Source organism: Dromiciops gliroides, chromosome 5, assembly GCF_019393635.1.
Source record: "Dromiciops gliroides isolate mDroGli1 chromosome 5, mDroGli1.pri, whole genome shotgun sequence".
Classification (NCBI taxonomy): Eukaryota; Metazoa; Chordata; class Mammalia; order Microbiotheria; family Microbiotheriidae; genus Dromiciops; species Dromiciops gliroides.
In genome coordinates this window covers 220,392,994-220,448,125 of record NC_057865.1, presented here as the reverse complement: position 1 = coordinate 220,448,125, position 55,132 = coordinate 220,392,994, and the positions used below count along the sequence as shown (strand labels likewise).

The 55,132-nt window shown below is 40.3% G+C and overlaps 2 protein-coding genes and 1 long non-coding RNA gene across 3 annotated transcripts; all 3 read right to left on the bottom strand.

Annotated features, from left to right (window-relative positions):
- Nucleotides 1–23,329: 23,329 nt before the first annotated feature.
- LOC122728957 (ubiquitin-conjugating enzyme E2 R1-like) lies at nt 23,330–23,776 on the bottom strand. The gene has a single exon (XM_043967651.1). The coding sequence runs from the start codon at nt 23,774–23,776 to the stop codon at nt 23,330–23,332; it is 447 nt and encodes a 148-aa protein (XP_043823586.1).
- Nucleotides 23,777–30,321: 6,545 nt separating this feature from the next.
- On the bottom strand, nt 30,322–30,937 carry LOC122729651 (density-regulated protein-like). Its single transcript, XM_043968621.1, is given in 2 exon segments — nt 30,322–30,480; nt 30,482–30,937. Coding segments are annotated over 2 exon segments (597 nt in total). The 5' UTR covers nt 30,920–30,937.
- Nucleotides 30,938–39,629: 8,692 nt separating this feature from the next.
- On the bottom strand, nt 39,630–47,010 carry LOC122729351. The gene is made up of 3 exons (XR_006353321.1): nt 46,894–47,010; nt 45,732–46,116; nt 39,630–41,425 (listed from the first exon to the last, which is right to left on the bottom strand). It is a non-coding gene; the product is annotated as an uncharacterized LOC122729351 (long non-coding RNA).
- Nucleotides 47,011–55,132: the final 8,122 nt, after the last annotated feature.

Here is a 55,132-nt window from a genome sequence, read left to right as displayed (position 1 = left end):
GTCACTGTGCACAGTGTCTTCCTGGTCTTTCCAGGCCTTTCTCAAATCAAATCATGTACCACAGCTTATTTAGCCATTCCCCAGTTGATGGGCATTCCTTTGATTTCCAATTCTTAACCACCACAAAAAGAGCTGCTAGAAATATTTTTATACAGATATTTATACCTCTTTTTTTTTTTTTAAGTGAGGCAATTGGGGTTAAGTGACTTGCCCAGGGTTACACAGCTAGTAAGTGTTTTTGTTTTTGTTTTTGTTTTTGTTTTTTAGTGAGGCAATTGGGGTTAAGTGACTTGCCCAGGGTCACACAGCTAGTAAGTGTTAAGTGTCTGAGGTTGGATTTGAACTTAGGTACTCCTGACTCCAGGGCCGGTGCTCTATCCACTGCACCATCTAGCTGCCCCCACAGCTAGTAAGTGTTAAGTGTCTGAGGCCGGATTTGAACTCAGGTCCTCCTGACTCCAGGGCCGGTGCTCTATCCACTGCGCCACCTAGCTGCCCCAGATTTCACAGCTTGTTAAGGAGATATCAACAGTGTCAACAAAGTCCTCTGCAGTGGGTAACAAGGACTTTCGTGCCTCTCAGCACCCTGGGCTCACCTTTGTCTGGTATAGTGGGAAAAGTACTGAGGTTTGGATTTGGATCCCATCTCTGACACTTACAAGGTATGTGACCCTGGCCAAGTCACTATTAACCTTGTTGTTCCATGGTGTCCTCATCTATAACATGGGGTAAGATGATGTACACCAGAGATGTCAATGGCACTTCTGAGAATGGCCGGAACTAGATTAAAATGTAATTGGGAGGGGGCAGCTAGGTGGTGCAGTGGATAGAGCAGCGGCCCTGGAGTCAGGAGTACTTGAGTTCAAATCCGGGCTCAGACACTTAACACTTACTAGCTGTGTGGCCCTGGGCAAGTCACTTAACCCCAACTGCCTCACTAAAAAAAAAAAATGTAATTGGGAATTTTTTTAGGGGGGTGGGGCAATGAGGGTTAAGTGACTTGCCCAGGGTCACACAGCTAGTAAGTGTCAACTGTCTGAGGCTGCATTTGAACTCAGGTCCTCCTGAATCCAGGGCCAGTGCTCTATCCACTGCGCCACCTAGCTGCCCTGTTCATTAAAATTTTTTTTTTTTGGAGATTTTTAACAACAAATACGATAAAACATAGATAATATTACTGTGTAGTTTTCTAATTCAATATGTGGCCCAAAGGGATCCTTAGGTATGGTTTAGTGGCCCCTGTTTCTATTTTCAGTTGGATGTCACTGATATATATGACCCATAGTGGCCTCAGTGGTCTGCAGTCAGCTTCCTAAAGCAGTAGCTGTCTGTTCTCTGAGCTCATCCTGAAGACTTTGATTTTGACACTGGGTCTCTTTCTTCTTCTTTTTTTAATAAACAATTAAAAAACATATTTAATGTCTTTATATCAGAGTCATTTCCTATCCACTCTCCAGACCGAGTTTTCCCTTGTGGCAAAGAAAAATAATTCAGCAAGAACATCTGATACAAAGATCTCGTCTTATGTACTCTTATGTCCCAATAGCCTTTCACCTCTCTGCTGTGCAGGATATATGTTTCAATGTTTTTTAAACTTCCTTAATGAATGAACTCCAACACAAAACCCCAAGTGCCCTGGACTGTCCTGGTCTCTGAATATATTTTCTATGGTTTGTTTCCAAGTGTAACTAAGGGATCACCAATGTTTGTCTGTTTGGAGAACTATGGGATTGAAACCTTGAGACTAGAAGCTCAGCCTCTCCCCTCCCCAAGAGAGAGGAAAAGAACATGATGACATCAGAGAGAGAAATGCAAGTATGTTGGAGGTCTAGTAAGGAGCTCCTGAAGCAAATCACAGTCCTCATGGAGATGGTGGCAAAGGAAGTTACTTCTCCCCACCCCCAACATGCCTCAAGTGCTTCAAAGGGGCAGGTAGGTGGCAAAATGGATAGAGCGCTGGCCCTGAAGTTAGGAAGACCTGAGTTCAAATCTCATCTCAGACACTTACTAGCTGATGAACCTGGGCAAGTCACTTAACCCCAATTGCCTTAAATATCCAGGGTCATCTTCAGTCATCCTGATGTATATCTTGCCACTACACCCAGATGGAGAAAGTGAGGTTGGTGACCTTGCACAGCCCCCTTTCACTTAAATCCAATTCACCGAAAGTGATGACATCACTCCCTGATGGCATGATCCTCTTCAAGAACAAAGGACCGCCACCATCACCAGCAATCCCTTCAACTGCTAAAGAGCCAGGGGGAGGGGCAGGTTTCTAGGGAACCACCAATACTGCTACCATGATTGGGGGGTGGCGGACGTGGATGGCTAAACCTTTACTAAGTCAACAAGGCTGATGGAGAGACTGTAGGTGTCTATGTTTGCTGAGAATGACAATAGTGACATTGGCCTTCCTTCCTCTTTCATCCCCTTCTCTCTTTTCTTTTTTTTAAAATTAATAAAGTATTTTATTTTTTTCCCCATTACATGTAAAGATAGTTCTCAACTTTTGTTTATACAAGCTTTCCAATTTCAGATTTTTCTCCCTCCCTCCCCCCTCCCCTAGACAGCAGGTAATCTGATATAGGTTATATATATACATAATAACATTAAACATATTTCTGCATTAGTCATGTTATAAGAGAAAAATCAGAGCAATGATGACAAACCTCAAAATAGAAAAACATCAGCACCAAAACCAAAAGAAATAGTATGGTTCATTCAGCATCTATACTCTGCAGTTCTTTTTTTTCCTTGGATTTGGAGATCCTCTTCTATCATGAGTTCCCTGGAACTCTTCTCTACCATTGCATTGGTGAGAAGAATATAGTCCATCACAGTAGATCAACACTCAATGTTGATGATGCTGTGTACAATGTTCTTCTGGTTCTGCTCATCTCACTCATCATCAGCCCATGCAAGACCCTCCAGGTTTCTCTGAACTCCTCCTGCTCATCGTTTCTTACAGAACAATAGTATTCCATTGTATTCATATACCACAACTTGTCCAGACATTCCCCAATTGATGGGCATCTCCTCGACTTCTAATTCCTTGCCACCACATAAAGAGCAGCTATAAATATTTTTGTACATGTGGGTCCCTTTCCCCTTTCCATGATTTCTTTGGGAAAAAGACCCAAAAGTGGTATTGCTGGGTCAAAGGGTATGCACAGCTTTATAGTCCTTTGGGCATAATTCCAAATTGATCTCCAGAATGGTTGGATCAGTTCACAGCTCCAATAACAATGCATTAGTGTTCCAATTTTTCCACAGCTTCTCCAACATTTATTATTTTCCTTTTTTTGTAATTTTAGCCAATCTGATAGGTGTCAGGTGGTACCTCAGAGTTGTTTTAATTTGCATCTCTCTAATCATTAGAGATTTCCCTTCTCTCTTTTCTAAGGAGAGAAGAAGACACTCCCCCTTCCAGAGCTTATCACTGTTTCTTTATGCCCAACTGTGTTTTTCACTGAGGCATTGCTCAATGATGTTTTGGAGTCATTTCCCTCTTCTGGGTTTGTGTCTTGAGCATCCCTCATTACAGTGGGTTTTGTTTGTCTGTTTGCTCATTCTTTCAGCCTACTTCCTGACTTCTGACTTAATATTAGGACTGCCACACTTTGGGAAGGAAGCTATGGGCTGGGTTTTTTTGTTTGTTTGTTTGTTTTAGTGAGGCAATTGGGGTTAAGTGACTTGCCCAGGGTCACACAGCTAGTAAGTGTTAAGTGTCTGAGGCCAGATTTGAACTCAGGTACTCCTGACTCCAGGGCCGGTGCTCTATCCACTGCACCACCTAGCCGCCCCTATGGACTGGTTTTGTTGCTACTTCCTTGGGGTATTGGGTGTTGTGTTATACCAAGAGTTCAAAGACAGTCTCAGGACCTGCAGGCTTTCAATGCTCCCAGAATGGTCTGATCCAGGCCAAAGTCTGATTGCTGCCCTCCTTGAGTAAAGCTCTGCAAGTTCTTGACCTGGGTTTGGGTCTGAGCAAGAATAGATGCTGCTGGATTCAGTCTCTATCAGCCATCTGGAAAGCTCTGTTGGTTCATCATGGCAGGCTCACCTTTGGTCTGGGTTTCCTGCCTTAGTTATTCCTTTGCTGGCTGGGATAGGGGGTGAAAGTGAGATCCTGCTTTGGGTGTGGGGTCTGAGCTACAGCAGGGCTGCTCCTGCGCTTGATTTCTCGACTTCCTTCTTCCTCCATACAATCTCCCTAGTCCTCCCTACTCAACAACTCTCCTTGCCACTCTTCCCTGGAGCTATGACCTGGGATTGAGTAGTGAGGTAACAAAGCTGCCCCTTTCAAAGGGCCCCAGTGTGGTCTTGGTACCTCGTTTTGTGCTGACATGGAGACTTTCCCTGGACACTGGAGTGCTCTCTTGCTAGATGCTCCTGTCCCAACGTTTTCCCCAGTGTCTACAGAACTCTCTATCTCCCTATGCCGACCTCGGCCAGACAAAGGAATTACTGTGACCTTTTCTGGATTTCTCCATCGAGATATCGTCTGATACATTTTATGGTTCTGTTTGGAGGAGTTGTAGCTGGGAGCTCAGCTATATTGCTTCCCACCCCACCTTCCACCATCTTGGCTCTGTACCCTACCTTCTGTTTCTTTTTAAAAAACCCAACAACTTGTTTTTTTCATTACAATTCACTTAGTCTCTAAAAGCAGTACTAATGTCAATTTGTGGTTAATCCAAAAGCATTATTGGTCTCTGTGTATTCCATGAGGTCATAGTCAGCTGCACACATAAAAAGAGAAGTAATGTAAAATAACTTCTTTCTGATTTGCCAGGATCTTCAGCTGGAGGCTTAAATAAAGAGATTTTTTAATAGCATATTATTTAACTCCCCAAGAGAGATTAAAAAATGAAACTGGATCATCCATGGATTCCCCTGGACAAAGAATGAGCTAATAGGGATGAGAGGCTTGGGAGCCAGAGTTATTTCCCTCACAGTTGCTTAATAGCCTCTAGTATTTATATTTCCTCCTTATTGCTCCATTATATGAGGCAGTTTTGAGAAAATCCTCTACTGGCAAGGTGGAGGTCAGGGAAGGAATAGGAGAAAATTCTAAGGGAAGGGTTGGGAGAGAGTGGTTCCACTCCTATAAGGGTAGGGGCCAAAGAAAAGAAGCAGGCGTTGGTGCTAAACCAGACATTTCCAACTCCTAGTAATCCTTACATAAGGAATAAGAAAATAGACAAATTCAGAAATAATTCAACAGAGTAAGTTCTTAGAAGTATATCTTTTTTAAATCATAAAAGTATTTTATTATTTCTTAGCTACATGCAAAGACAGCTTTCAATATTTGTTTTTATAAAATTTTTAGTTCCAATTTTTTTCTCCCTCCTTCCCTTCCCCCTCCCCAAGAAAGAAAACAATCTGATAAAGGTCATATATGTACAATCACATTAAACACATTTCTTCACTAGTCATGTTGTGAAAGAAAAATCAAAACAAAAGGGAAAAACCTCAAAAAAGAAAAAGAAAGAACAAAAAAAAGTGGAAACAGTATGGTTCAATCTTCATTCAGATTCCACAGTTCTTTTTTTCTGGATGTGGAGAGCATTTTCCATCATGAGTCCTTTGGAATTGTCTTGGATCAATGTATTGCTGAGAAGAGTTAAGTCTATCATAGCTGATCATCACACAGTGTTGCTGTTACTATGTAAAATGTTTTCCTGGTTCTGCTCACTTCACTCAGCATCAGTCCACTTAAGTCTTTCCAGGTGTTTAAGAAGTATATCTGGAGGGGCGGCTAGGTGGCGCAGTGGATAAAGCACTGGCCCTGGATTCAGGAGTACTTGAGTTCAAATCCAGCCTCAGACACTTGAAACTTACTAGCTGTGTGACCCCGGGCAAGTCACTTAACCCCCATTGCCCCACCCCCAAAAAAGAAGTATATCTGGGGGGCAGCTGGGTGGTGCAGTGGATAAAACACCAGCCCTGAATTCAAGAGGACCTGAGTCCAAATCCAGCCTCAGACACTTGATACTTACTAGCTGTGTGACCCTGGGCAAGTCACTTAACCCCAATTGCCCCGCAAAAAAAAAAATAAAAATAAAAAAGAAGTATATCTGAAAGGAATCTACCCAATCCAAGATTGAGTGGTCCCTAAAATTTGGAACCTAATCTTTATTTTAAAAATTATTATAGATATCTTGGCATCTTATTTATTTAATTTTGAGGCATAGTTCATCATGTGAAATGCCAAGTTGGATGAACCAAAAGTTGGAATTGAGGTTGTCGGGAGAAATATCAACAATCTCAGAAATGCAGATGATACCACTCTGATGGCAGAAAGAGAAGAGGAATTAAGAAGCCTCTTGATGACGGTGAAGAGGAGAGTGTAAAAGCTGGATTGAAGCTTAACATAAAAAAAACTAAGACCTTGGCAACTGGTCCCATCACTTCCTGGAAAATAGAGGGAGAAGAAATGGAAGCAGTGTCAGTCAGATTTTATATTCTTGGGCTCAAAGACCACTGCAGACAGTGACTGTAGCCATGAAATTCATTCATTCATTCATTCTTCACTTATTTATTTATTTTAAATAAACAATGTTTATTAAAAATAAATTTTATAAATTTATATATTCTATATAGATATAAATTTATAAATAAATACATTATTTAAAGTTTTGAGTTCCAAATTCTACCCTTCTTTCCCTCCCTCCTTTCCCCACTTCCTGAGTTGGTAAGCAATCAGATATAGGTTATACATGTACAATTATGTAAAGCATTACCATATTAATAATTTTGTATAAGAAGACTGGAATAAAATTTTAAAATGAAAGAAAGTAAAAAATAGCATGCTTCAGTTTGTGTTCAATCAATATCAGTCAGTTCTTTCTCTGGAAGTGGATAGTATGCTTCATCATTAGTTCTTTGAGATTGTCTTGGATCATTGTATTGCTGAGAATAGTTGTCATTCACAGTTCTTCATCAAACAATATTGTTGTCACTGTGCACAACATTCTTCTGATTCTGCTCACTTCACAATATATCAGTTCATACAAATCTTTCCAGGCCTTTCTGAAATCATCCTGCTTGTCATTTCTTATAGCACAATTATATTGCATTATAATCATATACCACGATTTGTTTAGCCAGCCATTCCCCAACTGATGGGCATTCCTTTGATTTCCACCACAACCAAAAGAGCTGCTATGAATATTTTTGTACAAATAGGTCCTTTTCTCTTTTGGGGGAGGTCTTTGGAATATAAACCTAGCAGTGGTATTGTTGAATAAAAGGTTTTGCACAGTTTGGACATAGTTCCAAATTGTGTAGTCATGAAATTTAAGGACACTTGTTCCTTGGAAGGAAAGCTATGGCAAATCTGGACAGCATACTGAAAACCAGACACATCACCTTGCTGACAAAGGTTCATATAGCCAAAGCCATGGCTTTTCCAGTAGCAATGTATGACTGTGAGAGTCGGACTATAAGGAAAGCTGATCACCACAGAATCGATTCTTTTGAATTGTGGTTCTGGAGAAGACTTTTGAGAGTTCTTTGGACAAGAAGGAGATCAACTCAGTCAATACTGTAAGATCAAATACTGAAGCTGAAGGTTAAATTCTTTGGCCACATAATGAGAAGATAGACTAATGGGAAAGACCCTGATATTGGGAAAGATTGCAGTCAAAAGGAAAAGGGGGTGACAGAGATAAGATGGATAGATAGTATCATAGAAACAATGAACATGAAGGTGGACAGACTTTGAGACAGTGTAGGACAGAAGGGCTTGGCATGCTATGGTCCACGGGGTCATGAAGAGTCAGACACAGAGTTAAGTGCAGGTTGCTCCTACCAGTATATACTGGTTCCCTCCTGTGAAAATCCCTTTGGGGCCATGCAGATGGCATAGTCAATGCAAGTCCAAGTGAGGCAGAGTATCTGCATCTGCTCTCTCACCTTATGCCAAGGTTTTCGGTTTTCATGTCTTTTTCTTGGAGATAGCTCCTTCTTTCCTGGAGTACTTACTTGGATGCAGAGACCTCCCTCCAGATTCTAGAATAAGTAGGTCTGTGTTTCTGACTCCCTATCATTCTGTATCTCTACCTGGTGCCAGTTCCTTAATGCACAATGGTTCCTTGGAGGGGCTATCGGGATGTGTAAGCCTTCCTCCAAGGGATCAATTACCTCTTCATTCTGGCACTATTTTGGGTTTTCTTGCCAAAGATATTGGAGTGGTTTGCCATTTCCTTCTCCATCTCATTTTATAGATAAGGAAACTCAGGCAAACAGGGTTAAGTGACTTGCCTAGGGTCACACACCTAGTATGAGGTCCGATTTGAACTCAAGAAGACTCATCTGACTGTAGGTCCAGTATTCCATCTATTGTACCACCTAGCTGTCCAGTAGTAAATGACCATAGTAATTTAGTGCTTGATAAACCACATCATCCGAGCTTTTGGGACAAGAACTCATCATTTGACAAAAATTGCTGGGAACACTGGAAAGCAGTTAGACAGAAACTAGATTTCCAGTCTCACACAGTACACCAAGATAAGGTCAAAATGGGCATGTGATTTAGACATAAAGGAGTATATCATAAGAAAATTAGGGGAGCATAGAAAATTTTACCTGTCAGACCTATGAATAATAGAAGAATTTGTGACAAAGCAGGAGATAGAGAGGATCGTGGAATGTAAATGGAATTTTGATTACATTAAATTAAAAAGGTTTTATACAAACAAAACCAATGCAGCTAAGATTAGAAGGAAAGTAAGTAATTGGGGGGAGGGAAAAATTAATAGCAAGTTTCTCTGATAAAGGCCTAATTTTTCAAATATATAGAGAACTAAGTCAAATTTATAAGAATTATAAGAATATCAGTTATTCCCCAATTGATGAATGGTCAAAGGATATGAACAGGCAGTTTTCATATGAAGAAATCAAAGCTGTCTATAGTCATATGAAAAAATACTCTAGGGGCAGCTAGGTAGCACAGTGGATAGAACAATGGCCCTGGGTTCAGGAGGACCTGAGTTCAAATCCAGCCTCAGATACTTAACACTTACTAGCTATGTGAGTCTAGGCAAGTCACAACCCCAATTGCCTCACCAAAAAAAAAAAAAAAGCTCTAAATAACTTTTTTTTTTTTTTGGTGGGGCAATGAGAGTTAAGTGACTTGCCCAGGGTCACAAAGCTAGTGTCAAGTGTCTGAGGCTGGATTTGAATTCAGGTCCTCCTGAATCCAGGGCTGGTGCTTTATCCACTGTGCCACATAGATACCCCCTCTAAATCACTATTGATAAAGAAATGCAAAATAAAAGAACTCTGAGGTACCACCTCACACCTATCAGATTGGATAATATGACAGAAAAGGAAAATGACAAGTGTTGGAGAGGATGCAGAAAAACTGCAACACTAATGCATTATTGGTGGAGCTGTGAACTGATCCAACCATTCTGGAGAGCAATTTGGAACTATGCCCAAAGGGCTATGGAAATGTACATGTCCTTTGACCCAGAAATACTACTATAAGGTCTGTATCTCAAAGAGATCAAATAAAAAAGAAAAGGACCTATATGTTAAAAAATATTTATAGCAGTCCCTTTTGTGATGGCAAGGGATTGGAAATTGAGGGGATACCCATAAATTGGGGAATGGCTAAATAAGTTGTGGTATATGGTTGTGATGGAATATTATTATGCTATAAGAAATGATGAGTAAGATAGTTTCAGAAACATCTGGGAAGATTTATATGAACTGATTTAAAGTGAAGCTAGCAGAAGCAGAACATTGTACATAGTAGCAAAAATATTGTGTGTTTGATGATTAATTGTAAATGACTTGGCTATTCTGATTAATACAATAATCCAAGACAATTCTGAAGGATTTATGATGAAAAATATTATCCACTCTAGAGAAAGAACTGTGAAGTCAGAATACATAATGAAACATTTATTTTCCTTGATTTTTTTTTGCAACATGGCTAACACAGAATTTTATAACATGATTTTACACATATAATTGGTATAACATTTCTTACATTCCCAATGGGTGGAGGAGGGGTGAGAGGCAGAGAATTTGGAACTCAAAATTTTAAAAAGTGAATGTTAAAAATAAATAATGGGGGCAGCTAGGTGGCGCAGTGGATAGAGCACCGGCCCTGAAGTCAGGAGTACCTGAGTTCAAATCCAGCCTCAGAAACTTAACACTTACTAGCTGTGTGACCCTGGGCAAGTCCCTTAACCCCAATTGCCTCACCAAAATAAATAAATAAATAAATAAATAAACAAACAAACAAATAAATAAATAATGAATTTTTGAAAATAAGCTTTATTGATAGATTTGTATGTCACAGTTGGTTTTGAATATAGCTTTCCCCACTATGAAGCCTGTTTTCAACTTTCCCTTTTATGAAGAAAAGCAGTTAAATAAAATCAACTAATACAGTGATCAAGTCCAACCATAAATGCTACAATCTGTATCTGTGCTCTCCTAGGGAAAGAGATAATTTTCCATTTTTCTTGGGCCCAGATTGATCATTATAATTATTGTGAATTTGACTCTGTTTAGTTTGTTTCAATTTACATAATTGTAAAATTTTTTTTTACAATTTTTTTTCTGCTTACTTTATTATGCATCAGTTCATACAAGTCTTCCTTTATATTATAGGAACGACCTTTTTACAAAGTTCCCTGAACCTTTACTAAGGTCCCTTTAAAAGGCATTGATCCCAAGACTTAGTTGGTCTAAGCCTTGAACCATTGACATAGTTTCCTGGTCATCATATAAACACAAAAAGGTCAGCATACAAGGATTTGGGAGCTCCTTAGACTTTACTGCACAGTAAGGGATCTGTGCCCCCATTGAATCAATCCTGAATCCTTGCTGACTATCCTTGTCAGAGAAATATTAAATTAACTTAATTTTATTAAATGTTAGCTAGTCTAGGATTGTCTCATTTTGTTCCAAATTCGAATCTGAAAAAGTGAATCAGCCCAAGTCTGGAACACTGGCCCAGAATGTGGACCATCTAATGGAGGAGATAACATGCATTATACCTATGTTTAAATGGACTGAAAGTAAGAATAGTTTAGTAACTTTTCTCACACATAGCTCCAAATTGTTTTCCAGTATGATTGTTTTGTTTTGTTTTGTTTTGTTTTGTTTGAGGGGCAATGGAGGTTAAGTGACTTGCCCAGGGTCACACAGCTAGTAAGTGTCAAGTGTCTGAGGCCGGATTTGAACTCAGGTACTCCTGAATCCAGGGCTGGTGCTTTATCCACTGCGCCACCTAGCTGCCCCTCCAGTATGATTGTAATAACTTGCAGCTCTTCCAAACTTTATTAGTGTGTCTTCCCATAACACGTCCATCTTTTACTGTTTCCTGTATTCGTTCACAGTTATTCTTCAAACAATATTGTTGTTACTGTATACAATGTTCTCTTGGTTCTGCTCACTTTACTTTGCATCAGTTCATATAAGTCTTTTTAGGTTTTTCTGAAATCCACCTGCATCATTTCTTATAGCACAGTAATATTCCATTATAATTGTATACCACAACTTGTTTAGCCACTCCTGAATTGATGGGCATCCCCTCAATTTCCAGTTCTTTGCCACCACAAAGAGAACTGCTATAAATATTTTAGAACATATAGGTTCTTTTCTTTTTTCTCTGATCACCTTGGGAAATAGACATACGAGTGATATCTCAGGGTCAGATGGTAAACACAGTTTTATAACTATTTGGACATAATTCCAGATTGTCTTCCAACATGGTTGAATCTGTTCACAGTTGCATCAACAGTCATTTAATGTCCCAATTTTCCCACATCCCTTTCTATCATTTTAGATAATCTGATAGGTGTGAGATATCTCAAAGTTGTTTTAATTTGCATTTCTCTAATCAATAATGATTTAGAGCATTTTTATATAAGTATTGTGATGTTTAAAATCTAGTGTCTATTCACCTTACCTACCCCCCCAGTAGGGGGGGGGACTAGCTAAGATTTACAGGCTTGTGTGAGAGCCACAAGTCCAGCAGCCCCTGCACTAAGATATGAAGGCAGAGAAGCTGCCCAGATAGTATCATAATCAGAAACTACAGCAGCCCCTGCATAGTGGGTTCCCTCACGAATAAAAGGATCTGTCAGTATAGAAAATAAAACCAAGGTTCTCTAAGGGTGTGTCAAAAAGATCATCACGAGGTTTCTCAGCTATGCCACCTAGGGAGGTGCAGTCATGCAAAGGCTCCCCGAGAGTGGCAGGTCAGGGAGCAGTGTTGCTGGGTTAAGGACTGTACAATGCTTTAACATGATTATCTCATTTCCTAGCAGGGTTACTTCATATCTAGTGAGCCTTTGATCTGAAAAAGCCTGTGTCCTATGATGCAGTAAGAGTGCCTCAACTTTATGAGGGCACTGCACGACTAGTGGCTTACCTGAGACCAGATCAGAGGCTTTTTCTACCAAAAGAGCAGTAGCCGCCACGTCCTGAAGGCAAGGTGGTGCTCCAGCAGCTACAGAATTAAGTTGAGTAGAATAATAAGCTATTGGGTGTTGGACAGGTCCTAGTGTCCTAGTGGGAGTCCTAGTGCAGGTGCTGATAATAAGACCTGTTTTAATTCTGTTATAGCTGAAAGATGCTCAGAATCCAGCTGTGAAGGTTCTGGGACAGAATTTTTGGTTAGAGATGTAAGAGGCTTAGTAACTTCACCAAAAGAGGGTATCCATTGTCTGTAATACCCAGCTGCTCCCAGAATAGCCCTTAGCTGCTTCTTAGTAGAGGGAACAGAGAGTTGTTGAATAGTCTGGACATGCTTAGGAGAGATGGATTGTGTGCCAGTGGCCAAAACAAAACTCAAATATTCTACCTGAGGTAGACACAATTGTACTTTAGACTTAGAGACCTTATGGCCTCATTTGTGCAACTCTAATAACAGATGTCGGCTGTCTTCCTGGCAAATCTCAGCATTAGGTGCAGCCAGGAGTAAGTCATCTATATTTTGGACTAAAGTGGAACCTTTAAAGGTAATGGAGGCTAAATCCTGCTGCAAAATTTGAGAGAATAGTGTGGTACTGTCAACAAACCCCTGTGGGAGTCTGGTCCAAGTCCACTGTCTACTCTTCCAGGTAAAGGCAAACAAGTATTGGGAATCCTGATGTACTGGTATCAAAAAGAAAGCAGAACAGAGATCTACCACTGTGAAGCATGTTGCCTCACATGGGATTGAGGAAATGATAATAGCAGGGTTGGGCACTATTGGATATCTAGGTATAACATAAGAGTTAATTGCTTGCAGATCTTTTACAAAACGGTAAACAGTTTTGCCATCTGGCCCAGGCTTGGGCTTCTTAACTGGCAAAATGGGAGTATTACACGGGGAATGATGGCATGGGATAATTATGCCTTGGTTTGTCAAAGCCTCAATTATAGAAGAAATTCCTTCAATGGCTTCCCTAGATAAGGGATATTGTGGAATGGATGGTGCTGGGCCATCTTTGGTCTTAATGGTGTGTTGTTTAAAATCTAAATTGTGGGTTCTAATCTGCCCCTCCCACCAGTCTTGGGGGGAAGCTGGCTAAAATCACTGATAAATTCAGCAAGAGTTTAGGCTTTTAAAGATTTATTAAAATATATATTATAAGTTAGTGAAGAGAGAGGGATTGAGAACAGATTCCTTATAGCATGGAAATCCTAGCTCAGATTTAATTTGGTATAACCTGAGAGAAAGAATTTCCTTTCCTAGAAATCTCTCATCAAGCTGATGTCCGAACAACTAAGAGGGCCCCCCCACCACCTACCTCCTTCTCCATCTGCCACCACACTTGTTTCTGAACTAAAGGGATGATCTTCTGCCGCTACTCCCAGAAGCTGTCTGTGAAATAGGAAGCAGGGGCGTCCACACAAACAGCTCCAATGGCTGGTAGGCATTTCTATAGACGTAACTTCCGGATGCCAATTCACATGCTTTCTCCTCAGGGTGGAGCTCTGATTCTCAAAACGGTAACAGGTATAACAGATTTAAGGAGACCTAAATCAGTAGAGAAGGAAGCCCAAAATATCAGAAGGGATTTCAAATGTATCCCCCACTGTTTCCTGAGTGTCTGAGATCAAAGTTAGTAGTAAATGGACAGTATCCTCTGGCACTTCCAGGGAGATGCCACCATCTGGAGAACAAGATATGGTTGCTCTAAGTTTACAAAGGAAGTCATGATCTAATAGATTTGCAGGAGTGTTGGGCATAAGTAGAAATGAATGTTCTACTGTTAATGGGCCCAAAGACACTATTTGAAGGGTTAATTTTGCAACTGTTTGAGTTTTCCCTGAGACTCCAACTACATTTAAAGATCCAATAGATGTACATTCAGGGTCAGGTTTTCTCACTAGGACTGATCTTGAGGCTCCTGTATCTAATAAACAATCATAATAAGTATCCCCAATCCTAAGGGTTACATGGGGTTCATTACTTTGGGGAGGTGAATGGACTGGCAACAAGAGGGCTAAAAATCTCAGGGTCTGGAAAGGTAAAGTCTTCAGATTCCACAGTCCTTTCCCCCCTACACCATCAATCCTCTATATCTCTCTGATCTGTACCCCTTTGAGAGGACCTGTAACTGTTCTCATTCTTCCCCCATATCACTCTGAAAAGGTCTATAACCCTTTTGACTCTGCCTCTCTGTACCCCCCTGAAAAGATCTATTATCTATTTTGATTCTGCCTCTCTGTACTTCTCTGAAAGAAATTATATTGGTTTAGATTCAGTTCCCTTTGCATAGTCCTACAGGACTGCATTATGTGCCCCTGTCTATTGCAATAAGAGCAAAATCTACGGGGTTGATAGTGATTCTCAACTGCCCAGCCTCACTGCCTCGTGGTTTCCTGTATTGGAGCTAAAATGCCCTGTCTGTCCCTTTCTTCCCTCTCATTTCCTTCATAAATATATGTTGCTATTTCTTTAATTCTGTCAGTACTCAGGGCATTCCAACTTGGACACTGCCTTTCAAAATATTTCCATATTTCTGGCAAGAACTGGTGCACAAAATGGGAAAAGTAAGAATAAAAATAAAAGTAAAAATAAAAATTGGAATAGAATATACAAATTCAGATGCACCAAGGGTAAGCAAGATCTCAATCTTTGCTTTTGTGAAAAGCCAGACTAAAGTACTTAAGAAATCCATTCAAAAGTTTAAAGTGACAGATATGTGAAAATAGGGGAAAATTTCTTACCCAACTGGAAGATCAGAAGATCGAGGGGTTCAGCATTCCACTTTGTGACTCACCGAAACTGTGATGTTTAAAATCTAATGAGTGTTTGCCTTAGCTGCCCCCCTAGTTTGTGTGTGTGTGTGGGACTAGCTAAGATTTACTGATAAATTCGGCAACATTTTAGGCTTTTAAGTATTTATTAAAATATGTTAAAAGTTAGTGAAAAGAGAGAGTGAGCACAGGTCTCTGAAAGAATGGAAAAACCTAGCTAAGATCTATGCAGGATAGATAGAGAGAAAAACCACCTTCACCTATCAGCTCACACTTCCAAAGAGACAGAGTCCCAGCCAGTTCTCCTGGAAGCCCCCTGTGGAACTGGAAGAGGGGCAGTGCCCATACACAGCTACAAGTTAATTGGCTGGTAGCATTCAAGTCCATTGATTGACATGACTTGAAGGTGGTCCATGAATTGTGACATGACTTCTAGACACTGGGATGACCTTAGGAAGGTCACCTCATGTCTTTCTTGGCAGGGTTCTCAAAATATATATAGTTTTAATTTCTTTAGTGAAAAATTGTCTGTTTATATCTTTTGACCATTTATCAATTGGGGAACAGCTCATATTCTTGTAAATATGATAAAGTTCTCTGCATATTTAAGATATGAGACCTTTGTCCAAGAAACTGTCTATAAAATTTCCACACCCAATTTTCTGCTTTCCTTCTAATCTTGGCTACATTGGTTTTATTTATATAATCCCTTTTAAATTTAATATAATCAAAATATCCCATTATATATCTCACAATGCTCTATATCTCTTGTTTATTCATAAAGTCTTCTATTCATAAGTCTAATCTATCTTCTGGTTTTCTTATATCTCCCTTGATATCTAGTTCATGTATCCATTTTGACCTTAACTTGGTAAATGGTGTAAGATATTGATCTATATCCAATTTCTGCCAGACGGCTTTCCAGTTTTCCCAACAATTTTTATCAAACAGCATGTTCTTATCCTCAAAGTTTAAATCCTTATTTTTATCAAAAACATTACTATCATATTTTATTACTATGTATTGCATGTCTACACTGATCCAAATATCCACCTTTCTATTTCTTAGCCAGTACCAGATAATTTTGATAATTACTGCCTTATAATATAGTTTAAGATCTGGTACTGCTAAACCTCCTTCCTTTACCTTGTTTCCATTAATTCCTTTGATATTCTTGACCTTTTGTTATTCTAAATGAATTTTATCATTATTTTTTCTAGCTCAATAAATAATTTTTGGTAGTTTAAATGGGATTGCATTAAATTAGATTAGTTTAGGTAGAATTGTTATTTTTATTATATTGTCTCTGCCTACTGATGAACAATTAATATTTCTCCAATTATTCAAATCTGACTTTATTTGTATAAAAATTGTTTTATAATTATGTTCATGTAGTTCTGGGGTTTGTCTTGGCAGATATACTCCCAGGTATTTTATACAGTTTACAATTATTTTATTTGTTTTGGTTTTTTGTTTGTTTTTTTTTTTTGTGGGGCAATGAGGGTTAAGTGACTTGCCCAGGGTCACACAGCTAATAGGTGTCAAGTGTCTGAGGTCGGATTTGAACTCAGGTCCTCCTGAATCCAGGGCCAGTGCTTTATTCACCATACTACCTAGCTGCCCCCAGTTTACAATGATTTTAAATGGGGTATAGCTTACTATCTTTTGCAGGGTTTTGTTGGTGAAGTATAGAAATGCTGGTGATTTATGTGGGCTTATTTTATATCTTGCTACTTTGCTAAAATTACTGTTTCAGCTAACTTTTTACTCAAATCTCTAGAATTTTCCAAATATATCATCATATCATCTGCAAAGACAGATAATTTTATTACATCACTGCCCATCCTGATTCCTCCAAATTCTTTTTCTTCCCTTATTACTATTGCTAGAATTTCTAGTACAATACTGAATAATATTGATGATAATGGGCATCCTTGTTTCACTCCTGATCTTATTGGTTTATTATTGACTTTTGGCTTATTCCCATTACAAATAATGCTTGTTGATGGTTTTAGGTAGATGCTTCTTATCATTTAAAGGAAAAATCCATTTATACCTATGCTTTTTAGTATTTTTAAAAGGAATGTGTTGTCTTTTGTCAAAAGCTTTTTCTGCATCTCTTAATATAATCATATAACTTTTGTTACATTTGTTATTGATATAATAAATTATGTTAATAGTTTTCCTTATGTTAAACCATCACTATATTCCTGGTGTAAATCCTACTTGATCACTATGTATAATCTTTACGATTATCATTGTAGTCTCCTGGCTAGTATTTTATTTAGAATTTTTGCATCCAAATTCATTAATGAAATTGGTTTGTAATTTTCTCTCTGTTTTTGATCTTCCTGGTTTAGGTATCAGCACCATATTTGTTTCAGAAAAGGAGTTTCATAGAATTCCTTCTTTGCCTATTATTCCAAATAATTTATTTGATATTGGCATTAGCTGATTTTTAAGTATTTGGTAGAATTCAGTAAATACATCTGGTCCTCATACTTTTTTTCTTAGGAAGCTCGTTTATGGTCTGTTCAATTTCTTTTTGTAAAATGGGTTTATTTAGATAGTACTCTTCTGCTAATATAACCAATTTATATTTTTGTAAATATTCTTCCATTTTACTTAAATTGTTGAATTTATTAACATATAATTAAGCAAAATAACTTAACAATTGCTTTGATTTCATCTTCATTAGTGTTATATTCACCCTTTTCATTTTTTGTATTAGTAATTTTGTTTTCTTCTCTCTTTTTAAAAGTCAAATTAACCAATGACTTATCTACTTTATTGTTTTTTTTTCATAAAACCAAATCCTAGTTTTATTTATTAATTCAATGATTTTTTACACTCAGTTTTATTAATCTCACATTTAATTCTTAGGATTTTAAATTTAGTGTTAAATTTGGGATTTTTAGTTTGTTCTTTTTCTACTTTTAAAAAATTGCATAGTCAATTCATTGGTCTACTCTTTTCTCTACATTATTGATGTTTTAGAGATATAAAGTTTCCTCTGATTAACTGCTTTTGCTTGTTCCATAGGTTTTCATATGTTGTTTCATTATTATCATTCTCTTTAATAAAATTATTTCTCTGATTTGTTCTTTAACCCACTCATTCTTTAAGATTAGGTTATTACCTCAGACACTTGACACTTAACTAGCTGTGTGACCCTGGGCAAGTCACTTAACCTTCATTGTCCCCCCCACAAAAAAAGATTAGGTTATTAAGTCTCCAATTAATTTTTAATCTGTTTCCATGATTTATTTTTTCCCATGATTCCTTATTAAATATAATTTTTATTTTTTATTATGATTATTTTTTTTGTGGGGCAATTAGGGTTAAGTGACTTGCCTAGGGTCACACAGCTAGTAAGTGTCAAGTGTCTGAGGCTGGATTTAAACTGAGGTCCTTCTGAATCCAGGGTTGGTGCTTTATCCACTGTACCACCTAGCTGCCCCCTATTAAATATAATTTTATGGCATCGTGATCTGAAAAAGGATGCATTTAATATTTCTGCTTCTCTGCATTTAACTATAAAGTTTTTATGCCCAAATATGTGGTCAATTTTTGCAAAGGTACTATGTACTTCTGTTTTGTTTTTGTTTTTTGTTTTTTTGTGAGGCAATGAGGGTTAAGTGACTTGCCCAGGGTCACACAGCTAGTAAGTGTCAAGTGTCTGAGGCCGGATTTGAACTCAGGTCCTCCTGAATACAGGGCCAGTGCTCTATCCACTGTACCCCCTAGCTGCCCCTGGTACTATGTACTTCTAAAAAAATTAAAAAGGTGTATTCCTTTCCATTCCCTTTCAATTCTCTCCAGATATCTATCATATTTAGCTTATCTAAGATTCTATTCATTGGGGCAGGTACGGGGTGCAGTGGATAGATCACCAGTTCTGGATTCAGGAGGGCCTGAGTTCAAATCTGGTCTCAGACACTTAACACTTACTAGCTGTGTGACCCTGAGCAAGTCACTCAACCCCAATTGCCTCACCAAAAAAAAAAAAAAGATTCTATTCATCTCATTGACTTTTTTCTTATTTATTTTTAAAATTAGATTTGTCTAGTTCTGAAATGGGGAGATTGAAGTCCCCCACTATTATAGTTTTGTCATTTACATCTATGATTCATTTAGCTTTTCCTTTAAAAATCTGGATGCTATAGCATTTGGTACACATAGATTTAATAGTGATATTACTTCATTATCTATGATACCTCTTATTATAATGTAGTTTCCCTGTTTATCTTTTTAAATTACATCCATTTAGCTTTAACTTTGAGATTATTGCTACCCTGCTTATTTTGCATCAGCTGAACCATAATACATTCTACTGCAGCTCATTATTTTTACTCCATGTGTATCTCATTTTTTCCCCTCAATAGTATTTTATTTCTTTTTCCAACTACATGTAAAGATAGTTTTCAACATTCATTTTTTTTTTAGTGAGGCAATTGGAGTTAAGTGACTTGCCCAGGATCACACAGCTAGTAAGTGTTAAGTGTCTGAGGCCAGATTTGAACTCAGGTACTCTTGACTCCAGGGCCGGTGCTCTATCCACTGCACCACCTAGCTGCCCCAACATTCATTTTTTAAAAAAGATTTTGAGTTCCAAACTTTTCTCCCTTCTTTTCCCTCCCTATGACAATAAGTAATCTGATTTAGGTTATACATGTACCATCATGTTAAACAAATTTCCACATTAGCCATGTTGTGAAAGAAGAATCAGAACAAAAGGGGAAAATCACAAGAAAGAAAAAAACAAAAAGCAACAAAAAAGTGAAAATAGTATGCTTTAGTCTGCTTTCAGACTCCATAGTTCTTTCTTTGGATGTGGGTAGCATTTTCCATCATGAGTCTTTTGGAATCGTCTTTGATCATTGTATTGCTGAGAAGAGCTATTCGTATTATGGTTGATCATCACACAATGTTGCTGCTGTTACTGTGTACAATGCTCTCCTGGTTCTGCTCACTTCATTTAGAATTAGTTTATGTAAGTCTTTCCAGGTTTTTTGAAATCTGCCTGGTCATCATTTCTTATAGCACAATAGTATTGCACTACATTCACATACCACATTTATACACATACACATACCACAACTTGTTCAGCCATTCCCCAATTAATGGGCACCCCATCGATTTCCTATTTTTTTTTTTTTTTGGTGAGGCAGTTGGGGTTAAGTGACTTGCCCAGTGTCAAGTGTCTGAGGCTGGATTTGGACTCAGTTCCTCCTGAATCCAGGGCCAATGCTTTATCCACTGTGCCACCTAGCTGCCCCTTAAACAATTTCTTTCTTTCTTTCTTTTTTTTAAACCCCATCAATTTTCAATTCTTTGCCACCACAAAGATCCTTTTCTCTTTTTTATGATCTGTTTGGGATACATGCTTAATAGTGGTATTGCTGGATCAAAGGGTAGGCACAATTTAATAGCCCTTTGGGTATAGTTCCAAATTGTTCTCCAGAATTCATAACCCTACCAATAAAGCATTAGTGTTCCAATTTATAATCACTAGTTGTGCATTTCCCTCTATCCTATTTTCATCACTTTTATCCTTATCTTTTACCCTATCTCTCCTCAAATGTCTAATTGACTTCTAACTATTGCCTCCCTAATTTGCACCCCTTCAAAGAATCCCTCCCTTATCCTCTTCCCTTACCCTATTCCTTAATCTGCCCACCCTTCTAATATTCCCTCTTATCCTATCCCTTTGCCCTATTTCTTTGTAATTTAAGATGTATATATTATTCCTTCTTTATCCCAGTTCTGCTGAGAATAAGGTTCTAGCACTACCAGCTTTCCACCCCCTTTTGCTTCCACTATAGCAATTCTTCCATTCATGCCTCATTTATATGAGATAATAGCTTCATTTTACCTCTCCCTACCTAATTTTATTTCTTAGGATCATCCCATGATATTGAACTCAACCCCAATCCTTCTATCTATGTATGCTCTTTCAAACTACCTAAGTAATGATAATATTCTTAAGTGTTACAGATAAGCTTATCCCATATAAGTAAATATTTTGATCTTATTCAGTCCATTATAATTGGTTTTTAATGTTTACTTTCTTATGTTCTTCCTGAGTCTAGAAGATTAGAATTTCTATTTAGTTCTGGTCTTTTCTTCACAAATACCTGAAAATCCTTTAGGTCATTAAATATCCATTTCCCCCCCATAACACACAGCTTTGCTGGGTAAGTTATTCTTGATTGCAGGCCAAGTTCCTTTGCTCTTTGGAATATGTTGTTCCATGACCTTTGGTCTTTTAATGTAGAAGATGCTAGATTTTGTGTTATCATGATTGTAGTTCCACAGTATTTAAAATGTTTTGTTTTTTTTTTACCTAGTTGCTTATAGTATCTTCTCCTTGACCTGGGAGCTCTGAAACTTAGCTATGATGTTCTTGTGAGTTTTCATCTTGGGATCTCTTTCAGGTGGTGTTGGTGGATTTTTTCCAATTTCTGTTTTACTCTCTTGTTCTGAAACTTTAGGGCAATTTTCCTTAATAATCTCTTGAAGTATTCTATTGAGACTCTTTTTTTTGGATCATTACTTTCAGGTAGTCCAACGATTCTTATATTGTTTCTCCTCAATCTGTTCTCCAGGTCAGAAGTTTTTCTAATGAGATGTTTTACATTTACTTCTATTTTTTCATTCTTTTGATTGCCTTTTATTATTTCTTTGTGTTTTATGAAGTCATTAACTTCTCCTTTCCAGTTATAATTTTTAAGAAGTTTTTTTCTTCCATAAGTTTTCAGACCTTTTTTTCCCAATTGGTTGACTTTCTTTTCATAATTTTCCTGAATTTCTTCCATTACTCTCATTTTTCTTAATTTTCCCTCAACTTTTCTTATTTGATTTTTTTTTTTGCGGGGCTATGGGGGTTAAGCGACTTGCCCAGGGTCACACAGCTAACCAAGTGTCTGAGGCTGGATTTGAACTCAGATACTCCTGACTCCAGGGCCGGTGCTTTATCCACTGTGTCACCTAGCTGCCCCCTCTTATTTGATTTTTTCTTTTCTTTTTTTTTTTTTTGCAGGGCAATGAGGGTTAAGTGACTTGCCCAGGGTCACACAGCTAGTAAGTGTCAAGTGTCTGAGGCCGGATTTGAACTCAGGTCCTCCTGAATCCAGGGCCGGGGCTTTATCCACTGCGCCAACTAGCTGCCCCCTTATTTGATTTTTAAAGTCCTTTTTAAGCTCTTCCAAAAACTCTTTTTGGGCTTGTTATTTTGCTTTTTGAGATAGAAGTAGCTGTTTTAACTTCACTATCTTCTTCTGAGTTTGAACCCAGATCTTCTCTATCACCATAGTAGCTAACTGTGGTTGGGTTCTTACTCTTTTGCTTACTCATGATTATAATTTTTTAAGCAGCTTGTTTCTTGTCTGTTAACTTTGTGTTAAAGTCAGGCTCTAGTCCTGAAGTGTGAGGGATAATATCTCAGGCTGTGTGTGTGTGTGTGTGTGTGTGTGTGTGTGTGTGTGTGTGTGTGTGTGTTTTGTACCATTTTTTCCCAAGTTTATCTGGGACCTGACTTCAGGTATTCCTCTATGCCCCTGAGTTGTGACCAGGGCCCCCTGCAATATTGTCGTTACAAATGTTCTTGTTTCCTGAGGTCCCTTCCACAGCTGCAAGCTTTAGCTCACTTCTCTTCCCTGGAATGAAAACCAGGTACTCTTTGAGTACCCACAGCCAGCAGGGTCCCTGCCCTCTGCAGACCATACTTATCAGTGTGTTCTTGTTCCTCATCACCCATGTCCACAGCCTGGAAGTGTGTCCAGTCAGTGCACCTGGGCCTAGTGTCCAGAGCCAGAAGGCCCTGCAATCTCCTCATGATGTCCAACCCCCATACTATAAAGCAAAAATTTCTGAAGCTGGGGCTGCAGACTACACAGCTGTCACCAGAGCTTGCTGTTCTTGAATCAGTAGTATCTGGTTGATGTATTTGCACTTCAGTCAAGTCAAACCACCGTCCCAGGATGTCAGGTCTTTCCTAAAGTCCTCTGAAGTTGTCTTAAGTGGGCAATTGCTTTACCACAACTTTAAATTATTTCTGCTGCTTAAAGTTTGGTCTGAGGCATTTTTTTTATATTGTTTGTGAGGGAATTTAAGAAAGCCAGGTAATTTCCTGCGTCATTCTGCCGTCTTCCCAGAATCCTCTCTTGAGGGAGATCACGCTCAGGAGGACAGTCCTGTCATTTTGGGTGGGGTTCCATCGCTCAGAGGGAAGCTCTCCACTCTGGGGATCATCTACTGGAAGGTGGAGGATTGAGATACAAACCTCCCCAGTCTCATAGATGTTCGGGCGCCACACTTTTATGAGGAACCGGAAAGCTGGAGGGGAGCAGGGGTAATCACTAGGAAACTTGAGGCGGACCTTGAAGTAGCCGCCCTCGTGGTAGGTGTTGGGGGGCCCGAAGGTAGACACCTCCCAGTTGTACAGGTCGCCCTGGTCCACCAGGGTCACCCGGAAGCCCTCGACCGGCTCCTCCTGCAGCCCCTTGAGCTCCAGGAGCAGCGCCTTCTTCGAGCTGGGCACCAGTGGCCGGGCCATGGCTGTAGAGGCGGAGGCGGAAGCAGTGGCGGCGGGGGGTGGGGGGGGGTGGGGGTTGGAAGGGGGGGCCGAGGTCGAGGGTCCGGGCTGGGCCGAGTGGGGCGGGGCAGGGAACTAGGCCAGGCCAAACGCTCTGGGTAGGGGGGGGAGGAGGAGCCACCACCACTGCCACTGCCGGGAGCCACCGCCCGAATTCATTCTTTTTTTTTTTTTTAAGTGAGGCCATTGGGGTTAAGGGACTTGCCCAGGGTCACACAGCTAGTAAGTGTTAAGTGTCTGAGGCTGGATTTAAACTCAGGTACTCCTGACTCCAGGGCCGGTGCTCTACCCACTGTGCCATCTAGCTGCCCCCAATTCATTCTTTAAGAAAACAATTAGAAGGTATTGGATAAAGTGAATCCTGAACAACATCCTTAAAAATAAAATACCTTAATTGATAATTGTTTCCTACTGATGTGAAAATGTTTTATGAATCAGTCAGATCATGGACTTACTAGAATTAAAGTCAAGTATTTGGGTTTTGTTTTGTTTTTTTCTGGGGCAATGAGGGTTAAGTGACTTGCCCAGGGTCACACAGCTAGTAAGTGTCAAGTGTCTGAGATCCTCCTGAATCCAGGGCCAGTGCTTTATCCACTGTGCCATCTAGCTGTCCCCAAAGTCAACTATTTGTGCAAAAATATTTATAGCAGCTCTTTTTGTGGTAGGTAAGAATTCAAAATCAAAGTAATGTCCATCAATTAAGAAATGGCTATAGGGCGCAGTGGATAGAGCACTGACCCTGGAGTCAGGAGGACCTGAGTTCAAATCTGGCCTCAGACACTTAACACTTACTAGCTGTGTGACCCTGGGCAAATCACTTAACCCCAATTGCCCCCCCCCCCCAAAAAAAAGGAATGGCTATAGCAAACTGTTATATATGACTGTGATGAAATATGATTGTGCTATAAGAAATGACAAGCAGGATGATTTCAAAGAAATCTGCCCACTCACCAGACTGTGAGCTTAGTTCCAGATGACACTGGCGCTTCAGCTGATTCAGAGGCTCTGGGGGTCTCCTTCTCTGGTGAGGCCTTCCTGGGACTGGATCTGTGTCAGGATGACTGTGGGGTTGGGCTCGACTCCTCTATTAACCTTCCAAGCCGTTCTTGGTTAGATGATTTCAGCACATTCTTTTGTGAGTTTTGCAGCTCCGGGCATTTTCCTATGGCATTATTTGGATGTTTTTTGGAGCGATCATGTCATGAGTTCAGGAGCTCATTTCAAAGAAATCTGGAAAGACTTACATGAACTGATGTGAAGTGAGCAGAACCAAGAGAACATTGTGCACAGTAACAGCAATATTTTTTTTTGGGGGGGGTGAGGCAATTGGGGTTAAGTGACTTGCCCAGGGTCACACAGCCAGTAAGTGTTAAGTGGCTGAGGCTGGATTTGAATTCAGTTCCTCCTGACTCCAGGGCCAGTGCTCTATCCACTGTACCACCTAGCTGCCCCACCAATATTATTTGATGAAGAACTGTGAATGACTTAGCTATTTTCAGCAATACAATGATCCAAAACAATCCTAAAGAGCTAATAGCCTTTATCATGAGGAAGCATACTATCCACCTCCAAAGAAAGAACTGATATTGACTGAACATGGACTGAACATGCTATTTTTCACTTTCGTTTATTTTCTTTTATTTGAGTCTTCTTATATAAAATAACTAATATGGAAATGTTTTACATAATTGTCCATGTATAAACTTTATCTGATTGCTTACCACCTAGGGTGGGGGAGGGAAAGAAAAGGGAGGGAGGGAGATTAGAAGAAAGGCTAAAGATGAAGGAAATACATTGCCTATAACTACAAACACTCTAACCTAACCTATTTAAATGAACTGATTCTGAAAAATGGGAAATGGATAAAAATATTGATTTATTATGATCATGTCTTAGAGAAATTTAATGAATGTAAGACAGTCACTACAACAAAGTCCAAAATATCCCGGAAACAGCTTAGGTTAACAAATATTTAATATCTTAAGCAAAGAGTGGCAAATGACTGCCAAGAACAAGCTGATAAGGAATTGTTGTTGTTGTTGTTGTTGTTATTGTCAATAATATTAGTAATAACAGTTATAATTCACATATTGCTTAAAGATTTACAAAGCACTTTACATATCACTATCTCATTTGAACCTCACAACAAGCAAAGTAGGTGCTATTATTTTACAGGTGAGAAAACTGAAGCTAGGAGAGGTTTTTTCATGGTCCCATTCTGAAGTAGGTCTCCACTGATACAGCTGTGAAAGTAGATCTTGGGGGCAGCTAGGTGGCACAGTGGATGGAGCACCGGCCCTGGATTCAGGAGGACCTGAGTCCAAATCCAGCCTCAGACACTTGATACTTACTAGCTGTGTGACCCTGGGCAAGTCACTTAACCCCAATTGCCTCACACACACCCTCACAAAAGTAGATCTTGGAGGAGGGACTGGTTATTTGCAGAGGTTCCTACATGTTTCTGCTGTAACTTTTTTTTTTTTTTTGCGGGGCAATGAGGGTTAAAGTGACTCGCCCAGGGTCACACAGCTAGTAAGTGTCAAGTGTCTGAGGCCAGATTTGAACTCAGGTCCTGCTGAATCCAGGGTCTGTGCTTTATCTACTGTGCCACCTAACTGCCCATGCTGTAACCCTTTTTACAAAATTAGGTCTTAATACAATTTAGTAACCAATGAAGGGTATTAATTCTTTACATCATTGCTCGGTGGGGATGAGCAAAATTAATAAAAGAAAAAAAAATTAAGCCTTCAATAAGCTAATATGCCAGTGTATAATCCATGAAAATAATTTGTATTTGAAAACCAGTGGTGTACACACATATATGTAGTTGCTCCTCAGAACTGTGTGGTTCATTTAATCTCAAAAGGTTTATATTCATCTTTATTAATTTTTATCTATCTTTATCTAAGTCTGATTCCAATTCATTTCTCCCTTTTGAGAATCATATTAACATAATGTTTTGTTTTGTTTTTTCAGTGAGGCAATTGGGGTTAAGTGACTTGCCCAGGGTCACACAGCTAGTAAGTGTTAAGTGTCTGAGGTCGGATTTGAACTCAGGTCCTCCTGACTCCAGGGCCGGTTCTCTATCCACTGCGCCATCTAGCTGCCCCTCATATTAACATAATGAAAGGATATCCTATCAATTAAGGTCAGGAAAGTGTCTCCTCTATTGTTAACAAGGTTAAGAATTGAGTGGTCTCTATTATTTATAATTCAAATTACAATTTAACAGGATTCCTCTCTATAATAGTATCATAGTAGCATATTTTATTCAGTCAAAAGTCACCAGTAGGATTTGTATTTTATGTTTATTACAATGAAAAAATGAAGAGTTATTATACACCTCCTGTTATTGATGGGATTAGTTATGTAAGAATAAAAGGGAAGGTTATAGTTTAAATCCTTAGTTCTGTTTGATTTCAGACAAGAGTCATATTGGGCAGCCAATTGTTTGACAGGATGTCACAGCTAGGCTCAGAATTAACCAGGTGGGAAAATGTTTTGTTTTATGGGGAAACTAAGTTAAGAGAATCTTACTCTATTTCAGTGTCACCTTTATCTGTCTTGACACATTCTGCTATCTTATTTTCAAAGTATTTATTTTATATTATGGAATAGCACTGATCTTTTTGGTTATTAGTAGTAAGAATACTGTTGGATTGAGTACCTCCTTGAAACATGTAGCTCATGCTTGGGTCGAGAATATCATTATATCAACTATAAAACCACTTATAGCAATGATAAACTCCCAATGATGTTAGTACAATGATCAATAGTGATGCTGGGGGGCAGCTAGGTGGTACAGTGGATAGAGCACCAGCCCTGGATTCAGAAGGACCTGAGTTCAAATCTGGCCTCAGACACTTAACACTTACTAGCTGTGTGACCCTGGGCAAGTCACTTAACCCCAACTGCCTCACACACATACACACACACACAAAAAGTGAAAGGAGTGGGGGCAGTTAAGTGGTGCGGTGGATTCAGGAAGACCTGAGTTCAAATCTGGTCTCAGACACTTGACACTTATGAGCTGTGTGACCCTGGGCAAGTCCCTTAACCTTCATTGCCCTGCAAAAAAAAACAAAAACAAAAACCAAAAAATAGAAAAAAGTGAAAGGAATGCATAAGGAGAACCTCATCTAGATTCAGATACTGTCTCAACCATCCTCATAAAGGAGCAAAAGACTAATCAAAATACCAAAATCAAAGCAACCCATAGCCCTACAGGTAATGGTGGTTCATTCCTATCTAGAAGAGTCTCATTACAATTAGAAAAGCTTCAGAAGAACCCAAAGGAGTCATCATCCAGAAAAGGGTGCAGCAGAAATGAATCCACCAATGAGTCCTTGTCTCCAATCTAGATGGCAGTGGGAGTGGTCAGCAGAGCCTGGAATGGTCCTTCCCAAGGACCAGAGTCCCACTAGTTCACTGAAAGGTCTTGATGTAGATGTTGTCACTAGGTTGCATCACTGCTCAGCAGCATGAAGCTCTTTCAGTCTATTCTGCAGTTCTTCTACATAAGAGGCAACAGAAGTATCTCCCACCAAGCAGTGATGTAAGGAAAAAGGGTATGCACTTAGGGGAGGGTGCTCCTATGAAGCATTTCATAAGAAAAAATATGCACTTCCTTGTTTGGTTTGCTATGCAAAGAGAACAAAGCCAAAAGCCACTTAAAATGGGTTTCAAAGCAGAATTTACCAACCATAGTCTTAAGTTCTTTATTTATCTGTTCAACCTAGCTAGAACATTGAAGATGATATGGGGTGTGGAACTTAGGTGTGATACCAAGATTAGAATACATTTTCGGGAACAGAATCAGTGAAAGGAGACCCTCTATCATAGTCTATGAGTGTAGGTGGGCCATACCTGGAACAGTTTTCTTGATGAGAATTTTGGTAACAAAGGCAGCTGTGGCTTTAGAACTTCAACCCACCAAGTAAGTTAGTCAACACGGACAAGACAGTGTTTATAATGAGCTGCCTGGGGCATATTAACAAAATCAGTTTGTAAGTATTCAAAAGGGCCACCAAAGGCTGTGGCTTGAAATGAATGCTAATTGACAGCCTGATGAGGTGGACAGGTGAACATTAGGAGAGCTGTTACAAGAGGGGTAATGCCTTGAAGCAACCCATCCATGCCTAATGGAATGTATTATCCCTTGTGTACCCTAATAGCTCCCTTTCTGAATGAAAAGGCATGCCTGGTGATAGTAACTCTGGGGGAAGAGTGACTTACCTTCTTCTGTCACCAGACCCCAGAGACCCATTTAGCCTGGTTTGGTTGTTTCCACTTTTCAACCTCAGCATTGTCATAGGGAAAAGGATGCCACTGATTGATATCAGAGCCACTGGAGGAGAGAGAGTAGTTAGCAGATGATGGAGAATCATTGGAATGAAGGGTTTAAGAAGGACTTTCTAGAACAGCTAACTTTGCAGTGGCCTATGCCCGAGCAATCTCATGGGAGACAGGGTCAGTACTACTGGTGTGAGCAGAACAATGGACAACCACCAAGGCCTTGGGTAGTTGAATGACAGAGAAAAGCTCTTTAATAAAATCTACATTTGCAATACCCTTCCCTGAGGAGGTTAAGAATTCGTGTTTCGACCACAGTATCCCAATGCTATGACAATAAGCAAAGCAGTTAATTTGACTTCTAAGAAAGTCATGGGGGGGGGGTGCAGCTAGGTGGCAAAGTGGATAAAGCTCTGGCCCTGGATTCAGGAAGACATGAGTTCAAATCGGGCCTCAGACCCTTGACACTTACTAGCTGTGTGACCCTGGGCAAGTCACTTAACCCCAATTGCCTCACAAAAAAAAAAAAGAAAGAAAGAAAGAAAGTCATTGGGGGCAGCTAGGTGGCACAGTGGATAAAGCACCGGCCCTGGATTCAGGAGGACCTGAGTTCAAATCGGGCCTCAGTCCCATGACACTTACTAGCTATGTGACTCTGGGCAAATCACTTAACCTTCATTGCCCCGCCCCCCCCCCCAAGTCATTGAATTTCCCTAGAGTCACAGCTAGTCTCTTTATTTCTAGCAATAGATGATTAATCTACAGGTTCTTGCTGCCTGTATATGGCTTCACTTGTTCTTCAGAAGAGACACTAATGAAAAGGAATCAAGTCTCCTAGTCTCCTCCCTTCTCTTTCTTCTTTTGCCCATCGTACCCAGCTGGTAACATTTCTTGTGAGTGGCAAGCTGCGCACTTCTTTCAGTAACTCTTTTCTTTGTGACCAAAATTTTTTATTTAACTAAATCTCCATTTCATGTATAAGCATGATGGATCTCCCCAGTTTATTGGACTTTGGCAATTTAAAAAATAAAACAAAAGGAAAAACACAAGCAGCCTTGTACAGAACAGTGAAATGCCAAGGATAAGGATGGTCTACAGTTTTACTGTAGGATAAATATATATATATATATATTTTTTTTTTTCTTAAAGGCCTCCCTCCCTTTGGCTACATCAACTATAACTTCAGGTCATTAAATACAGACAAATTTTAAAAATTACTTCTTTACTTCTCCAAGATCTTCAATGCTGTCGTCATTCACCTCTGGCCATTTCTCCTGAATTACATCAATAATGTCATCTGTAAAGTCTCCCTGAATGATGATTTCCTCCTCCCCTGTAACTGAGGCACCACAGGAGAATTTCTGAGCAAAGAAACCTTTGTGCTTCTTTAAGGTCATTCTTGAAAGTTGCAAGGCCACACAGTCTTGTTACATATTTCTTCTTTGCTCTAGGAATTTTGGCTATTGTAACCTTTTGTGCAACTGTCTTCTTTTTCTGTTTTATTTGATCCCTTCCACCTCTCTTTTGCCTTTTCTTCTCCTCCTCTTCTCTTGCTGTTCCCTGGCCTTCCCCAATTCCAGGTTCTTGTTTAGGTGAATTTTCTACAGTGAGTTTTGCAAATTCATTTGGAAAATTCTTCTCTAACCACTGTCGACATTTACCAACATCAGGCATATATTGACAGCACTCTGTTGGTAATGAGCAGCCTCCCCAGTGAAGCACCTGAAGTGGGTAATCCGTGTCTAGCTTGGTGTTGCTCTTCAGGTCTCCTTTGCAGTCAGGGGCGGTGGGCTCAGGAAAGTCTGTAGCCATCTCACAAACCCGTGCACTCGCACAGCCCCCGCCCCCTCCGGGCACTGAAGGGACACATGCAGTTCCTGCTCCTGCTCCTGGCCTGGGCCCAAGCCCAGGCCTCACAGCCCCACAGCCTGGCTCACGCCTCCAGTAACTCTTATTAATAATTCAATTAACCGTCCAGGCAGTACAGTTAAGATGATGCTTCTTTCTTACGGCTGTCACAAGTAGATAATGATACCCAAAAGGAAAAGTCTCCACCAACAGCACAGGAAAAACTTGAGGGTAAGGAAAAAGTAGACCCAGAAGTAGCAGAGTGAGTCTCAGGGGACACAGAAGAGCAGGTGGGCTCCTCTTTATTGTCCTCTTTTTAAAGTGGGAGGCATCCATATCTGAAGGTGTGTCTTGCTAGGCTTACTTCTGGGTGGCTACTGAGAACATGAAATGGGCAACAGCCAGTTGGTCAGAGTACAAGGATGTCTTTAAAAAGTCACACATTACTCATTTTTGGAACACACGGATTGCAAAGAGTTAAGGAAGGGAGTCAGTACATTAATTTGTGCCTGCACAAATGAAGAGATAAAGTGCACTCTCTCTCGAGAAAGAAGCTGGATTTCTTGCTGAAGAACCGCCAGATATTTCTTCGAGTTTCGGGGCACCATTCCAGCCTGATAACAGTGTTTGAGGCGGCAAGCTCGACAATCTTGTCTGGAGGATTTAGTAATTTTACAATTATTGGTAGAAGTCTTACAAAACCGACTTTTTTCGCTTCTTTTTGAGGTGTGGCTTCCAAAGAAACTCCTACAGGAACAACAGACAGGACTCTTGTAGTGAACTTTAATAGCTTCTTCACCACAAACAACACAACGGTCCTGCTGGAGAGACCCAAAGTCCTTATCCATGGGCTTGCAAAGAACAGCAGTTAGGTGAGGAAATCCAATCAAATGTGGGAAAGACAAAACACCCTGTGGGCCTGTGGGCACCAACCCTGGAGAAGAGAGTCCTAAGGATGTAATAACTTCTAGCAGATTTTCCTGGAATTCAGATAGCCGAAGGTCTCCACAATCTGCGGTCACAGCAGGCACAATCATAATGAATAATAGAATCTTTGGAGAGAAAAAAGAAATAATCAGTGTTCAGAGTAGAATTTTGAAACCACCCTTGAGGTCAGTTTAGAGGTACATGTAGTGCAGCAGCTAATGGACAGTCAGAAAAGAATGATCACGTGCAGGATAGTTACTGCCCCTCTGAAAATAAAAGAGGAAAATCTCAGCACCTTGGAGCAGAGAGGTGAGCCGAGAAAATCAAGATGAAGGGCCTTTCCACTACTTGGGGTTATATGGGTTTCATGTGCTATTTGTTATCATTCAAAATTCTTTGAAGCTCATGGACATTCATGATAATGTTACCTGAATGGTTGATGTAGAAATAACAGGATTGGCTAATAATGGTGCAGGCTCTTGTTTGTGCAGATGTCAGAATATTCAGTGCCATTTGATTTTCCAAAACCACAGGAGCCACAGAGTCAATTTTTGCCTGTTAGTGAAAGATGACTGCTATGGTGTGTGGAATGGCTAAAGATATATCCAGTATAGTGTTCAACACCTTTCATGAAGGAAGAACCTTCAGTATAGAACAAAGTCTAGATTTTCAAGAGGCAAAGGCTCTTGATGCTTCTAAGCCAAGTCAGTGGCTGAGGTAGTCATTCATATACATGCTCACCAGAGAGAGGTATGTCCGGGAACAGTGTTGCAGGGTTGAGAACAGAAACCATTTTAAGGTGAGATTCTCTTTCTCTAGAAAAATCATCTCATAACTTGCAATCCTCTGGTCAGAAAAGGCTTGGGTATAAGGGTGTAGCAATAGAAGTGTGACTTCATGGGGGTACTGTATCATTAAGGGACATCCTCGGACCAGGTCATGTGCCTTCTCTGCCCACAGGTAAGGTAGAGCACTGTGAGTACATTATCCAACTGACCTGAAAAATTAGTCACAGGATGCAGTGTGGGTCCTAATGGTTGAGTTAGGATCCTGGAAGCCACCCTCCTTCGTGCCTGTACAAAGAGAGTGAAGGTCTTGTTATAATTTGGGAGTCCTAGGCAGAAGTAGACATAAATGCTTTTTTTTTTTTAAAGTGAGGCAATTGGGGTTAAGTGACTTGCCCAGGGTCACACAGCTAGTAAGTGTTAAGTGTCTGAGGCCAGATTTGAACTCAGGTACTCCTAACTCCAGAGCTGGTGCTCTATCCACTGTGCCACCTAGCTGCCCCCATTAATGCTTTCTTAAGGTTGGCCAAGGCACCAAGATTTTCAGGATCAAGGTGTAAAGGTTCAATAACTGTGAGAGAAATAGTTTAATTCTCTCATATTAATAACCAATTATTGAATTACTACTAAGGTTTTCTGGCTTTTCTACTTTCTCATTCAGAAATCAGCCCCTGTAGATTATTCAGGCAGCTTTTCAAGTGGTGCAGGCTGATAATGAGAGAGAAAACTCAGGTCTGTCCAAAAGGTAAAGAAATTTTAGTTTAGGTGAATTGATGGGTTCTGGGCCATTGTGTTTTATTCAGACAGTCTGGGGAAAAGTGTTTTCTCCCTTTTGTCTAGATTACCCTAGATGGGGTGATATGGGTATACATAAGTCTCTATGGCCAAGACTGAGTGATCAGTCATGTTCCCCAGACCCTCATTAGAATAAACCCACCTTTCATGATGATGTTCATTCTCTTATTAAGTGTTAACTAATCAAATTCAATTTCCACCCTCAGGTGCACCCACTTTTCCCAAATACTTTTCCAGTATTGAAGATTCCACAAGTTAGGTCTCTGGTCATTGAAAAGACAAATGAGGCCTTTTTGTTGACTATGCGCTAGGTGTAGTTGCTAAAATTAATTATAATTTACCTAGAAACTGTCTCTCAAAAATTTTTACTCACCATAATTGGATCTCTAGTGAAAACAACGAGAGGTCTAGTAATATCAATAAATGAGAGGATTCACAATGTCCTGTTGCTCAAGGATAGCACATACCTGCTTCTTAGTCTTTGAAACAGACACTTGTTGAAGAGCCTGTATATTGTTTTTGGAAACAGAAGACAAGACAAACCCAAGATATTCTACCTCTGGGTGACACCAGACTGACGCTCCAGATGGATCCGGAGACCTTCTGGCCACTTTGATGAAGCTGAAGGGGTCAATCTTTTAGGCAGATCTCAAGGGTGAGTGATGCTAGCAGAAGGTCATCAATATACTGGACTTGGACAGAGTCTTTAAAACAATCAAAGCTGGGTCTTGCTGCAAAAGTTGGGAGAACAGGGGCAGCTAGGTGGCACAGTGGATAAAGCACTGGCCTTGGATTCAGGAGGACCTGAGTTCAAATCCAGCCTCAGACACTTGACTCTAGTTGTGTGACCTTGGGCAAGTCACTTAACCCTCATTGCCCCACAAAAGAAAACAAAAAAAGTTGGGAGATCAAAGTTGGTCTTTTGATATACCTTTGAGGTAAACATCTGCTGTTGATTCATCAGGTGAAAGTGGATAGGTATTGGGAATCTGAGTAAATGAGGAATATTAGAAAAATGAAGAGCACAAACCTATCACAGTAAAGCAGTTTGCCTCACAAGGAACAGAAATAACAGTTGAAGCGGGTTTAGGTGCTACAGGGAGTCTGGAATGTAGGATCTATGAACCAAGGTAAGCTGCATGTGGTCAAACAGGAAATGGAGAGGTTAAACACTGACATCCTGGGTGTCAGTGAACTTAAATGGATGGGAATGGCTGAGTTTAATTCAGACGATCACTATATATACCACTGGGGGCAAGAATCCCTTAGAAGAGATGGACTAGCCCTCTTAGTCAATAAAAGGGTGAGAAAAACAGCAGTAGGGTATAATCTCAAAAATGACCCAATAATATCTGTTTGAATGCAAGGCAAACTGTTCAGTATCACAGTAATACGAGTCTAAGCTCCAACCGCTGATGCCAAAGTAGATCAGTTCTATGAAGATCTACAACATCTTCTAGAAATAACACCAGAAAAAAAGATGTCACATTCATCATAGGGGACTGGAATGCTAAAGTAGGAAATCAAAAGATAATTGGAATAACAGGCAAGTTTGGCCTTGGAATACAGAATGAAGCAGGGCAGAGACTAGTGGAGTTTTGTCAAGAAAACTCACTGGTTGGGGTAGCTAGGTGGCGCAGTGGATAAAGCACCAGCCCTGGACTCAGGAGGACCTGAGTTCAAATCCGGCCTCAGACACTTGACACTTACTAGCTGTGTGATCCTGGGCAAGTCACTTAACCCTCATTGGCCTGCAAAAAAAAAAAAAAAAGGAAAAGAAAAGAAAAATGAAAACTCACTGGTCATAACAAACACTCATTTTCAATAACCTAAAAGGTGACTCTATACATGGATATCACCAGATGGCTAATATAGAAATCAGATTGATTATATCCTTTCCAGACAAAGTGGGAGAAACTCTATACAGTCAGTAAAAATGAGACCTGGAGATGACTGTGGAATAGATCATGAGCTTCTTATTGCAAAATTCAGACTTAAATTGAACAAAGTAGGAGAGACCATCAGACCATATAGATATGACCTAAATAACATCCCTTATGAATGAATATGCAGGGGAGGTGATGAATATTTTTAAGGAATTAGATCTAGTAGATAGAATGCCTGAAGAAGGTCTGCAATATTGTACAGGAGGCAGTAACAAAAGAAAAAGAAAGAGCAAGAAAGTGAAATGGTTGTCTGGTGAGGCTTTACAAATACCTCAGAAAAGAAGTAAAGAGAAAGGGAAAGATATACCCAACTTAATGTAGAATTCTAGAGAATAGCAATGACAAACAGGTTTTCTCAAATAAGCAATGAAAAGAAATAGAAAAAAAACAATAGAATGAGAAAGATAAGAGATCTCTTCAAGAAATAAACATTAATAGGGGCAGATAGGTGGCACAGGGAATAGAGCACCAGCCCTGGAGTCAGGAGGACCTGAGTTCAAATCTGGCCTCAGACACTTGACACTTACTAGCTGTGTGACCTCTCATTAATTTAAACCTCATTACTCCGCCAAAAACAAAAACAAAAATTCACTGAAGAAAACAACTACTTAAAAAGTAGAATTGGTCAAATGGAAAAGGATATACAAAACTTCACTAAAAAAAGATTATTCCTTAAAAATTAGAATAGCACTGGCCTTGGATTCAGGAGGACCTGAGTTCAAATCCAGCCTCAGACACTTGACACCAGCTGTGAGACCCTGGGCAAGTCACTTAACCCTCACTACCCTGCAAAAACAAACAAACAAAAAATTAGAATTGGGCAAGTTAATACTCATTCTATCTCCTTTGGCATTTTACTAATTCTATCCAAAGGTATCTAAAATCCAGCATACAAGTTATCTAGTATGAAGTAATCAAAGTCAATTAAAGAGGTAACAATAGTTCATTTACATGTGCTTATCATATGCCAGGCTTTTTTCTTAATTTGTAGTGCATAATTTAAAGTTTCAAAGTCATGTTTTCTGTAGTATTTCCAGATGTTTAGTTTTTTATTTTTCAATTATAATTTGAATTTCTGAAATGTATCAGCAAATTTAACTTTCAATGTCACTTAGAGAAATTACCTCTTAAATTTCAGAGCATTTTGCCCAACTGAATTTCTAGAATATTTCTGAATATTACAATGCCAGGTTTGTATTAAGTACTTCACAATTATGTGCTTCTCCCAACAACCCTGGGAGGTAGGTGAAAATATTTATCATCCCCTTTTATATGCAAAGACTAATTAAATTCTCTAATAGATCACAATTATAATGTAGTTTCAGAACAAAATTTTTGACCAAATCAATTCTTGATTTATAATTACCAATAAATCCTTAAGCCTCATTTTCCACCAGGTTCACTTTTTAGTTAGCTCATGTTAAAAAAAAAAATTCATGGTAGCACTCCTAGCTCACCATAACTGTTTTTTTTATTTCTTTAAATTGCCCAAAGAATCAAATAAATTATTTTTATTTTCCTAACTTAACCCTACCAGTATACCCCAAGAGGGCAGATAAGGGCACATTTCTCCTTACCCCGAGGTATTTTTTCCCCTTTGGTTGTAATAGCAGCAGAAAAAGCTATTTTCTTACAAAGATTTTTTGGTTTTTGTTTTTTTAGTGAGGCAATTGGGGTTAAGTGACTTGTCCAGGGTCACACAGCTAGTAAGTGTCAAGTGTCTGAGGCCGGATTTGAACTCAGGTACTCCTGAATCCAGGGCTGGTGCTCTATCCACTGTGCCATCTAGCTGCCCCCTTACAAAGATTTTTAAACCAGATAAAAGAAGCAATATTTTCTCTATCAATTTGTGTCTCATGAAGTGAAGGGTTAAGTGAAAGTTTAACAGATACATATTTCTTAGTTTCTTATTGATGACTTTAGAGAAGAAGTCATCTATCTTCTCAAAATTAACCTCTTCTATGCAGGAAAAACACTCATTTACCCATTTCACAAAGGAGACCACCTGGCAATGACCAGGGAGATAGGCCAGAACCCACCATGGTTCCTCAATTAAGCAACTTTTATTTTGGTGCTGGTGCTTAAATGTGTAAAGAGACTTGTAAGCACTTTTTCTTAGATAACTCCTAATTGCTTTCTTTCCTTTTTTTTTTTTTTTTTGGTGGGGCAATGAGGGTTAAGTGACTTGCCCAGGGTCACACAGCTAGCAAGTGTCAAGTGTCTGAGGCCGGATTTGAACTCAGGTTTTTCCTGAATCCAGGGCCAGTGCTTTATCCACTGCGCCACCTAGCTGCCCCTACAGCTTCCTTTTTTTTTTTTTAACAAAGTTTTGATGTTTTCCAATGCTTTAGGTTATAATTCATGTTGAAAAGTGATGGTGACACTACAACTGTTGGGGTGTAATTGTGAGCATCATATTGGTCCAATTAAATATAAATTAATAATACCTTTGACTGATGTATACTTATATACAAATTCTTAATTGCACTAAAAAAATCTGATGGAAACTGTAGGTTCAAGGTCTACCTTTTTCTCTACTTCTTTTCAAATCACTCCACAAGCTAAATCCATTTCATCTATTTTCTTTTTTTCTTTTTTCTTTTTTTTTTTTTAGTGAGGCAATTGGGGTTAAGTGACTACCCCTCATCTATTTCCTTAATCTAACCTATTGTCTGAATTCTGTCTTCACTAAATCTTACCCTAATTCATTATAGCCCTTGTAAAATAATATTAAATTTTACTTACTGCTTGATTACTTCCTGATTTCAAACAAGCTTTTTTCTCTCAGAGCACTTTGGGATTCACCTTCAATCTGGGAGTCCCAATGAAGGAATTGATAACAAGGCTTGCTTGGTGTCTTCAGGTTGGTTGTTTAAAAGTAAGGGGTGGCTAGGTGGCACAGTGGATAGAGCATCGGCCCTGGAGTCAGGAGTGCCTGAGTTCAAATGTGGCCTCAGACACTTGACACTTACTAGCTGTGTGACCCTGGGCAAATCACTTAACCCCCACTGCCCTGCCCCCCCCCAAAAAAAGTAGTAAGCAGGGGGTAGCTAGGTGGCACAGTGGATAAAGCACCGGCCCTGGATTCAGGAGGACCTCAGTTCAAATCCGACCTCAGACACTTGACACTTACTGGCTGTGTGACCTTGGACAAGTCACTTAACCCTCATTGCCCAACCAAAAAACAAAACAAAGAAAAAAGTAGTAAGCAACAGGAAGGTAAATAAATTCCAACTTAACTTAGTTTTATTCCTTTGGAAACTGAAGGTGGTCTAAAAATTTCCTGCTCTGCCTTTTAAAAAAATTTAAAAATATTTCCATCCTGCAATAAATCTGTCAATCTCTACATGCAGTTTTTAAAGTATATCTTTAAAAAAAACACCTTGTGGGGGCAGCTAGATGGCACAGTGGATAAAGCACTGGCCCTGGATTCAGGAGGACCTGAGTTCAAATTCAGCCTCAGACACTTGACACTTACTAGCTATGTGACCCTGGGCAAGTCACTTAACCCTAATTGCCCTGCAAAACAAAAACAAAAACAAAACTTGTAATCTACACTCAAATTAAAACCAATTCCACAGAGTGGCACCCCAAAACTTCAAGTTCAAAAACTGACAAACTGAAGCTGCTTTGGAAGTATTCTACTGATCAAAAAGTGGAAGTAACTACTCTCACTCTTAGAGATCTAATCTCACTCTTTAATTCTCCAACATAAAACTTAAGCAAATTAATTTCACTTTAAGCTCTGAGTTGTGGAATTTAAACTCATACAAGTTTTGCTCTAATTTCTCAATTCCTTACTCATACACTCAGCCTGACCAGAACTTGGGGATGATATGAACCATGGAGTTTGAGGGAAGATTCCAAGGTTAGAATACACTTGAAAAAGGACAGTCAGCAAAATGAGATCCTCTCTCAGAACAATGGGGGAAGGTGGACCATATCTGGGAACAATTTCCTTAATCAACATCATGGCTACAAAAGCAGCAGTGGCTTTTGAAGTAGGGAAAGCTTCTACCCAGCAGGTCAGTTGACAGCGGCAACCAGACAGTGTTATAAATGTCCTGCCTTGGGCATGTTAGAAACGCAGCTCAAAGAATCCAAGCAGGCAGCAGAGTGTGGTTGAAGGTGTCTTTATTCATCTTCAAAGATGGGCACTCTTCTGAATGTGCCAGAGGCCCCTCACGTCTATTTACACCCCTCAAGGGGTCCCTACCGAACAATCACATTAAGGTATTTTACTATCACCCTATTTACATTTCAGTTATTTCAGTTATTACAGTTGCTATTTATACAGAATAACAGTAACAGCCCAAGAACCCATCAGGTGATACCATTTGACCAACCAGATTGCAGCACTAGGCTTTAACCTTATTCTGGACAAGAATGGCCCCATTCCTCACTAGAACAGTGCTGTGTGGACACACAGAACCATACATAACTTGTCAAGACACACAACTTAAACTTAAGTCGGGGTTTGAACATCGGGGTCATGTGGAGATCACCTTGGGCACCTCAAGGTGAACTCCCAGCCCAGCCCAACTCCCATAAAACCTAGGCCACTCTCCAGGCCCTGCTCAGACCCAAAGCCCAGGAGCCTCAGCTCCCCAGAGCCCCATGGGCTGGGTGGCCCCCTACTGGGAGGTTTGGGCAACAAAGCTGTAGGGCCTGAAACCGGACGCACTCTCTGCCTTTAGGGCTCTGAGAAGAGTCCAGATATGGTCTTTTCTCTCAATCCTGCCTCTTTTTATTTTATTATGTGTGGACTCTTCTCATTCCATTGTCTATATAATTCATCTACTTCCAAATCCAAATTGTCCAACCCAGGGTCTGTGTCTTTTCATAATACCATCATTTGATATCCTCTTTTCCCTTCAGGTAAAGCTACCACTTGCACTCCCTCCACAACCCTGGGGATAAGGTTTATAAAACAGGATATTAAACAAGGTATGAATAGCAGACCAGCTATAACATATATTAAGAAGAACCCCAGTTGTTTCCATCAAACCATGACATCCAACCATTCTCAAAGACTGAGTCCCACCTTGGCACCAGCACATGAGCTATTTTTGTAATGTTAGTTGTTATCCCTCTTATTATCTTTCCATTGTTGTCTATCTTCAAGCAGCAGGTGATTAAGTTCAATTTTCCACAGACTCCCCCTTCTTTTGCTAACAAATAGTCCAGAGCCAGGCAGTGCTGGTAAAAGGTCTCCCTAGTCTCTGTAGCTTGCTCTGCCAGGAGGTCTAAGGCCTGGGCTGTCTGATTTGTAACCATTCCCACCACTGCTTGCAGCCTAATCAACCTATTTAATATACATATGGGAGTTTGGTATCCCTAACTACCATCTCAGACCCAAGTGGCAGGCCCGTATGTTCTTTTTTTCTTTTTCTTTTTTTTTGCAGGGCAATGAGGGTTAAGTGACTTGCCCAGGGTCACACAGCTAGTTAAGTGTCAAGTGTCTGAGGTCGGATTTGAACTCAGGTACTCCTGAATCCAGGGCCAGTGTTTTATCTACTGAGCCACCTAGCTGCCCCCTGTATGCTCTAATTATCCTTTCAGATGGCCACTTGTTTCCCCTTCCATTGGCATCCCCAGTGCTAATAAGGCTGGTATCTAAACTTCTTTTGGGTCTCACTTCTCCCAAGTCCCCATGAAGTCTTTCTTCATGTATTCCCTTCACAGGTGGTAAGTCAATCAGATGCCTAAAATTTCTTTTACCAGTCTACTCACAACCCCCACCCACAAAATCCCCATTACATCTGATTTCTTCTTAAAGTCCCAGTTCTTCAGAGTCCGGAGGGCAACTCACAGGTCCTTTCACTTGAGTATAATGAGTCCACTCCTTCTCAGCTATTCAAATGGTAGTCTCAGTGGTCAGCAATACCTGGAAGGGTCCTTCCCAAAACGGAGTAAGCTTAGTCTCTTTCCAGGATTTGATGAGGACCCAGTCACCTGGTCGGATTTTGTGGACCATGAACTCCAGAGGAGGGGTCTGAGTGAGAAGACCCTTAATCCTAAATTGGGACAGAGAAGAATATAGTGCCAGTATATAGTTCTTTACAAATATATCCTTAGTCTCAGCATGCTGATTAGCTCATGGATTGGGTTTTTATGGAAGTTTGAGGGGGCAGTCCCCTCATGTACAAGGTGGGCTCACAATCTAACATCCAATCCTGTCCCACCTGATACGTGTGTTGAGCTCATGATCAGGGTAATAACTAATTGGTAGCCTTAGCTACGTCTGATCTCTTTTCTCCAGGTACTAATAAGTCATCCACACACTGCAATAAACTGATTCCCTTTTCCACCTCAAACTGTCCCAATAATTGCTCTAAAACCTGACCACACCAAAAAAAAATTTTAATTTAAACCTGACCAAATAGATTAGGTGACTCGGTATAACCTGGTGGTAAATAACATCCATGTGAGCTGCTGTTTTCTTCCTGTGAATGAGTTTTTCCACATAAAAGCAAACAAATCCCTACAACTAGGGTCTAATGGACAGGCCCAAAAAGCACCCTTTAGGTCCACCACACTGAACCACTGATGGGAATATGGGATCTTTTTTAACAATGTGTATGGATCCGGGACCATAGGATGACATGCCAATACAATTTGAACCTGCAGAAATCCTGTATTACACAAGTCCCATCTGATTTTCATACTGGTAACACTGGTGTATTATGGGGTGACATACGGAGCTCAAGAAATTTGTCTTTAACTAATCCATCGACTACAGGTTGCAATCCCTTTCTCCCCTCTAATGAAATGGGATATTGTTTTGGACACACTACCTCTCTTGGTCTTTTTAGTGTGACAACTATAGGTGCTAACTTTAACCCGCCTTGATTTCCTTCTCTTGCCCATACTATCAGATCAATGTTCTTGTCATCTTCCACTCTGAGCATATTCACCCATATCGTAATCATTTCTTCTTCAATCCCTATATTTATTCCTAATTTTACAATCAAATCCCTCCCCAATAAGTTTGTTCCTGCCTCAGCAATGTACAAAAATTTAGCTTCGATCTCCTTATTCTCAAATTCGATCTTCCAAGGTTCTAAGTAATAAGCTAGAAACTCTTCTCCTTTAACTCCTGAGACCATCAGTTTCTCATTGCTTAATTTACTATGCAGTGGTAGTACTGCCAAGGAGGATTTTGCAGCCCCAGTATCCACAATAAATGTCACTTCCTCCATCCCTGGTCCCACCTTTAAATTTACTAAGGGTTCTGTCTGGGTGGGTCTTCAGGCTAAAGAATCCCTGACATCCCTAGTCTTCATCAAAACTCATGAGGGACATAACTCTCTTCCCTCCTTAACATTCCCTTTTAAAATGCCCTGGTTTCCCACTCTGGTAACATTTAGCTCCCTGTGGGCTGCTTCTTGGGTATCCTCTATCCCTCCTCCTTTGACTTTGGATTTTTATACAGGGGGAACTCTCTTCCTTTTTCTTTTTCATAACCTCCTCAACTGTTGAAAACATTATTTTCACCTTCTGTTTCTGTCTCTCTTCCTCTTTCCTAACAAATACTTTCTGAACCTCCCTTAGCAACACCTCTAGAGGTCTCTCATTCCACTCTTCTATTTTCTGCAATTTCTTCATGATGTCAGGCCAGGATTTGGTGACAAAATTTACCCCAACATTCCCTGAGCTAGTGCGCTCTTAGGATCCATTGCCGAATATTTTTTCATCTGGTCCCTAAGTCTCTCTAAGAAGGCCAATGGTGGTTCCTCTCTTTCCTGCTTCACATTAAAAGCTTTATCTAAATTTTGAGACTTGGGGATTGCCTCCTTTATTCTTGCCACTAAGATCCCTTATAGGTCTCCTATGAGCCCGGTCATTACTATCCCAGTCTAGTTAATCATTCCTCTCTTCTCCTCAGTAGTCCCAAATTACTTTTATAATAATCAACCTTATAAATTCTCAGTAAGACCATTCTTTGTCTAGGAATTTCACATCCCATACCAAGCTCTTTCCTGGAAAGTTTACACATGAAGGGGAGTCCAGAAAATCTCTTTTTCTGTGTCTTTTCCCACACAATAATTTACCAACTTTCCCCCTTATCTCCAAAAATCTTCCAGTGCTTTCCTCTTTGTTTTAGAGAGGAAACAAAACATGGTCTATAACAAAATGGGTAGAAGTCCCATATAATTTACAATTATTTCTAATTTTAACCCACCTGCACCAATTTCAAAGTTACCTTAAAATTGAGCAGTACTTTAGTTTGCAAAATTCCTTGAATATCTAACTAGATCTTCCAATCAAGCTCAATTACTTTTTGGTCCTCCCTGGACTTAACAGACTTTTTAATTGAAGCTTAGCACTTAAAGTGACCATACACACCTTTTTTTGTTTGTTTGTTTGGTTTTTTTGTTTGTTTTTGCGGGGCAATGAGGGTTAAGTGACTTGCTCAGGGTCACACAGCTAGTAAGTGTCAAGTGTCTGAGGCCGAATTTGAACTCAGGAACTCCTGAATCCAGGGCCGGTGCTTTATCCACTGCGCCATCTAGCTGCCCCCCACACCTTTTTTTTTTCCCCCTTTAAAGCTTCCAAATTGTTCCTACTGTCAGTGCAAAAAGGGTACAACTTTCTTTCTACTTGCTTTTGCCAATCATATAAAATTCTCTGGATTTATTCTCTCTGATCCATCCCACTGATACTGCTGCAGTCAGCATCAGGAAGGGAAGGAGGGAGAGAAAAGGACTCTCCATTTCCCTGTTTCTATGTAAATCCAAATAGCTTAATCACAGTACTTCAGAACGTGGTCAGCAGACCAGCAGCCTCTCAACCCACTTATTCCTTTTCTTTTTAACCTAGAAAGCATAGTACCTTAAAACAATATTAGGGATTTTTGAAACTTTGAGACAAAACCAATTAATTACCAATCAAGTGTTTTTATTTCAGTTGCACATGCTTTTGCTTTATAACAAGTTGGGGGCTTTAAAACATGCTGACTTTTTTTTTTCCAGCCCTCACAAGCAGAGGCGCTTGGGGCTCAATGAGTGGCATTTTTCATGCAAATTAAATAAAAGCCAAAAGCTCTTCTTAGGACTTAAAACTCTTCTTCTCTACTTTTACACATTACCAATAATGCCTGATTTTAAACTATTTCACCAGAAATGATTTCAAAAGTGGTCCTAATTTTTAGGCACCAAATGCCTCCATCCTCCACAGCAGAAACTGCCAGGAGGAAAGAGAGAGGCTTTGGGGCATGTGGTGTCTCCCATTTTGATTCTAGCCTTCTCACTGTAACAATTTTAAAAATAGGGGCAGTTAGGTGGCGCAGTGGATAGAGTGAGTACCAGCCCTGGAGTCAGGAGGACCCGAGTTCAAATCTGGCCTCAGACACTTAACACTTACTAGCTGTGTGACCCTGGGCAAGTCACTTAACCCCAATTGCCTCACCAAAAAACAAAACCAAAAACAATTAAAAAAAATATATCATCTTTTACAGTGTTCATCTAAGGCTATGAATGCATAGTATAGAATTTACATTCCAACACCTGATTGCAACTTTGAATCAATTTCTACCCTTTTCCATCTTCCCAGACTGGCCAGAGCTTGGGAAAGGCTGATAATCAGCTTTATGAGCTACAACTAAAAATGTCTGTAGACTACACACACAAGTACAATGATCGACAGACATATAACTACACAGTAAGACACAGAAACAAACCTAAAGCTGTGAGATCTCCTTTTTATCCTCAAATTCTGCCCCCACCCTCATCTCTCTAGCATCCTATTCAATGGAAGGAATTGCTGCCTCCCAGGGTGAGCTCATCCCCAGGGCCTGTGATGCCAATTTGGTTCCAATTTGGTTTCCTGGTTCTCCAGCATCCTACCCAAAGGAGGAATGCTGCCTCCTGGGATCAGTTCATTCCCAGGGCCTGAGATACCAGTTTCCCAGGGGAATATATCCTTCACCACCCCCTCCCCCCATCTCTCCCAGTATCCCACCCAAAAGACTATCAGGAGTAATGTCACCTCCTGGGTTTGGCTTATTCCTGGTGCTGGAGATGCCTACTTACTTCTGGGACTCATTCCCCATTCTGCTAAATTTAATCCTAATGGTCAGGGCCAACCTAACCTCCTAAACTTCCCACCCCTGGAACTTTAGTCTCTCTCTCTCTCTCTGCAGCACTGCCTTTTGCTTTGCTCTTGTCTGACTCTTTTTCTCTAGAGAGAAGAGAACTGCAGATCTGAGCTCCACATTCACTGCATGACTTTAACATGTCTCACTCACACACTTTCAGTTCCAGTACCGGCAGAATGTACCCTGATCACCTGGGCAGTACTAGGTAGTCTGCCTTCTCTTACCAGGGTCTGTGCACAAAATTGCTCGATTGCCGTGGTTCAGTCCCTTCTCTCCTTCCTCCTGCCCTTTCTTCCCTTGCTCCGCCTTGTGCGTTCACTGATACACTGCTTTCACTTCTTCAGGTTCCCTCAGAGATGAACTGGCTGCAGATCCCCAGGTCAGCTGCTGAAATCAGTGGGGAGCTCCTTCTGGACCCCTGAATCTCTGCCTGACCAATCTTCCTCTTCAGATTCCCAGCCAATGCACCAAATTGTTAGAAATGCAGCTCAAAGAATCCAAGCAGGCAGCAGAGTGTGGTTGAAGGTGTCTTTATTCATCTTCAAAGATGGGCACTCTTCTGAATGTGCCAGAGGCCCCTCACCTCTATTTACACCCCTCAAGGGGTCCCTACCGAACAATCACATTAAGGTATTTTACTATCACCCTATTTACATTTCAGTTATTTCAGTTATTACAGTTGCTATTTATACAGAATAACAGTAATAGCCCAAGAACCCATCAGGTGATACCATTTGACCAATCAGATTGCAGCACTAGGCTTTAACCTTATTCTGGACAAGAATGGCCCCATTCCTCACTAGAACAGTGCTGTGTGAACCATACATAACTTGTCAAGACACACAACTTAAACTTAAGTCGGGGTTTGAACATCGGGGTCATGTGGAGATCACCTTGGGCACCTCAAGGTGAACTCCCAGCCCAGCCCAACTCCCATAAAACCTAGGCCACTCTCCAGGCCCTGCTCAGACCCAAGGCCCAGGAGCCTCAGCTCCCCAGAGCCCCATGGGCTGGGTGGCCCCCTACTGGGAGGTTTGGGCAACAAAGCTGTAGGGCCTGAAACCGGACGCACTCTCTGCCTTTAGGGCTCTGAGAAGAGTCCAGATATGGTCTTTTCTCTCAGGCATATTTATAAATTCTATCTGTAAGTGCTCAAAAGGAGTACAAGCAAGGGGTCAACCACCAAAAGCGGTAATCTTAAAGGCATGCTGATTAAAGGTTGAACAGGTGGGACAACTTGAAGTTATACAGGCAGCAACTGAACTGATACCAGGAGCAATCCACCCACATCTAATTGGATCAATTATTCCCTGTGTGCTATAATGACCACCAGAATGAAGTGAAAGACATGTCTGATGATAAAAACTCAGGGAAGGAGTGGTTTACCTTTGCGGGTGACCCAGACTCTAGAAACTTGTTCCGCACTGTACTGCTGCTTCCATTTCTCCACTTCAGCATCACCGTCGGTAAAAAGATGCCAGTGAGTATCGTCAGGGTTGTGTGAAGGCTCGCCTGAAGATCATAAAGAATCATGCAGGCAGAGAACAAGAGTGGGTCTTTCCATAGCTGCAGCATTGGCAGCTGCATCTTCAGGGGCACTTCTGAGGGAAACAAGCTCAGTTCAGTTAGCATGAGCAGAGCAGTGCACAATAGCAAGTGCTCTGGGCAGTTTTATGGCATAAATGCAGTCAGAATTGGCAATAACTTTCCCAGATGAAGTAAAAAAATCCTTGTTGTAACCACAACATCCCAATTGCCTGGCACACTGCAAAAGCATAAGAGTCGGTGTAGATGGCGACATCTGTGACATCAGCAAGATGGCAGACTTGAGTAGAACAATCAGTTCAGCGGCCTGGGCACTGAGGTAGGATGGGGGCAAGGCTACCCACACTATCAGTAATCAGGAGACAACAGCAGTTCTTATAAAGCACTCGCCATCCTTCATAAAGAAGGAGCCGTCAGCGCAGAGGATCAGATCTGTGCTGTCTAGAAGGATATCAACAAGGCCACTGTGAGGTTCCTCAGCCAAGTCAACAAGAGAGGCACAGTTATGTAGAGGTTCCCCTGAGGTGGGAGGATGGGGAGCAATGGTGCAGGGTTAAGGACAGAGCATGTCCTGATTGTGGCATTTCCCCTTCCAAGTAAGGTCACTTGGTATCTGGAAGCCTTTGATCAGAAAAGGCTTGGGTGCTGGTGTGGCAGCAAAGCCTCAACTTCCTGAGGCCATTGAAAGATCAGGTAAGAAGCCTTCCCCACTAAGAGGGCCATGGCCGCAGGAGCCTGCAGGGTGGTGCCCCAGTGGCTGCACCGTGCAGTTGAGCTGAATAACGACCTATGGGACATATGGTGGCTCACAGTGATTGTGTGAGGACACCCACTGCCCTTTGTTCATGAACAGGAAGAGTGAACAGCTTACTGTAGTCTGAGAGTCATGGAGCAGGAGCAGACACCCGTGCTTTCTTTTTCTCTTTTTTTGGTGGGTCAGTGAGGGACTGGTGCTTTCTTAAGTTTCACCAGAGCAATGAATGAGATACCAGACTCAGGACGCAGGAGTTTGTTCTAAAGCAATAAGTTTAGTTATTTCACCAAATGATGGAATCCACTGATGGCAACATCCAGTGGCACCTGAAATGACATGTACTGGCTTCTTTGTCTTAGGAGCTGACAGGTATTGAATTGCTCTATGTGTTTCTGAGAGATGGTATGGATTCTAGCAGATAGAACCAAGCCAAGATACTCCACCTTTGTTCTCGAGACCTTGTATCCACGGTGGTAGAGCTGGAGGAGGAGATGACAACTATCCCTCTGAAGTAGGTGAGGCTTGTAGAAGATCATGAATATATTGGGCTAAAACTGAGTCTGTGAAGACAACAGAGGCTAAATCTTGATGTAAAAATTGACAGAAGAGAGTAGGAGACTGACTCAACACAGTATGGAAGCAAATGAGTCCATGTCCATGTCCATTGCTGATTATTCCAAGTAGATGCAAACAGGTATCTGGATTTGGGGATTACAGAAACACTAAAAAATGTAGCACTTGGGTCTATTACTGTAAAACAGGTGGCAGCATGAGAAATGGAAGAAACGATTGTGACAGGGTTGGGCACCACACGATGCCTTGGTATAACATATGCATTAATGACATACATGTAAATCTTGAACAAACTAGTGAACGGGTTTTCCACTGGGGCCTGTTCTAGGGTTCTTAACAAGTAGTAAAGGAATATTGGAGGGATACCTGCATGGAACCACAATCCCTTGCTCTGTTAAAACATTCACGATGGATGCGATTCCTTCAATGGCCTCCCTAGACTGGAGACATTGAGGCGCTGATGGTAGCAGCCCCCTTTGGTAGCAATCATGACCAGGACTGCTGATTTTAAAAGGCCTACATCAGTGGAAGAAGTAGCCCACAAAAAGCTTGGGATATCATGGGGAATATGAGGGCTACTGTTATAATCATCTTGGATTGGTGCAACAGGAAAAAAATGAAAGGAACTCATTATTAGAAAAATCATTAAGCAAATCAGTCAATAATGGAAACAAAGAGGTCAGATTATCTGGCAACTATAGAATTAAAGTACTATCTGGAAGATGTGAAATAGTAGTATTAAGTTTACACAGATTCTTCCCAATATTAGTAAATGTATTAGATACCCATATGAATGAATGCAAAACAGACACCTCTCTGGGGATAAGAGGGGCACCTCCCATGGTATTCCCTCTAATCCCACCATTTTTATAGACTGAATAATGGTATAGCCAGAGCTTGGTTTTTTTAATCAAAACTAAAAGAGATGGGGGGGGGCGGCTAGGTGGCGCAGTGGATAAAGCACCGGCCCTGGATTCAGGAGTACCTGAGTTCAAATCCGGCCTCAGACACTTGACATTTACCAGCTGTGTGACCCTAGGCAAGTCACTTAACCCTCATTGCCCCGCAAAAAACAACAACAAAAAAACCCAAAAAAACTAAAAGAGATGGGGCAGCTAGGTGGCACAGTGGATAGAGCACCAGCCCTGGAGTCAGGAGTACCTGAGTTCAAATCCGGCCTCAGACACTTGACACTTACTAGCTGTGTGACCCTGGGTAAGTCACTTAACCCCCATTGCCTCACCCAAAAAAAAAAAAGTTAGATTAGGGTCATGAGATACTTTAAAGCTCTGGAGCTTACACACTCAAATCAATTATACATCTGAACTGTGCCTTTTAACTCAGTTAGGGACCTTACTTAAAAGGATATGATTTTGGAAATAAATCAAGGCACACTCACCAATCTGCAGCCTGAAGAGACTTACCTCAGGCTCAGAGAATTTAGGTGCGAATGGTAAGGGGAGGCCAATCTTCATGGGCTTGAATGTGTGGGGAAGCCAGTGTCTAAAAATCCTCCCAGTACACACTATCTTTTGGGTTCCTTGCAGGTAGGAGAGCCAAAGGAGGCAGCTTGTCCTCCCAGTTGCCAAGTATGTGGAGACAAAAACACCCAGACTACAAAAAAAGAAACAGAGGCAGAGCTCCAAGCATATAATGTTATGGGAAACCTCAGTGGAGAAACCAAAATGGCATTCGGGAATAAGGAAGAGTAATTTATTAATGCGTGGGCCCAGAAGAAAGTAGCTCTCTGACAATCTGGGCCCCCAATGCATGTTCAAGCTGCAGTTATATACCTTTTAGTGCAGATACAGGTGGGTTTCATGGGTACATGGTGGTGGCTATATTTTGGTAAGCTGCTCGCATACAGGAGAGCACAGTTCAGTAAACAGTGACATGCAGTTGGTGGAAGCAGGAGATAACAGGAAAAGGGATATGCTGACTAGGGTGCAGGCATCAAACCACAGGCTATGGGGAGAGAACAACTTGCCCTAGTTTCAGATTTGGGGGCCCCAGTTTTATCTCCTGTACATTCCCATATTAATAGCCCTTTATTAAAGGGACCTGCCCCCCTCTAATGAGGTGCCCCTGGTCCTCAGGACCTTGTTTTTATAGGGTTTGATACCAGATTCAGCACCTGAACACTGGAGGGATTACACAAAATACAGTGGTGGTCATGGGTTGAGTGAAGCATGGAATATCTCTACTGGTTAATTGGTCATAAGATAGATGGGTTCCTCCTCATGTTGAGCAAGAGGAGATGGTACAAATTAGAGATACCAAAAATAAATTGAGGGACTTTCCATACCACACTACCCATGTTTGACTTGGTCATGGAATTTGATCAAAACAGGATGGAGATATCTTTGTCAGCAAACAAAAAACCGTGAATGGTATTATCAGGAAGGTGACTGACTGGCCCTTTCTGCTCCTTTCCCTGGATCTTCTCATATTCCTGGTCCTACTTCTTATCCCTGCTAGCTTAGCCCCCACCCTGCTAGAGTCTTTCTCCTTCCTTTTCTTTTTTTTTTATTCAGAGTCTTTTAATTGTTTTCAGAAAACCAAAAAAAACCCCAAACCCCCTGTATTTAAGAATTCCTTAACCATTTCAAATATATTATCAATGGAATAAGAATACTTTTTTTTAAAAAAGGACAATATAAATATTTTTCAAAAGTTCACAAGTCCATTTCTGGATAATAATACATATAACATGTCTCAAGGCAATTTGCATAAAGCTCTCTCTTCATCTGTCCATATTAATTACTCAATTCACCGTTCTTGCTTCAGGGCAGAGTTGGATCTCTCTTCTTCCCAGCTCTTACCAACTCTACTCTCAAGCAAGTGGGGAAGCATTGAGCAATTAGTCTCCACCAATTCGGAGTGCCTTATGCAAAAGGCCCATTGAGCATTGGGTCAATTATATTACATTAAAGTTATATTCAGTGTAAAGAAAAGTTTCTTCCTAAAGAATAAACTAATTTAATTTCTCTTTAAGTATATCAAGGTTATCTCTCTCTCTTCAAACCCTCACGATGCATTCCCCCTTTGTTACACTAAAGTAAACAAACATACAAAAAGTTGAAAGTAATGCCCTTAAAAAGCCAAAGCCTCAGGGGCGGCTAGGTGGATAAAGCACCGGCCCTGCATTCAGGAGTTCCTGAGTTCAAATCCGGCCTCAGACACTTGACACTTACTACCTGTGTGACCTTGGGCAAGTCACTTAACCCCCACTGCCCTGAAAACAAAAAAACAAACAAACAAACACAAAAAAGCCAAGCCTCCACAGCTTCCAGGGCACACCTAAATAAAGGTCTTTTTCTATCTCAAAGAAAACTGAGTCAGGGGCCCCTTCTCACAAATTTTCTTGTTTAAATAAAAAACAAAACAAATCACACCTGGGCTCATGAAGAAAAGAAAACAAAATCTGAAATGCTTTAAAAAATGCTTTTAGGGGCAGCTAGGTGGCCCAGTGGATAAAGCACCCGGCCCTGGATTCAGGTGGACCTGAGTTCAAATCCGGCCTCAGACACTTAACAATTACCAGCTGTGTGACCCTAGGCAAGTCACTTAACCCCAACTGCCTCACCAAAAAAACAAAAACAAAAAAATTTGAGAACAGATAAAAACTTTCTTAAAAGTCTAATTTGGCCATCTCATGGTAGAAATTGCCAGTCTGTGTTTGACAGGTTTATAAGACTAAAAAAGTGAATACAAGTATTGTATAATAAGTATTCAGCAAAATGCCAAAAATCCTTATAGATATTGCCATGGGAAGAATGATTTGATTAGGAAAATATTTTTTTTAATGTAGTATAATTGTCAGAGCTGCCTCTGTAGTTACCTCCTGCTATAATAATCTCTGGAATTTTTATATCCCCTACTTCTAAATGTAAATCTGTCCCCTCCTCCATAATCTTAATTTCTATCCATCTCCTCTAGAGTCTCAGTCTCTGCCTTCACAGATAAAAAACCTTGGTCAGTGGAAAGCATGTTGGTGCCCATGGGTTTCAGTTATTCTTGATTTGCCCTCCCTGTATGATCAACTTCTGCCCATCAAGAAACTTTACAATCACGACCATGTCTATACTTTTAGCATCATCTATGTCTTCAAACGTGACATGGCCCAAACTTTTGAGTTGTTTTGTATTTTATAACAACTTTGGTGCTTTTTTCTTTCTTTGGAAAGATCTCAGTCTACCATCCTTTATAACTGATGTATCAGATGAAGCAAGGAGGGTAAGTTGTTTGGGTAAACAAATCAGAGCAACCTGAACCTCCTAATTGGGAAATCCATTCATTTTACTTTTACTTTTTGAGTTTTTTTTCTTTTGGTGGGGCAATGAGGATTAAATGATTTGCCCAGGATCACATAGCTAGTAAGTGTCAAGCATCTGAGGCCAATTTTGAACTCAGGTCCTCCTGAATCCAGGGCCAGTGCTTTATCTACTGCGCCATCTAGCTGCCCCCCCCCCATTTTACTTTTAAATATGTAAAAGTGGAGTTGAAACTACCTCACCCCATTTTAGCCTAGTTACCTTAGGGAGGTGAGAATACATCTCCATTAATCAATCATGGTGGTGAAAGTCTTTGAAAGCCATTGCATAAAGTTAACTGAGCAGACAGGAAGTCTAAGTAGCTAAGGGATTTCTTCAAGCCCTTTGGGTCTAGAATAAAGGCATTCAGCCAGAATTGGAGACTTTATGGAGTTCTAGTGAAATTCTTGAGAAGGGATCTCCTGGGAGGGAAGTAGAGGCCTCAGTTTTGACCTTGAGCATCCTTCCTTCTCTATACACTTTTTTTTTTTTTGGATGGGGCAATGAGGGTTAAGTGACTTTCCCAAGGTCACACAGCTAGTTAAGTGTCAAGTGTCTGAGGCTGAATTTGAACTCTGGTCCTCCTGAATCCAAGGCCGGTGCTTTATCCACTGCGCCACATAGCTGCCCCCTCTTATCTTTGATAAAAAAAATCAATTAGTATTGAACACTTTGGTTTATTCTTAGTTTGATTACAGAATTAATCTTCCTTCTTCAGGAAAAGCTAGCCCTGACTGCTAATCCAGACTAACATAGATACTCTTTTAAATCTAGGTTACCTATAGGGTTAGTAAATAGATAAGACCTTATCATTTAGTAGCAGATAAATTAAAGGAATAAAATGATTATAGGATTATAAAATTTTTTTAAGGCTTTCTAGCAAAAAAATGGGGTTTTTACTATATTACCATGGTAAAATGTTGTTGTCCAGTTGTTTTTCAGTCACGTCTGACTGTGACCCTATTTGGGGTTGTCCTGGTACAGTGGTTTGCCACTTCCTTCTCCAGTTCATTTTACAGATGAGGAAACTGAGGCAAACAGAGTTAAGTGACTTGCCCAGGGTCATATAGCTATATATATATATATATATATATATATATATATATATATATAGAGAGAGAGAGAGAGAGAGAGAGAGAGAGAGAGAGAGTGTCATATAAGTATCTGAGGCAGGATTTGAACTCAGGATGATGAGTCTTCCTGACTTTCTCACTTCTACAAAATCTCGACGAGAATGGTTTTTACACACATATTAAGGAGATCCTTACTGAAACTATGAGAAGAAAACAGGTAGACTGCACAGATACATTTTTTTGCAGCAGGTCACATCTTTATAGTTACACAATTGGCTAAAAGGCACAGAGAGGGGCAGCTAGGTGGTGCAGTGGATAAAGCACTGGCCCTAGAGTCAGGAGGACCTGAGTTCAAATCCGGCCTCAGACACTTGACACTTACTAGCTGTGTGACCCTGGGCAAGTCACTTAACTCCCATTGCCCTACAAAAACAAAACAAAAAAAGGCACAGAGAAAAAAGATCTTGTGTTTGTTGATTATGAAAAGCATATGTGTCAAGCACAGTCTTAAAGGCTCTCCCTCAACAAAGTTTCTCCTATGTATATGTTAAAATGATATGGGATATCTGATAGTTGCTACAACAGAGGTAATTGTTCAATAATTGTCTCATCATTATTTCATAAATATAAAATGAATGTCAAAATTATATAAGAAAGTGATTAAATGTAAAATTGTTCATACCATTTGATCCAATGCTACTACCTGGCATTTAGCCCAAGAAAGTAAAAGATGGAAAGAAATACTCCATTTATACTAAAATATTCATGGGAGTACTTTGGTGATAGTATAAAAGCTGGAAACAATGGGGATATCTATTAACCAGGCAGTTAGCATGTTATAGCGAATAGAGGACTAGGCTTGGACCTAGGAAGACCTGAGCTCTAAGCACTGCCTCAGACCCTAACTACCTTTGTGATGCTGAGCAAGCCTAACCTTTCTATACCTTGGTTTCAACATCTGAATACAGTACAAGAGTTAGATCCACTCTCCCAAATCCTACTTGAAATGGCAGGCCGCATCCCCAGATGGTGGCTACTATGTGTACCCTTGAGGTGCTAGGGGTAACCCTAAGGGGTTGGGGGAGTATCTTTTTATTTTTAAATATTATTTTATTTCCAATTACATGTAAAGATAGTTTTCAACATTCATTTTGGTAAGATTTCGAGTTCCAAATTTTTCTCCCTCCCTTCCCTCCCCCCTCCCCAAACAGGCAATCTGATATAGGTTATACATTACATTCATGTTAAACATATTTCCTCATTAGTCATGTTGTGAGAGAAGAATCAGAACAAAAGGGAAAAACTGCAAGAAAGAAGAAAAAACAACAAAAATCAATATAGTATGCTTTGGTCTGCTTTCAGACTCC

Bases quoted from the DNA above. Each gene is read 5' to 3' on its own strand.
- LOC122728957 (XM_043967651.1), bottom strand. From the start codon at position 23,776: ATGGCCCGGCCACTGGTGCCCAGCTCGAAGAAGGCGCTGCTCCTGGAG.